The sequence below is a fragment of the Protopterus annectens genome, chromosome 5.part0 (genome assembly GCF_019279795.1).
Source record: "Protopterus annectens isolate FY-2018-M chromosome 5.part0, PAN1.0, whole genome shotgun sequence".
NCBI lineage: Eukaryota > Metazoa > Chordata > Ceratodontiformes > Protopteridae > Protopterus > Protopterus annectens.
In genome coordinates this window covers 201,216,681-201,288,769 of record NC_056735.1, presented here as the reverse complement: position 1 = coordinate 201,288,769, position 72,089 = coordinate 201,216,681, and positions in this window count along the sequence as shown.

The following is a 72,089-nucleotide window of genomic DNA, read 5'->3' as shown; positions in this document are numbered from 1 at the left end:
CAAATATGCCCCTGTTTTTGGGCCTCTGTCACACAATTATATCAGGCTTTGTCCAGATGTCATGCAGTAAGAGGTTGATAGGTATGGTATATGATTATTTAGTGCCTACATTCCTGATATCATCCCAGTGATGTATCAGACTGCCAGACATGTTATGTGGAAGAGGCCTTATATATGAGGGGAAAACCTGGGCATTCTGTGGGACTCTGTACAGTTGCGAGAGATCTGTGTATTTCTGGCAATTGATGACAGACTGTCAGGATTGTGTAGCAATGTAATGTGCTAATGTTATTTGGCCTGTATAGGGAGGGGGTTGGATGTATGTGTTATGGCTCCTTTTATATCTGCCTGTGCATGCTGCTCCAGTTTCTGGTGGTCTCTTGGCTATATATGTTTGTAGGGGCAGACTGAGACATGTCCCATACCACAGTCAGGCACCATACTACACTGAATTGGGTCAGTATATGTAGGGGGAGTGTGTGAGAGGCAAAGATGTTGAGATATTTTTGTTCACACAGTCCTTATACTGTACTGTTCCTTTGTACCTGTATCTCACTGTGACTGTGGTGGAATTGGTTGTGGGTATGCACTTCAACACTGGTGTCTGTTTTACAGTGCTTTTACATCCCTGTAGTGCTTGATATATTTGCCAATATGTGTGTAATTCCCCCTAGTGAATTTGGGTTAGTGTTGTGTCAGTCTGACTGTAGTTTTGTCACTGCTTGGTGACATGCTTAGCAGCTGAGTGTAGTTTTCCTAATGTGATGTTATGTCTAGATATTTGTAGGATGCACTGTTGCCTGGCCCATAAGTGTCGTGTATTTCTGACACATCAGTGGGATGATGTGAGGCTTTCAGTCACTAACTAGTGATAAGTAATTGAATGTTGGACTTGTGCTATTTTAGTCAATATATGTTAAGACAGACATGAGGGTGTTACTGCAGCACCTGTGTCAGCTTATCTACTCCAGTATTTCAGATATGGCCCTATTGTCATGCCTTTCTCCCCCAAATTTTTCAGGCTTTGTCCAGATTAGTCGCACTAAGGGGTTCTGAGCCTACCTCTCAACTGTTCAGATTTTTGCAATATGTCCAGGTTTATTGCTCATATTTCTAGTCTGTTCCACAAATTAATTATTTATATATTCCTGGTAAATAACTGTGATGATCTGCAGATTTCTGACAGTAGATGATGACATCATTCACAACACCAGGCTAGTTTCCCAACACAATGCGTCTGAAATTCTCCAGGTGCAATTAACACTAGGTAAGACTGAAAACCAGATTGTAGCTTGCTACAGATCCCCCACCATGCCCTAAGATTCTTACTACACCTTTCTAAACATACTGGAAAGTATTAAGATACAACCAAACACCCTAATACTGGGTGATTTCAACTACCCTGCCATTAACTGGGAAAATTACTCATGTACCAGCACCTTTGCCCAACGGTTCTTGGAATGCATAAATTCCAATGCCCTGGATCAAGTAATCCTTAGTCCCACAAGGGGCTCCAATAGCCTAGACCTGGTTATTACCAACATGGGAAATCGATGCTCCACACCTATGGTCACCCCCTTGTTGGTCATGTCTGACCATAAGCTAATCACACCTGACATTCACATCCAACCCCCCCCCCCCCCAGTAAGGAAACCTCCATAAAAAGCTTTTCTAAAGCTAACTTCATGCTACTCAAGTCAGAAATGACAAACTTCATGACACCCATGTAGATGGGAACTGGAAGTTTGACTGCTGAATCCTACACTAAGGCACTGTATGAGCAGATCCACTCATGTATGAATCATGCCATCCCCAATAGAACCATGACGCTCTCCTCCAAAAAAAGGAAGCCAATCTGGTGGCCCCTTGCCCTAAACAAAGTTTACAACAAAAGGAAGAAACTGTTGCAGAAAAGAGAAAAATTCCAGGATGCAAAAATCTCCCTTACCAGCCTCAGTAAGAAGCTGAGATCCCTCATAAAATCCTCCAAAGCTAGTTACAAAAATAAAATTCCCAAAGATTCCAAAGACAGCCACAAGGCATTCTATAGCAATGTCAAGAATCTAAATGGCAATGCTCAGATCTGCTCTGAGCTAGAACAGAATGGCATTAAATATACTGATCCCAAGGATATTGCCAATATCCTGGCAGATCGATTCAGTGCAAAATTCGCCCTCTCACCCCTAAAGGGCCCATCTCAATACTGAAAGATTGCCAAATTCCAGTAATAACAGCCACACAGTTAAAACATGCACTCTCCAAAGCTAAGAATACAGCATCCATGGAACCAGATGACATCCAAGGCTGTGTACTACATGGACTACAAAATGAACTGGCACCTCACCTAAGTTTCATGTTTAATCATAGCCTCACCTCAGGCTTCATGCCCACTGAGTGGTGTACAGCTACAAATATCCCACTCCACAAGGGGTGATCCACCTTGGATCCAGGGATCTACCAGCCCGTCAGTCTGACGAGCCTGATCTGCAAGGCCATGGAATGTGTTATCATGGAACTTATAAACAAAGACATTGGCAACCTTCAAACACTGGACCCCATGCAGTTTGGTTTGTGAAGGGCCAATCTTGTCTCCTGAACCTGATTGACTTCTTTGAATCAGTCTCCAGAGCCGTGGACAAGGATAAAGTGGTCCACACAGCCTATCTGGCCCTTGCCAAGGCCTTTGACACCATCTCCCACTCTGGAATCATAGATAAACTTACTAAGCTGGGCATTAATCCCTACATCACTCGATGGGTTGCCAACTAGCTTACTGACAGAACCCACACTGTAAAAGTTGCTGACTCCAAATCCAGCTCAAGACAAGTGATAAGTGGACAAGTGACAAGTGACTGGGAGCCATTATTAAATCCCCAAATGATGTAGATATTCTACAAAAGGGCCTTACAGAAACAGATGCTTGGTGCCAGAGCCATGGGCTCAAGCTCAATGCCAAGAAATGTATAGTTATCCCATTTGGAAAAAAAAACATGCACCCATGAATTACCACATAGGTGGCAGTACACTAAACACTGAAAGAGACTTAGGGACACAGGTGGACAGTGGTCTCACCTTCAATAACCACATCACCATAACAGTCAGGAAATCCTTCTATGTGGCACACCTCATCACTAAGGGCTTTTCATCCAGAAAAAAGGAGGTCATTGTCCCACTGTACTCATCCCTTATTAGACACATTATAGAATACAACACCCCATTTGGTATGCACCTCTCAAGACATCTGCAACAACTGGAAAGGCCGCAGAAATACCTTACTAAAAAAATCACAGGCCTAAAGCAGATACCCTATGCTGACTGTCTAAAAAAACTCCACCTATACTCTGTCACATACTGTCTACTCAGAGGCGATCTCTGCTTAACATACAAGGCCATGTCAAACCCAGAGCTGTTGGACATCCCGCACTTAAAGAAATCCCAATACCTCAGAGACACATGCTCCAGGGATCTAAACCTGACCACAATGAACAAAACATGCTGGAGAGATAGGTTTCTGACCCAGAGACTCCCCAGACTCTGGAATAGACTGCCTATACTTGTCAAGCAGAGCACCTCTTTGGCCCTCTTCAAAAGGAACCTTGATGATTGGATGGGAGATAGAAAATTCACCCCGGGGATCACGTCAGTCACCCTGCTAAACAGGGGTTCAGGGAAGTAAATACTGTGAGAAGAAATAGCCAGGGAATTGTTATGGCTAGGTTTGTATAGGCCCATAGGGTTCCTGTCAGAAGAACGAAAACACATTATGTTGAATGTGTCTTCGTCGAACTGTAAATGTCGAAAACACAAAATGACAAAGCAGCTTTTAAGCGAATTCTTTCCCTGGAAAAGAAGTTGCTTGGCCGCTTCCACCATTTTGCCATTTTCGGCACTGTAGTGCAATCTCGGAGTTGGTAAGGGGGTGTAGGTGGCTAAGCCCCCCACTTAAAATAGTGTTTAGTGTGTTTTTTTTTTTTTTTTTTTTTGGAACAGCAAATTTTTCCCTGGGAAAAAAAATTGCTGTTCTGGCTGTTCACTCTTTTTTGTTTTCATTCTTTTGTGGTCAGTATAACAGCATTCGATCTTTTGATCATTCGCTGTTATAACATAGACCCGGGCTGATAGCCTAGTACCAACCTATGAACCTATGAACATACATTTCAAGTTTCAGAACTCACATCCTTCTGAGCATGTATGCTAAAACAAACCCTGTCAGTCTGGCAACATTCTACATTTATAAGAGCAATATTTAAAATATGTCCCTATTTTGGGCCTATTGCCCCCCACCCCCATTTGTTCAGCCTTTGAACAGATTTCTTGCACTTAGAGGTTGAGAGGTATGGTTGTGAGATATGACTCCACTACATGTTATGAGCATATATATTTATGTGTATATATATATATATATATATATATATATATATATATATATATATATCTATATATATATATATATATATATATATATATATTTTTACTTTTTATATATATTTAGTTATATATACGTATATGAATATATTTTATGTGTGTATCTCCATTTATATATATATATTTTTCCAAATATATGCATCTCCATACATATATACACGTGTATATGTATAAATACAAAACCTGACTGATTCTATGGAATCTTTTCCCTACTGTTGAATGACTCTACTGCATGATATGTTTGAAAAAGCATCACCAATACTTACAACTCAACTGGTGCACTGGTACATTGCTCTGACTAGGTGTACAGGTCCCTGGGTTTAAGTCTTGGCAGGGCTGATTATTTTGTTGCTAGGCAGAACAGTGGAAACAGAGTGATTAAAGCAGTTTTAAGCAGTTGTAAGTGGGTTTGCATGGGTTTGCATGATGCTAAGCTATGCCAATACACAGATAAACACACAGGGGTTGCTAGATTGACAGGGTTCATCTGGACATGCATTTACTGAGTGGCTTGACATCTGACAGTGATATGCTTCTGACATAGCTCTCAACTGGCATGTTGTCCACAGAGTGGCCAGAGGTTTGCCTATTATGCTTGGTCAGTTCCTTGAACAACGTCTGTTTTTCTGGTATCGATAGGATAATATGAGGATTGTAGTCACTAACTGTTGGCATCCATTGGCGTTGCAAACACCATATCCTTCAGGGATGTTATGTTGCAATAACACATGTAACACCAGCTATTGTTTCAATTTGTAACACCATTATGTGTGATCTGCCACTCTTTTGAGCCCCCTGTCCCCCAAGTACATCATGCATTGTCCAGATATATGTTCATAGGTTCATAGGTAAGTACTAGGCGATCTGCCCTTGGGCATTTATAAGCCTAGCAACAGAGTGATGGCTTTCACCTTCCTATTAGATAAGTAACCTGGGCCTCTGTCAACAGGGCTCCTGAAGTGATCCCAGGGTAGAACTTATGACTACCCATCCACTCATCAATATTTCTCTTGAAGAGGGTCAGAGAGGAGCTCTGTCGAATATGGATTGGGATTCTATTCCAGAGTGAGGGCAGTCGCTGGGACAGGAATCTATCCCTCCAACATGTCCTGTTTATTGCTGTACATAGGTTCAAGTCACTAGAACGAGCGATTCTGAGGGATCTCGTTTTTTTGAGGTGAAGCATGTCCATTAGGTCAGGGTTTGACATGGCCCTATAGGTCAGGCATAGGTCACCTCTGAGTAGACAGTAAGCGACTGAGAAGAGCTGGAGCTTTTTTAGTCGTGCTTCATAGGGTAATTGTTTAAGGCCTTTAATCCTCTTAGTGAGGTACTTCTGTGGTCTTTCTAGTTGTTGCAGGAGTCTAGTGAGGTACATCCCAAATGGGGCATTGTACTCTATTATGGGCCTAATGAGTGAGGAGTAAAGGGGCACAATCACCTCCTTGGATCTGGATGAGAAACCCTTTGTGATCAGGTGTGCCACATAGAAGGATTTCCTGACCATTTTGGCTATGTGGTTATCAAAGGAGAGCATGCTATCTACTTGGGTACCCAGGTCCCTAATTACTTCTTCTGTACTTAGTGGATTCCCATCTATGTGGTAGTTTGTAGGTACTTTGTTTTTCCCAAATTGGATTACTATGCATTTTTTGGCATTTAGCTTGAGGCCGTGACTTTGACACCAGGTGTTTGTCTCTGTGAGACCATTTTGCAGGATGTCTGTGTCAGCTGGAGAGTCAATTATTGCACCCAATTTACAGTCATCTGCGAACTTGGTTACCCACAGTCCCTCCGCCTTTGCCTGTACTTCTGAGAAATATATACCGAAATATATCCTGCACTATGAGGTGCAAATGTAAGGTATATCATTAATTACCGACTGCACTTCAGTTATCATTCCGGTGACCTAGTAGACTCCTGGCCATGGTATTTGGCAGTGGCCAGGATTAAGGTTCCACACTGTGGAAATTCTGTGGAAATCTGTACATATGACAGTTATGTATGTCTGGCCATTGTGAAAAGACTGCCAAGATTGTGTAGCAGGGTTGTGTGTACATGTTTGTTGGGCTAGGTAGGGAGAGTAGCAGATGTGAGTGCCATAAATCCTTTACCTATCTGACTGTGCATGCTGCTATGGCTGCTTGTGGTTTATCAGGTCTGTATGCTTGTAGGGGGAGACTGTGAATTGTCCTGTAACACCTCAGGATTCCAAGTACACTGTGATTTTGGCCAGTATATGTCAGTGTAGTTTGTGACTGGCAATCAAGATCTGTTTGTTCAGACAGTCATTGTACTCTGGAGTTTTGGGTACTGGTATGTTGCTGTGACTGTGGTGCAAATGTTTTTGGGTGGACATTTTTGCACCACTATCTGCTTTTCACTACAGTTGAGTGTCATGTTGGTCTTACTGTGCTTCATAAGGTGCTGGGTGAGATGTTAGACAGCTGTCAGGGGATTTCCATTCTGTTACATGACTGCAGTCATACCTCTACATGGTCCAGAGGTCTAGACACTGCCCAGATGTGTGGCTCATATGTTTGGTCTGTTCTCCACACAGGTTTTATACTTGGCTAATCAGTAGGATACTCTGGGGAATGCAGTCAGTACATGCTAACATCCATTGGTGTTACTGAGTTAATATCCCTCAGAACAGATGTGTGACAACAAACCCAGTAACACCAATAACTGTCTAAATCTATAATAGCAATATATCCAATATACCCCAGTGTTTGGGCCTCTGTCCCCCAATTATGTCAGACTTTGTGCAGATGTCATGCACTAAGAGGTTCAGAGGTATGTAGTATCATTATTTATTGCCTTCATTCCTGCTACCATCCCAGTGATGTTATAGACCCCCAGACATGTAACAAGGAAGTGGCCATAGAGTCCTATGCCTATACAGTCTGTGGGAAACTGTACATTTGAGAAGGCTCTGTGTGTCTGGCCATTGTTAACACACTCTAAGGATTGTGTAGCAGTGTGGTGTGTACATGCTATTTGGGCTGTGTAGGGAGGGGGGTACATGTCAGTGTCATAGGCCCTTTCTATCTGACTGTGCATGCTGCTCCAGTTTCTGGTTCTCTACCACCTTTATATGTTTGTATGGGCAGACCGTGACATGTCCCATAACACCTCAAGATTCCCACTACACTTGGACTTGGGGCAGTATATGTAGGGGTAATGTGTGAGTGGCAAACAGGATATTGCTGCTCACACAGTCATTATAATGTAGTATTCAGTTTGCTTACTGGTATATCACCATGACTGTGGTGTAACTGGTTGTGGGTATGCACTGTCACATCAGTTTCTGATTTCCAATAGTGTTACATCCCTGCAGTGCCTGTTATATTTGCAAATGCATGTGCACAGCCACAGAGCTGTGTTTAGGTAGTGTTATGTCAGTCTGATTGTAGTTTGGATGTTGCTTGTTAGCCGAGTGTAGTTTCCCTAATGTTGTGTTATGTCCACACATTCATAGGATGTCTAGTTGTTTGGCCGATATCATTGGTCTGGTCCCCATAACTGTTATGTATTCCTGACACATCAGTGGGATGATGTGGGGATTGAAGTCATTAACTAATGAGAAGCAATTGAGTTGCAGACTTGTGATATTTCCGTCAATATACGTTAGGACATACAGTGGTACTACATCAACTTTCTCAGCTTATCTATTCATGTATTTTGGATATGTCCCTAATTTCATGCCTTTGCCCCCCCCCCACTTTGTCAGGCTTGGCCCAGATTCATTGCACTAAGGTGTTCTGAGCATACCTCTCCACTGCCAAGATTTTCACAGAATGTCCAGATGTTTGGCCCATACTTTTGTTCGGTTCCACAATTTATTTGTATTTGTCTGGTAAATCACTGTGATGATCCAAGGATTTATGTCAGTAAATAATGACATAACATTTCAGTTTCCATCCTCACATCCTTCAGTAATTGTCTGCTGAAATGCATTGTGTTGCTGTAGCAAATGTCTTTGTTTCTAACAGCGATAGTTGAAATATGTCCTTATATCTGGCCCATCCCCCCTTTACAGCCTTTGTACAGGTGTCTTGCACTAAGAGGTTGAGAGGGATGGTTCTGAGGTCTGACTGCACTGTATGTTATGTACATAATTTATATGTGTGTGTGTGTTTATATGTATATCTATATGTATATATATATATATATATATATATATATATATATATATATATATATATATATTTCCCTTCCTTTATATATGTATATATGTATATCTACATTATTTATCCACTATTTCATATATATGTTTCAACAGATATTATATATGTATGTGTATATGTCTATATACAACACGTGGATGATTCCACAGAGCATTCTCCCTAATGTCGTATGCCTCTATTGCCTGATATCTTTGAAAAAGCAATGCTAATTCCTACAGTTCAGATGGTGTAGTGGTACATTGCTCTGACTATAGTGTACAGTGGCACGTGGTCGAGACTTGGGACTGATGCTTTTTTTCCTTAATGTTTAATGACTAGAATGCATGATATGTTTCTTAAAGCATTACAGACTTGCACACCTCAGATGGTTAGTGGTATGTTGCTGTTATTGTAGACAACAGCATCCCAGATTCAAGACTTGGCAGGGCTGCCTATTTTGTTTCTGAGCAGAACAAGGTCTGATGAATTCAGAGTGATTAAGGCCCTTTAAAGCAGTTGTAAGTGGGTTTGGGTTGGTTTGTGAGATGGTAAGCGATGCCAACACATTGTTAATGCATTTTAGCTTCATTTAGTGCCGCTTATTCCTGCTTACCCCTGCATGAATGTCTTTAAAAGAAAAGAAAAATGGGTGATAGGAAAGTGGTGAAAAAAGTGGCATGGAAAGGTAGCTACAGATGTGCAGGACAGGAGTAGGAAATGTCCATAGCTGTCCATTTCTTCTACAGTAACAGCTGTGAATTTCTACAGAATTTGGAGGTGAATTTGAACACTTAAACCCCTGGCAGAGGGGCAAGGACAACAGTAATGTGTTGTCAAGCCAATTGGACCAGATTATGTGTCCAGTGGACATGTGAGCGAAATGGACACCTATGTATGGGACGTAATATTTTGGGGGGGGTAAATGCCATTTTTTTTAAGATGAGAGTGGGATATTGGGGAAGCATAGTAGGTATATCTGGGGAGGTAAGTTGGGTAGGAAGACAGACAAGACAGACAAAACAGAAGACAGGGGTGATATATGACACATGTTGGGCGATACACCTTGGACAGGAGGGTGGGTGGGAATCATAGTTTCATAGTTTAGTACTAGACTATCTGCCCTGGGGCATTTGTAAGCCTAGCCATAGTGATGTGGCTTTCACCACCCCATAAAATGGTACAAAAATGCACAGAATAGATTTAAAATACTGTGCCTCTGTCTAGTAGTGACACAATGAAGGTCCCCTTATATAATAGAATTAGTTTACTGTGCCCCTGTCTAGCAGTGACACAGATGTGACTCCTGGGGTAAACTTATGATCTCTCATCCACTCATCAAGATTTCTCTTGAAGAGAGTCAGTGAGGGGCTCTGCTTAACATGAACTGGGATCTTGTTCCAAAGCATGGGAAGCCTCTGGGTTATGAATCTATCCCTCCAGCATGTCCTATTCATACTTGTGCCGATGTTTAAGTCTTTAGCTCTCGTGGTCCTGATGGATTTCAATTTTTTGAGGTGGAGCATGTCCATCAGATCCTGATTGGACATGGCCTTGTACGTCAGGCAGAGATCACCTCTGAGCAGGCGGTATGCTACTGAATAGAGCTGAAGTTTCTTTAGTCTGGCAGAATAAGACATATGTTGGAGACCCTTGATCCTCTTGGTGAGGTACTTTTGTGGTCTCTCCAGCTGTTGCAAATGCCAGGTGAGGTACATACCAAATGGGGCATTGTACTCAATCATGGGTCTGATGAGGGAGGAGTATAGGGGTACAATGACATCCTTGGATCTGGATGTGAATCCCTTGATCCTCAGATGCCCATGAGCCCCCAAATGGATGCAATGGGACTGAGGTCCCTGCCCATGTGCAGACACCACTGCACCTTCACACCACCAAAGGTGGCTGTGTTGATGGATGGACAGTAGGGGTGGACTGACCCTCAAGATGCACCTAGTGGCCCTTACTCTGGCACAGCTCTCCACCAAACTCCTTTTGAATGGTGCTATGCACCAAACCCCTGACCTGGCTATGGGTGACAGTTTCCTGTCTGTGGCCACTCCCAGCGGGGACAGGCCCCATCCTCTGATGCAGTTCCACCCAAAGGTGGTGCAGGACCAGGAGACAAGGAGGTCTTGTGTTGGATCCCAGACATGCTGGGACCCAGTGCCATGGCCAGATGAGGTGGGACAGCCGGATCTGCTGGGATCTGCCTTCCCAGATGTGTTATGGTGTTGAGGTTTTACAAAATATGTTGGTTAGTCATGAACAAAACATTTCAAAATTAGTTTTAACAGCATGCATGGGTGTTCCAATTAAACCAAAACAACAGATTAGGAACAGCTGCATAGCAAACAGAACACATGCATAAATGGAACAACAGTAGGCATTATAATGGCATGCAGGTAACATTGATAGCAACAGGTCACCAATGGTAGTATTTGAACGTGGAACATTAGTAATCAAATGATTCAATATTTGTAGAACAAAAGGACACATGTTTCAACAGTAGTTTTGGAGAAAAACATACCCATTGATTATGTGTATAAATTATTGGTGCAGACAGGGTGGGGGAGAGAGAGAGAAATATCAATTAACAACTGTATAGGCTTCAATTGTTCACAACTTTACTGATCATTACTCTACTCATTACTCTCCAGGTATGACCTCACTTTACATCCACCTATGGCCTGGGGTTGGGCAGTGGAATGTTTGTACACAATGTATTACTAAATCCTTCTTAAAGCTAATACATACATTTCTTTACCTGGCAGACCTGTGGAGGGAATATCTCTTAACATTACCTGACCATTTCTATACATAATTACATATTCAAGGTTACATATGTGACACTGACAGGGGTGCCATTCTCTCATGCTGTGTATGTGTGTTACCGCCAAACTCTGCCTGATTTTCTATCTGTCACCCTGTGTATTGGCAGCAGTGACCACTAGCCATGACAGTGTGACACTTGAGGGACATGTATCAGAAGAAACCGCTTGGTGTATGTACTTATCTTGCTGTATTTTGCACTCTTGGGGTTGGACAGTATAAGTTTTGTACACAGTACATTAGTACAGCCTTCTTATAGCTAATATAAACATTTCCTTACCTTGCAGACCTATGGAGGAAATTTCTGTTAACACTACCTGTTTCTTCACATATTCACATATTCTTGGGTGAAATTATGCATGCAACTTACTACCACTCCTGGGATTTGATGCCTGTTTGTGCCAAAAGGTACAAGAAGGTTGTGTTTTAATACAATGAGCTTTTGAAGACCTACTGTTGCTTATTTGACTGTTTTCTGTCTAATACTCTCTTAGTTGGATAATCTGACCTTATAATTCTGACATTCATGCATGGCAGATAGTGCCTGTACTGTGTATTAATACTTTGACATATAACAATCTGGAAAGCAATGGTTAATACTAAGCACTGCTGTAGGGGATACAATATACTAGTTTACAGATTATTATTCAGGGATCAGATCTTGGTGCATGGAACATTTCATATAGTTGATCTCCTGTTTTACAACATCACAATCTTTTTCAGATGAGCGTCAATTAATTCATGCTATCAGAGCCATAGTTGCCATGCAGAACCTGTACACATTTTGATTCATACCACCACATATCAAAGTAAACACAACAGTCTGGGGTTTTTAGTTTTATTTTAGGGTACTGGCACTTTAATTGATAGATATCCTGTATATCAGTATTACCTTGCTATTGCTCGCTTATTCATTACACAGTACACATTTTAACCTACTGGCAGTTAACATTTTATTCCTTTCTATTTATTTGCCCTGAATATTGCAAGCTAGATTTGTATTCACCAGCCTCCCAGTGCAGCCTTAGCAACCTGCTAGCATGAGCATCTATGTTTGCAGCCCTCTCATCTGCAGCTGTACAGGAGATAAACATTTATGCATACCTATCAATCACATACAGAGACTGGACTTTGGTGAACACTAATTAATACTGTTACACACTTCTGGGACAATCTGTGCACATGCATCTTGGGTCCACTGGTCCAAGACCTCCCTCTTCCTATGCTTGAGGTCAGTAAAATGGTGCTGGACCTGCTTGCCAGTTCAAGGGATGTGAGTAGCACTGGTGCAATCACATGCGAGATGGTCCCAGGCCTCCTCTTTGTATTGGGAGCTCTGGTACTGACCCTGCAGGAGTCTTTCCTCATGGTCTTTCACTAGGAGTCCAACCATGATCCTGGACTCCTGAATGCCCCAGCATTGTGCTCTAAAGTGTGAACCATCTCCTACACCAGCCATAGTGCCTGCAAGAATGAGCTACAACTGGTTATACCTGTATTCCCACATGCAAGGTTTAAATAGAGCCAAATTCCTGCTATTTGCTGTTATTAGACCATTTTCAATATGCTGAGCTAAGCTAAGTTACTGGCAAACCTGCTTACCTAAGGTTGGCAATGTTTAAAGGGATAGATACTGAGCACTGTTTACCGATGTGCAAATCCAATTAGCTGGGATACTTATTGCTTAGCATTTACATTTAACAATGCTTACACCATCTTAGCATAGCTGGGCACTACTTAGCATTGCTCTCACTTAATTTTATAAAGTATCAGGATAGTTGGATTGATTCATCATTACTGACATATTACAATTTTATATTTACCTTCCATGACATCCCCCTATGTGCTTTCATTAAATTATATTCTTGTGTGACTATACTTCAAGGGGCATTTGTGTTTATATGGGTTTTCACATATTTTCTAGATTGACATCTCACTTTTGGACCTGCTACAATACCCTGGTTGACAAAAAAAGTTGCTACATAATTTAACTTTACAAAAATAATTTTAACACTACTTTCCCATAGAAAAATAAGTTGACTGTCTTGGTACTCAGACCATGAATGCCTGCATGTAAAGCCAGGACTCTAAAAACTACACTATCTAGGCTTGGAAATTTCACCTCTATATTTGCATTGATCTCCTAAGGGATGTTTAAGCTATGCTAAGCAGATTGCCATAATGCACATACCAGCTTAGCTACTCTTAAACATTCCTTAGCCTTGAAAAACAAAGTTTATGTTATTATTATATTATTATGTTATATAAGTGAATCTTGTGGTGTTCTAACAACTCATTGAGGACTGCAATTGTGAAATAATGGCATTTATTTGGGTTTCAGGCTTCTATCCTTCAGGGACTCCTGCTAATGCACATCCTGTTTTCTATCAACTTTATAAGTGTGTGAGGGCAATTTTTCAGGTGTGTCCCTAATTTATTATTTATTCCCCCCATCATTTGTGCCTTTGTCAACATGCACTGCTGTAAGGGAATACTGGTATACATTTGCTTTCAGACTTCTACCCTTCCATAATTCGTGCTAATGCATGACGTGTTCTCTATCAGCTTTCTATATTTGTGAGAGCTATATGTGTGCTTTGTCCCTTTTGAGGGCTTTATCCCCCATTATGTGTGCATCTGCACACATTTCCTCCTTTAGCAGGTTGCAGAAGTGTCATACGGCACTTTAGCAATGCAGGGGATGTGTCACAGAACCTGTCACATACCCCTTGCATTGGTTTCTTAATGCCAATGTTTCTTTCAGTGTCTGCAGACACTGAAATGATCATTATCTCATTTCAGTGTCCGTGGATATTGAAATACTGGCATAATATTAGAGTAAATATCTAATATTATGCCAGTTTGGCTTAGAAAGTGCTGTATGGCACTTAGTGCAGGGGGCATGTTCAGTGTCTGTGCACTCCTTGGACACACCCCCTGCACTTGTTCATAGTTTGTGTCCATATAGAAAGTACAACTGCGTGCTTTCATGAATATTCAAGGTGTACTGCTGTGCTAAATGGACATGAGCCATTGCATGCAAGAATAGTCTTATTCTTGCATGGATTTTGTTGAATCCAGGGGATTGTTAACCTAAACATGCAATTCACTACATTTAAATGCTTCTTCATTGCCAGGCTAGAAAACAGAACCATGTGAGGAAATGTTCTTCTATTAATTAAAAAAAAAAACAGTTATTCTAAAATCACAAATTTTATCACAAAATTATCATGGACCTAACTCACAAGCAGTAAAATTACCCTTCTCCAAATACCATAATCTTACCAGTATAGTAGCCCATCTCTAATGGTTGGAAAACACCCCTGCAAAAAGCCTAAAACATATTTAAAATAGCTAATCACTTCCTCTTGGACCTAATAAGTTCCAGTAACCCTTGCACCATTTCAGTACTTAACATTTTTCTTTCTGTCATCAGTGACTAAAACCCAATAGCCTTTCCCACTAAATAGAGGAAGTAAAAATCTACCATTACCTAATGGACAAGAAAAAAAAACTAACGCCTTCAAAATGAGCTCTAACAAACCAGCTCGATTTAAATATCACACATTATTTACTTTCCCTACATAATAAATAGTCAGAAAATTACACACACACACACACACACACACACACACACACACACACACACACACACACACACACACACACACACATATGCATATACAAACACACAGGATTCTACAAAGTACTTCCTATAAGAATCACAAACTAAAATCCAAAGCAATAAAAAAACTACTAGTGTCTGGCAGATCCTCAGATAAGTTTGCACTAAATTAAGACATGATAACAACTACATCTGATACCTTATTCACTTATTAATACTTTCCTCATTAACTTCCTGTTTTACAGATGCTCCAAAGTCTACTAATACCCAAACTCAGTGTAACACACAAATGAGAAAAATGCTGGTCCTGACACACCATTAGATACATCCTCTTTCTACTTCAAAATTATGAATAATAACGAATGCAGTTATATCAGATACCCTCTTGTGCCACAGTAAGGGCTGAGGGCTTTCACTCATGGTTCATCATATTGTGCGAAGACCATATTATCTGACAATTTAGACAACTTTACAACTTCTGTCTTACTAAAACCATCATATCTAAGAATACAAAGTGTAAGAGTTAAACCATTCCCTAAAATAACCAAGCCAGCAAGTGTTAATAACTTTAGACCAATTTCCATACTACCTACTTCAGGTAAAATATTTGAGAAACTACCAGTATCCATCAAATTCTACAAAATTCTGTCTCAGAGTTAATCTTACTTATATAGTAGTAGGAAAATTATGACTGCCCTTGACACTTTGATAGACAATGTAGTTTGGTGGAGAGATGCCTATTAAAAGGAGCCATCTTCACTGAACTAGCAAAGCACTTTAACCTATTCAACCATTCACTCCTCTTATACTTTCTTGTTAGAGAAAGAATGCATTCCAGTGCAGTGCAATAGTCCAAAGACGTCCTGTAAAGCAAATGTTCAAAGTCAAAATAGGGAATTCCTCTTTACATATACTTCTGGAACACCTCTTTGCACATACTTCTGGAACACCTATTTACACATACTTCTATAACACCTGTTTGCACATACTTCTGGAACACCTCTTTGTACATAGTCCTGAAACACCTCTTTGTGCATACTTCTGGAAAACGCTCTTTGCACATATTTCTGTAACACCTCTTTACACATACTTCTGGAACACCCTCTTTGAACATTCGCCCACTTATCAAAGGACTCCTCCAGGATCACTGCTATCTGTCATGCTTTTATTTCTGTTCATTAATTGTCTACTTATTAAGCTTCCCCACTGAGCTGAAGCTGGGTCTACCACAACTCTCTGATCAGTTACTTCAACAAATGTTCAACCTTAATTCCAAAAAGCAAAATATATGCTGTTCAGAACATCCACAAACTGCATACAAGTGTGTGGCTAGTGTATATGTAAGTGTGTGTGTTCATCCTTCATATGACTGATATATGATCACAAACTATTTTTATGGCACACTCAAACTGTTGGAATACAGTTAGGCTAACCACCAACCCTGGATCATATAAAATGGGTGCTGGATAATGAATGAATATTGCTTGAATGAATGACTGATTTGTTAGCAATGGAAAACACCAAATGTAAAAACAAGCTGTAGTATTACCAAAAGAATAAAGCATGTAGCACATTTGTCATTATTGCACAATAAATGGTATGTACTGTTTTTAAGTTATAATGTAATTACAATGTTTATGTACAAGCATTTTCTTCACTCTACATTGTACACAAGTTTTTAGCTATGCACGTCTTCTTTTACTATGGTAGATTTTAATGACTTAACAAAATGATACTTGTATTTTACATTCTTTTTGCTCTGTCATAAAAGATAATATAAGTTAATCATGGGCAGTGTTATTTTTTATTTATTTTGTTTGTCCTTTGGTAATCAGGAAAGTCTGACTGAGCCAATAGTCCCCTTTCAGTGGAGGCCCAGGTAGAAAAGCTCCAAAACATTAAACAATGGTTGATGAGTAATTATATACAAGGGTAGAAAAGTCCTGCAACAGATCAAATATTTTACGAGTTGGCGAGAAAGGCTCCACAAAACACACGTAAAATATTTACAATAGCTGATAATTAATAATATACAAGTGGAATAAAGTCCCACAACAGATACATATCTCTAAAATAGGATGGGGTGCACCTTATACACAAGGGGAAAAGCACCCCCATGACAAATTGAAATATATTTACAGAATATTGCTAGAAGAAATTGTGATCAAGAATACAGTATATACTGCAAGTAGTAAGGCACTTTGCAGAAGTTTATAACCTATGTTAGGTAAAGTAATATATAGTTACTGAAAATATTGACTGTATTTCTAACAATATATGGAGTGGAGACATAATAGAGTATTCTGATGTCAAAACAGACATAGTAATAGAATTAGATGAGGAGCAATGAGTAGAAGAAAAAATTAAGGTCATGGAGCTAGAGTTGGTTAGTGTTAGAGAGATGAGGATGTTACAGAAGGACACTAGAGAGGAAATAAATAGTAGTAAGTGTTGGCCGAAGAGGTAGAAGAACATACATTATTAGTATGGTATCATTAATGTGAGATATACTTTTGATGTTAGACCATTGCTACCTGCTAAGATATGGAGGTGTTAGTGATTCAGAATGAGAAAAGCATAGTTATAGATAGTAGGTGGCCATGCATCTGTTTTGAGGGTTGTGCAGGGACAAGCCCAAGTGTCGGAAAGATATTTTTTTTAGGTTGGTTTTGAAACTGGAAAGGTTGTTTGTATGTTTAAAGGATAATTGGAAAGAGCACCTGGAGTGGCTACACAGATGGAATATCAAGAGGTGCATTCTAACAGGCATGGTTTATAGGTAGAAAGGAAGATTTTGTTTTCAGATCAAAGTGGCATATCCAAGTCTTGTTTCTCTGGTAAACCATTGTAGACTTAAATTATCTTTTGTATTCCCAGCTATATAGGACCATATTGTTTAAAGGTAAGTTAGTCATTCTATCCTTGACTTCAAGCTGCACAGAGTCCACCCTTTGCCCATACCGTCTATTTTCCTTGGTAGTTAGATCTATGGGGACAGTTGCAATAAAGTACATTTCTTTGTCTGATTTGTTCCCTACATTGTAAATTAATGTATACAATGTTAAGGGTTTTCATCACATAATTTAACTTTTCGGTTTATCAGATACAGGGTAGATCCCTTATTAAACTTATCCACAGCAAAAGTAAACATCTCAAGCTTTGACCATTACACTTGTACTTCCCCATACTGGATTCTGGAGCATGATCCATAGAAGAATAACAATCCTACAAAACCATGGACAGCTGAGTTATGTTAAGAGTCATAGGCAATAGCTTATTTTCCAGCATGTTCTATGTTGCTTTTTTGTTATACAGATCAGTACCAGTTTGCAAATGCTGTGATGAGACCATAACTTCTGAATTCCATGAGTGAGTATTTAAATTGGATGTACCAAAATCACACCTTTGAACTTTTGTTGCCTTATATCCTCATCTATTCAAAAAAAAAGTTAAATATCCAGTAAACTCCTTTTGTTAATTCATCTTATTTGGATATGGGCATAGACTTCAAACCATGTGGTTTAAAATTCTCTAGAAGATTCATACTCCTATATGTTGATATAGTAAATACCTACCATTTTCTAGTATCCTGGTAGGTTTTCTACTGCAAGATTCTGAACATATAAGAATATTCAACAAGCCACCTGTTTAAATCAGGGTACTTAAGTAAGAAAATAGTAATAGTTACAATGCATATACTAATATAATAAAGCAATATGGTAACATGAGCTGAAGGTGTAATAGCAAACATGGGATCTTTCTGCCATTAAAATGTAAAGGCATTTGTCTCGTCCCCCCTTTAAATTACCACACTATGCAAATAAAGACATTTGACGACCTTTATTAAATTGTATTATACAATAAACTATGTACACAAAAACCAACATTAATTATCTTCTTCAGCAATTATGATCTCCAGGCAGCGTCACCACTCACCCTGGATGAACTTTACCTCAAGGCAGCGTACCAACTCACCCTGATACCTTCTCCCCCGGGGCAGCATACCTACTCACCCATATAAAGAGGCAGCGTACCTACTCACCTCACCACCATATAAAACCATAAACCAATAACCACCTTATTTAGAGAGGGAACAGAAGAGGACTATCCTGTCCCTCTTCTCTGCCTCAAATTGCCCACATCTTCCATCCATATATAAAAGAGGAGGATGGGAAGGCCACCAACTCAAGCCAAATGTGCCTACTTCCTTTAATCCCAAACCCTTGGAACTGTCAGAAGTCCCACCTACTCCTACCTCACTTCCTTTTACATCTCCCTCTCTTCTTAACCCTTTCACCACCACAAACCCACTATCCTAACCAACTACAATCCTTACCTTCCTTTCTACCACTATACCCTCCACACACCCCTTTACCCCCTTACTTGAGGGACCGGGACAACTTAGTTTGTCCAAAACTGCATTTGTCCCATCCCCCCTTTAAATGACCACACTACACACATAAAGACATTTGACAACCTTCTATTAAACTGTATTATACAATGAACTATGTACACAAAAACCAACATTAATTATCTTGTTCAGCAACGATAATCTCCGGGCAGCATCGCCACTCACCCTGGACGAACTTTACCTCAAAGCAGCATACAATTCACCCTGATACCTTCTTCACTGGGGCAGCATATCTACTCACCCACATAAAGAGGCAGCGTACCTACTCACCTCACCACCATACCAAACCATAAACCAATAACCACCTTATTTAGAGGGGGAACAGAAGAGGACAATCCTGTCCCTCTTCTCCGCCACCAGCCTGATCCCAGGCTGTTCCCCCTCCTAAACTCTAGCCGCAATCATATCCTCCAAAAAGAGTTTCAGATGCAAATTAAAAAGATCCAGACCTACGTCATTAAGGTGTACTCCATCTGTTCAATACCAAGACTCCTCTCCATCCCCACAATCTCTATGGTCAATAGTATGCATCCCCAAAATCCTTAATTGCCTAGCCAGCCTTTGATTAACACACCTTATAACCCTTTCAATCGCCTTATAACTATATGCAGCCCTCCAACACAAACGCGGAACCAACTCTGACCACACAATTTCCATACCCGGGTACAATGCCTGTAATCTCATCAAATCTTACAGCATAATGTCCACCAATTGTTTTTTAGAAACAATGCCCAAGTTGTTGCCCCCTAAATGAATGGCTAGTATACAAGGACAACCCACCTTCAGTTTAGCCCTCTCAAATTCATATAAAAACCCGTCCCACCTAAGCCCCCTAACACCATGCCAGGACACTGACCACCCTAAATGTGCTAAACCCAAATTTACCCCATCATCCCTAACTAAAGCACGCTTGCCTAGTGGATGAACGAATGCCCCAAGATGATAATGTGCTTTCCTAAAAGAAAAGAAGAAAAATTAATAATCAGACCACAACTTATCTAATATAAGACAAAAATGCATTTGAAGGCTACCTCCAACTCTTTTAATCAATTCAATAGAACTACCCTCTCTAGCTAAATCTGAAGCCCTACCTATCCTGAACGAGTGAGCTGCAAACCTTTCTGCCGGAAATCCCATACAACGTAAAACCTTCCTCACCAAAAGTATGAATCTACTACTCGACACCACCTTCCCATCCACTGAACAAAAAAATTAACTGATACACACTCCCCTTTCATCTCCTCACAAATTCTTTTGCCCACATTACTGGACAAATGCAAGGATTCTTGTCAGTTTTAAGCACCACCACACATCCCCTACCCAATTGATCTGTCTTACTCCTCCTTAATGCAATAGTAACCTCGCCCTCACCTATAATGACATTCTTCCAACATAACAAGCCTAACAACTCCGAAATATGAAAAGCGCCAAAATATAACCATGTACATAACGTACCCCACATAAAATAATCCATCGACCCCTTTTGCAACAAATCTAACCCTTTCAACAAAACATTCAATATAACCCTCATAAGTGGCCATCGAATATCCTTACGTTCCACCACCATTCTCTCCCAACCCCTCAACATATGCCCTAATGTTCAAGACTTAGTGAAATCCTGAAAATCCACCTTAACCGTCTGGAAAGCCCTGCCTAACCCCCAAGCACGAGCTACATATCGCAGTAGCAATTCCTCCAACCATACCCCTTCCTCCTCTGGCAGCTGCAAAATAAACTGATTAAAATCAGAAAGAGCCCTACCATACATCTTCCTTGTAGAAGGCGCCCAGGAATGCCGTACCAACCACCGGGCTACATCGACCCAAGATTCCACACCTCCTCTGGCAGGATTTCTGGCACCTCCTCCGCCTATGGAACCAACCCTCTAAACTTGCGAGACTGAAATCGGGACAAGCTATCAGCAATCTCATTCCTACGCCAGGCACATGCACTCCTGTAAAAGAAAAATTTATTAGAAGGCTCTGCAAAACCAATTTACATCCCGCTTCCATACCTCCTCCCAATCCCGAGGCCATTCAGCCGCAAACCACCGACCCCTGAAATAGGCCCCCATGCCAGCACACCCAGCTGCGTCTGTAAACAACTGAAGTTCCTCCTGCTCCACCCAGTTTGACTGCCAAAAAGATATCCCATTAAATTGTTGCAAAAACCCATTCCACAACCCCAAGTCCTCCCACACCAGTTGGGTTACCCTAACCCAATGGTGTTTGCTCCTACTCCCTTTCAGCAAGTATGTCAGTGACCTGCAGAAAGCTTGCCATGGGTGTACAGCTCGACAGGCAAAATTCAAAAGCCCAAGCAACTACATAGCTGAATGAACCCGAATCTTATCCTTACCCAACACCGAATGTATCACCGACCTAAGCCTCTTTATTTTATTCTCTGGTAAACAAAACAGTCCCTGCTCTGTATCAACTGTTAATCCAAGAAATTCTAATGCCCTTGCTGGACCCTCCCTCTTATGCTGAGCCAATGGTACTCCTAACTCCTCACACATAGTCGTAAACTCCCGCAAACCCTCCTGTGCTCCTACCCTTCCTTCGCCCACCAACAAATAATCATCTAAATAATGCACTGCCTTTTGAGTCCCCACTTACTGCTGCCAAATCCAATGCAATACTGTACTGAACTTCTCAAAAGTCGCACATGCCACGGAACAACCCATGGGCATAGCTTTATCAAAGTAGGACTTATCTGCTACCCGCATCCCCAATAGTGGCCAATCCTCATTCCTAATAGGCAACAATCGAAAAGCCGACTCAGTGTCGACCTTAACCACCATGGCTCCCTAAATTCCCTAATCACTTTCACTGCATCATCTAAGGAAGCCTAATGCACCCTAACCTCCTCTTCTGCAATAAAATCATTTACTGAATTCCTTTCTGGATAAGACAAGTGATGTATCACTCTGAATTCCCCTTCCCGCTTCTTCAGCACCAACCACAAAGACGACACCGTGTAAGCACTAAAGGGCGGACTGTCAACAGGACCCAATAACCACCCCACCCTACTCTCTTTCTTCAGTAAAGCCTCAAAAATGTCCTCTTTATCTTGAACAGATCGTAAAGCCTTGCAACCCTCCCCACCCCTTCCCACGGTGGACTTAATAGGAAACCCTCCTTGAAAACCCTGTATTATCTCCTCTTTGATGGCCAAGCCAGGAAACCAATGAAGCATACTGCTGAGAACCTCCACCTTAATAGGGAACGGCGCCCCTCCCTCTATTGCTTCTAACGAACCCGAGTCCAAATACCTGGGACCCATGAAAATTGCCCCTCCCCCGGGCTGGCTGAATGCCTTGCCCACAAAAACCACCCTCACGACCCATAACATTGGAGTTTCAGGACAAATCCTGCCGACCACAGCTAGTGGCCGAATGACCCCCTCCACATCTCGAACAAACATGGGCAAATTTGCACCCCACCCATGAACAGGAGCCACTATTAAATGACCAACACACACCCATTGTTTCTGGCCCACTCAACCTTCTGTTAAAGCCCCAGTAACTATCCATCATCATAGCCAACCATAGACTTGGGTGACGCACCTCCCAATGAAGTGACTGGCCCACAGCCTTCCATTTGTGGAAACACTGATCATACCAGAGCCACGCATTACCCGGCCTTAACCGCTGCACCTCACAAATGGTAAGGAAAGAGCCTAGCAGCAGCAGAGCCAAGGACCCGTCCTTCTCCAGCTGCAGTGCCATAAAATAAATAAAGCCAACCACCCAATTATCCCATGTCCTGCGGCGAAGCTTACCTACCCTCTGCCTTCCCAATGCTTCTAAGGCTGCTAACAAGTCCTTACTGTTAGAGGACTCTGCTTCAACTAGCTGTTGGACCCCTTCCACATCGATCAGCTCAAACAAATCCATATACTCCCCTTTCCAAATTTTTTCCTTAACCGGACCCGAAATGTGCGGAGTCAGAATAACTGCTCCTGTCCCCTGCCCCAATGATTGGGTAGCCAACCAGTCCCCAGGCTGCAGCTCAAAATCAGAGCCTACCTCCGAGCCCAAGCCCAAACTGTCCCCGGAACCCACCACCCCCCCGTCACATCTCTCACCGGGTACCTGGCACCCTGTGCTAGCTGACTCTGTGCCTCCTCTATCCCTTGCACACCACCCCCGAGATCCCCAACTGACAAGTCGTCATCCCTCCCCACCCCAGAATCCTCAACCCCTAGCTCCCACAACAATGCTGCCATAATAAAACCATTACCTGCACCTTTGTCTTGCAATGTGTTGGGAACCGGTGTCTTCACTGCTATCACCTGCTGCGATGCCTGTTGGTTTTTCCCCTCGGCTGGGGGTCTCATCGCCGTGCATCACCTCTTCCGACCTGGGGTCTGTTCGGGTTCCTGTACCATCTCTGATGTTGCCGCCTCCTGGAACAGCTCCTCAGCTTGGCCACAATTGCTTGCCACCTCTGCCTTAGCTCTGATAATTTGGCCATCTGTAAAAGAGAACAAAGTATTAGCACTATTCTATAAGCCCGACTACCCTACTCCCCTCCAACCCCTAGTATTGCCTTGCACCCGCACCTTAACTTACCCCTGCCTGCCCACCGTCACCTTTCACCCATCCTGTCAGCCACACCTCCTACCATTAGTACCCCATCCTACCCTAGCATATCCCCTATCAATATCCTCCCCCTATGTATCTATGAAAAAGAAAATAAATAAAAAATAATTAATTACTTAATTAAGTACCTCTAACTATCTCCCTATCAATCAGCCACCCAATCCCATCACCATTCACACAAACAAGCCTAAAAACACTTACCTTCCCTCCCAGCACGATCCTCCATATAGGTAATGGCTAATCAACGCAGTGTGCATGCGCGAACTGGCACTAGGACCTAACAGCCGAAAGAACAGCAGCAGCAACCCACTACACCACCAGGGAGAATGGAGAAGCCATTTCACCACCACCAACAACACTGAAATCCAGGAAGGAGGGACACCCGATTGGCCACGATGCCATCTTGAAGACGGAAGGACCGAAGAAGACTGACCAACACCCACGAACCCACTAGTGAGCATGAACTGCCAACCGCAACTATACCACCGGTGAAGATGATGGACCCCCAAATGCATGCCACAACCACAGGGAAAGCAAATATGGACAGAGCGGCCCACGAACCCACCAGGGAGAAGATATTCCACCACCGAGTCCCAGGATGGAGGGACACCCAGACGACCACAACACCATCCTGAAGGGAAACCAGAGAAGACAAATGGATACCCATGAACCCCCCAGGGAACGCGAACAGAAAACCCACCACTAACACCAACGAAAATGAAGCCGGACGCATGATGGACCCCTGAGGAGTTGATCCGCCACTAAACCCCAACGCTACCACCTACCACGACAACCGGGAGAACATTTTCCCCAGAAACAGACACAACCAGCCCATGAACCCACCAGGGAGCATGAGAGGATGATCCACCACTAATCCCCAACCTAACTTGGACCAGATTACTCCGATGGACCCCCCCCTTTGCCTACCACGACCACCAGGAGAACGCCTTCCTTTTTTTTTTTTTATGTAACCCGACCGCATGGCACCGACTGCCTACCACATGATGGAGCTAAGGACACACCCAGCCACCCCCCACAGATGTCACTCGACCACATGGTCCCACCAAAACAAGGCCCAATGAATCCCCAGGAGACCGGCGGATGACAGGGAGCAAAGAAAAAACTTCAACACATACAGGTAAGTCTAGCACTACTCCCATCCACTTCATTTTATATATATATGTATATATATATATATATATATATATATATATATATATACATTATTGATTTATTTATTTTTGTTGTCCACCTTGCAACCATTCACACACACACACACACACACACACACACACACACACACACACACACACACACACACACACACACACACATATACACACACACACACCCACATACACAGTACTCTATCACCCTTTCCTACCAGTAAGCTCAAACTATATTCCCAGACTCCAGCCCACCCCCCTTAAATTAACCTCTAGAAAACACCAAAGGAGGGACTGACCCAGACCACCTAACCCCTTCTCTCCCCACCATCCAAGGCCTACCTTCATCCACGATACCTACAGGTCATGTGGACGTAAGCTAGTTGTCACTCCACCAACTCACGCCAAATGTGCCTACTTCCTTTAATCTTAAACCCTTAGTACTGTCAGAAGTCTCACCTACTCCTATCTCACTTCCTTTTACATCTTCCTCTTTCCTTAACCCTTTCACCACCACAAACCCACTATTCTAACCAACTACAATCCTTACCTTCCTTTCTACCACTATACCCTCCCCACACCCCTTTACTCCCTTACTCAAGGGACCGGGACAACTTAGTTTGTCCCAAACTGCATTTATTTACAGATATGTTTTTATTATCTAAGTTTATCATTTTACTTAATGTAGATATGAGGGTTTGCTTTTTATGGACTATTCTTACTGTAACAAGGAAATGTATCACTAAGAAATGAAAACAATCTACATTGCCTTCTTTTGAAGATTTTCTTTCATTCTTAAAAGAAACAACACTTAAAGAGGCTAAAGTCAAAGAACAGAGAATGTATCCCAATTCCTTTACAAATAATCCTTGGACAAATTGATATCGCTTGTTGACTTTTTCCAAATGAATTCTGTCTCTAATATTTAGGATCCTAATGAAGAGGAAAATAAAAAAAAAATAATTCTAACAAAAATGGAGCTATCATTTTATTATTTTTTGTTCTCAGGCCTTTGTATATATTGTATATAGTTTAAACATAGTTCCTATTTGTAATTTCATTTTTTTTGCCATTTTTATTACAGTAATATTATATTGTAGTATTTATTACTTGTTTTTGAGAAAAAAAATTTCTAATAAAGTTTTTAACAAAAAAGTATATATAGACAAAATGAGGGGCACCTCTCCATAGTGAATTGTTTGGGCCTGCAATCATGTTTGATTGGTCTGTTCCATATGGTGTTTAGTTGATTTGTAGCCCAGACCCAGCACCATTTATTTATTGCAGTGATGTGCTAAATTGTTTACTTTATTATTATTTTGCTGAGGTTTGGTCTGTCACTCAAGTTAAATACCTGTGGAGCTTTTTCCTCGCTGAGAGGCTGCCTTTCATATCGTAGCATGTAGAACTGACAGTAGGTTCATTTTCCCCAAGCTTGTCCAATGCCTCTGTAATCTACCTTCCAGCAAGTTCTAGTCTCATAGCTACTCAAGTGACAGGCCACTTTCCACATCTACTGTACACTTCTCTTCCATAATTAATCCCATGTTAGCTTCTACCATTTAGGATTCATACAGACTTTTGTTACTGGCCTACTTTATTCCTCCTTTGAGCACATATGGGATAAATATGGTTAGACTTTTAAGGGTTCTAGGGCCATTAGCCTAGTAACCTTCTATAAACCCATGAAACTATGAACCTATTAACATTGGTTTCTTCCAATTGGCAAGTTCCTCAACTTTCTTAGTAGTGGAACCATTATTTTCTTGACTTAGTTTAGCTTGGTAATAAAAGCACTCTTTGTTAATTACCTGAGGTCTTTTATTTTATGGAAGTCATTCATTTTGATAATTGCAGACCTTTTCTTGTTACTCCCTTTGTTCATTTGAGTATGATAAATGAATGTAAGAGCAAAAAGAAAACTTTTTCTTCATGTTTTAATTGCATTGAGGGCTGCACATTTGTTCTACTGCCTTTTCTATGATATACATTTGTTTTAGTTTAATGTCCTCCTTCTCTCACACACAAAAACACAGGATTTAAGTACTTGTACTACTGTTCGTTGCAATATTTCAGACTACAATTATCTCTCTCCCCTCTGATAAATGTGTGGGAGTGTATATATTACTACTCCTATTTCCTGTTCAACTATAACTCATAGCTAAAAAACTGAAGGAGTTGAGCAAGCATTGCAAGGACCCAGACACACAGTTAGTGCTTTTGTTCTATGTAATTAATACCAGAACTTCTTCAGAAATGCAAACCAATGACTCACTGCATGATTTAAAAAACAACTCACAAGTCACATGTGTAAAGCCACCAATGAAAACAGTGAAAATGAAGGTGTGCCACTGACGTAACAGTAAACCATTCATCTGCAACTCACTCATTACGAAACTTGTATAATACAATACAAATACAATGGTATTAATGAGATGATTAATATTAAATGTTTTTGCAGATGAGAAGATATTGATATTAATTATTTTTTCAATTTATTTTTATAGTTTAAAAATAAATATATATATATATATATATATATATATATATATATATATTTTTTTTTAATTTTCATTGTAGTAGTTTGTATTATACAAATTTTGTAATGAGTGAGTTCCTTAAGAAGATGAATGGTTTAATGTTATGTCAGTGACACACCTTCATTTTCATTGTTTTCATTGGTGGTTTTACACGTGACTTCTGAGTTGTTTTTTAAATAGTGTAGTGAGTTAAAACAAAGAAAAAAGTTCCAATGTCAGAGGTAAAACCAGAAATAGCAAAATCAAAACAAAACAAAAAAATATCACAAAACTGCACTTTTTCAGGGACTGGAAATAACTAATTCTCAAGAACAGAAATAGCGTCAAACCACTTTATTCTCTGCAGAGAATAAAGTAGTTTGATGTTATTTCTGTTCTTGGTAACAAGTTATTTCTAGTCCCTGAAAAAATATGCTTTTTTATGGGGTTTTCATTTTTTGTTTTTAGTGTAGTGAGTTGTTGGTTTGCATTTCTGAAGAAGTTCCAATATTAACTAATAGAATAAAAAGCGCTGTGTGTCTGGATCCTTGCAGTGCTCGCTCGACTCCTTCAGTTTTTTACTTACTTGGTTGTTGTGTTAGTTAATGTTTTTCTTTCTTATAACTTATAGCTAGTTACTAACCACGCAGTTCAAGAGACCATTGAAGATCCTAGCCAAAATTTGCTAAAGCAGTATGTGATTAGCTGATTTGCACAAGGTCACACAATAGACAAATGAAAGCTGAGGAAATCAAACCCTGCACCTTAAGAAGCAGCTAACCCTCTTTGCTGTCAGACATTGTCTTAATCCTCTGTCATAACTGGTAGACTTTTTTACATAACTAGATAATATTCTCACTGTTGACTTCATACTATATAGATCTATATATATGTATATATATATATATATATATATATATATATATATATATATATATATATATATATATATATACCAAAGGATAAAAAATATCACACAGATAAGCTACTTAGAAATAAATCCAAGAGAAATGCAGCAAAGCTAAATTCTGCACAGTATAATAACTTAAGCCTCCTGTAGTTGATACCCATGGCATATATACAAATGACCCCTTAAGGATCTACTAGAGTTTCAGCTACATGGCTTCTGAATGTTCATTACTTTTTTTTTTTTTTTTGCTTTTTTAAGTCTTTCCTGGTGCAATCAGGCCAATAAAGCCAAACCGCACAACACACACACACACACACACACACACACACACACACACACACACACACACACACACGCACCCACACACGCACACACACACACACACACACACACACACACACACACACACACACACACGCACATGCACGCACACACACACACACACACACACACACACACACACACACACACACACACACACACACACACATATAGATGTGGATATTCTACAAAAGGGCCTTACAGAAACAGATGCTTGGTGCCAGAGCCATGGGCTCAAGCTCGATGCCAAGGAATGTATACTTATCCCCTTTGGGAAAAAACATGTACCCGTGAATTACCACATAGGTGGCAGTACACTAAACACAGAAAGTGTGATAGGACATCGTAAAAAAATGCTGAACCAACACAACAAAATACCTTCGGCGACACCAATAAGCGTAATGCTGCTGTTAAGTAGAATGAAACGCTGGACACCCTTCAATAATCCAATGGAACGCAAGAAGACTTACAATCCTTTAATGGACAAACGCAAAACTACACCAAAAGACACAGCAAACACGTAAAGCACTTCCTGCAAAAACAGAAAGGCTCACACTTGACAACGTGAATACAAGAAAGACTGTGCACACCAGCAAATAAACACTAAAAACTACAAACTATAACAATAGTTTAGCGCTTTCAGCCAAAACTAATGGCCTTCTTCAGAACTGAAAAAAATGTAATGGCTCATTCAATTTATAAACATTTTGGCGCCACAGAAGCAGTTAAAGAATTTTTTAAAGATACACACCATCTAAAATAACCAGATAAAAACTATAACTCTATTCCTGTCAAGAAAGTCTGTGAGTGGTACGAATCTCAGAGAATCGAGATTGTAGTCACATATATTTCATCTCAGTGGTACAGTGGTAAAAATTATAGGATTAAGATGAAAAATAAGGCATAATAGAATCTGGCATTACCAATTGCTAATTATATATGGTATAAATACCCATATACAGATGTAGAGAGAAATATATTGAAATATGAATAATATGTATAATTAGTACAAGAATATATATATATTTCGCTAATACTATATAAAAATATATAAAATATATATCTATAACATATTTATATATACACAACAATATAACATAGTCTAAAATAGTCTAAAATATTCTAAAATACACTACTAATAAATATGTGCAAATATATACTTATAATAAGTTAAATTGATATATATTATAAATAGAGATGATATATATTGTATAATATGTTATATGTTAAAAGCATGGACAAAATGGTAAGGTTAAAATTATAAAAAATATATAAATATAAATATAAAAATAAAAAACTAGTGAGTAGTGGAGAGATTATAGGTGTTATACTGTGAAATAAGAGAGTGAATCTAACAGTAAGGGGAATATCTCTACCCTAAATATGACGTACGTATAAGAACTTATTCATACTTGACAAGGATAAATGATTGTAAAAAGAAACAGTGTACCTATGTGGACATATATTACGATATATAAAACAAGGATATGTAAAAATATATTGTAAAATACTATGACATGATATTATCAAATGAGTAAAAATCTAATAATACCCTTAAAAAACTATCTATCAATATCACACTAACTAAAAACTGTTATGAAGGAGTCAATCTGACTAAAACATGACATGGTTAAAACACATAATTCTCACTTCAATTAATATTTTCGACCTTCCCTGTATTGATATCAAACATAGGTACTATAATAATAAAGATCTAACAGAAATACATTCATTCAGACCTGGTGGATTTGTGGCATCGAGATATAATTGCCACCACGTTTCTTTAAAAGCAATGAGGCTTTTAAAATTGCCACCCCTTGGATCATTATATATGACGTCTAATATAAAAAACTTAAAAGTATGTTCACTTCCCAATGTCTGTATATGTCGATAAAGGGCATTGTGTATATCTTTGGTCTTAATGCTGTAAATATGGTCATAAATACGTTTTCTTAAATTTCGTTCAGTTCGACCTACATAAAATGCAGGACACATGTCACACTTTGCAAGATAGATGACCTGTTTCGTGTTGCAATTTCCTGATTTACTAACAATAATACTTTTATGACCATTATGAAGATGTATCTTCGTTGCACTAGACATATACTTACAGTAATTACAAAATCCACATTTGTTGCTAACAGTATTTCTTTGATTACTATAACCCAAATATTTAATATTATGCTGTTGTTCAAATAGTTTCTTCATATTAGTTCCCATTCTATGAATAAATCGTGGTTTAGAACCTAAAATGTTAACTAAGGTCTGTTCGGTGCTGATCAAATACCAAAATTTGCTTATAATTGCTTTAATGTGATCACTTCCTACACAATATGGTATGATACATGCCCGTTGAAAACTAGGATTGACACCATTGGAACTTATTATGGGATTGTTCGTCACCTCACCTGATCCAAGTAGAGATTTATATTTACTACCTCTCTGACTAATGACATATGAAACTACTTCTTCCATCATGCCAGAGGGGTATCCTCTTTCCATAAAAAATCCCTGAATTAAGTTCAATTCTTTGTGTAATTCATCATCTTCAGAAACCATTCGTACAGCACGAATGATTTGTCCTTTAAAAACATTATATTTTACCTTAGGGGGATGATAACTGGAATAATCTAAATAATTGTTAGAAAATGTCTGTTTTCTATGAATCCTGGATTGTACCTTCCCTTTGTCATTCACTATATAAGTGTCTAAGTATGGTAATCCATATACATCATAAGAATAAGTGAATTTCAAAAAGGAGCTACTATCTGCTATGAATTCCATAAATTCAACTAGGAGTGTGTCAGAGGCCTGCCAAATAATATAAATATCGTCTAAGAACCTGGAATAGTATCGGATATACTGAAAATATTTAGATGGGAATACAGGGAAGGTCGAAAATATTAATTGAAGTGAGAATTATGTGTTTTAACCATGTCATGTTTTAGTCAGATTGACTCCTTCATAACAGTTTTTAGTTAGTGTGATATTGATAGATAGTTTTTTAAGGGTATTTATTAGATTTTTACTCATTTGATAATATCATGTCATAGTATTTTACAATATATTTTTACATATCCTTGTTTTATATATCGTAATATATGTCCACATAGGTACACTGTTTCTTTTTACAATCATTTATCCTTGTCAAGTATGAATAAGTTCTTATACGTACGTCATATTTAGGGTAGAGATATTCCCCTTACTGTTAGATTCACTCTCTTATTTCACAGTATAACACCTATAATCTCTCCACTACTCACTAGTTTTTTATATTTATATATTTTTTATAATTTTAACCTTACCATTTTGTCCATGCTTTTAACATATAACATATTATACAATATATATCATCTCTATTTATAATATATATCAATTTAACTTATTATAAGTATATATTTGCACATATTTATTAGTAGTGTATTTTAGAATATTTTAGACTATTTTAGACTATGTTATATTGTTGTGTATATATAAATATGTTATAGATATATATTTTTATATATTTTTTATATAGTATTAGCGAAATATATATATATTCTTGTACTAATTATACATATTATTCATATTTCAATATATTTCTCTCTACATCTGTATATGGGTATTTATACCATATATAATTAGCAATTGGTAATGCCAGATTCTATTATGCCTTATTTTTCATCTTAATCCTATAATTTTTACCACTGTACCACTGAGATGAAATATATGTGACTACAATCTCGATTCTCTGAGATTCGTACCACTCACAGACTTTCTTGACAGGAATAGAGTTATAGTTTTTATCTGGTTATTTTAGATGGTGTGTATCTTTAAAAAATTCTTTAACTGCTTCTGTGGCGCCAAAATGTTTATAAATTGAATGAGCCATTACACTTCTTTCAGTTCTGAAGAAGGCCATTAGTTTTGGCTGAAAGCGCTAAACAACTGTTACAGTTCGTGGTTATTAGTTTTTATTTGCTGGTGTGCACAGTCTTTCATGTATTCACGTTGTCAAGTGTGAGCCTTTCTGTTCTTACAGGAAGTGCTTTACGTGTTTGCCGTGTTTTTTGGTGTAGTTTTGCGTTTGTCCATTAAAGGATTGTAAGCCTACTTGCGTTCCAGTGGATTATTGAAGGGTGTCCAGCGTTTCATTCTACTTAACAGCAGCATTACGCTTATTGGTGTCGCCGAAGGTATTTTAAAGTGTGATAGGAGACTTAGAGACACAGGTAGACAGTGGTCTCACCTTCGATAACCACATCACCACAACAGTCAGGAAATCCTTCTATGTGGCACACCTCATCACTAAGGGCTTTTCATCCAGAAAAAAGGAGATCATTGTCCCACTGTACTCAGCCCTCATTAGACCCATTATAGAATACAATGTCCTGTTTGGTATGTACCTCTCAAGACATCTGCAATAACTGGAAAGGCCACAGAAATACCTCACTAAAAGAATCACAGGCCTAAAGCAGATGCCCTACGCTGACCATCAAAAAAAATCCACATATAATCTGTTGCATATCGTCTACTCAGAGGCGATCTCTGGTTAACATACAAGGCCATGTCAAACCCATAGCTGTTGGACATGCTACACTTAAATATATCCCAATCCCTCAGAGATACACACTCCAGGGATCTAAACCTTGTCATCACAATGAACAAGACATGCTGGATTGATATGTTCCTGACCCAGAGACTCCCCAGACTCTGGAATAGACTGCCCATACATGTCAAGCAGAGCACCTCTTTGGACCTCTTCAAAAGGAACCTTGATGATTGGATGGGAGATAGGAAATTCACCCCGGGTCACATCAGTCACCCTGCTAGACAGGGGTCCAGGGAAGTAAATACTGTGGGAAGAAATAGCCAGGGAATTGTTATGGCTAGGCTTGTATAGGCCCAAGGGCCAATAGCCTAGTACCAACCTATTAACCTATGAACATATATATAATTATAGTTATAGAGGCGAATGTTCAAAATGTAAAAAATCCTTCTGCCAGCATAAGAGAGACTGAATTTTCTTAATGCTGGCTTCTCTGTGAGCAAGATCATGATGTAGTGGGGAGTGGGACTTTTTTCCTTTCCTACTGTTTTTATCTCTGTCTTGGTATACATATCTAGTAGGGGGGGTTGGGTGGGGCTTTCCCCTGCATAAATTTTTTTTTTTTTTTTGGGGGGGGGGGGGTTGATACTTATTTTTGGATTTTGTGTATATCAGTGGCCTGGGTTATGTTTGAAAAAGGTCCCTGGAGCTGTCTATTTAAATAGTTAAACAGGAAATCAACCAAACAATTTAATGAATGAATAAATAACCAACCAACCAAAGAAACAAACAAATAAATACATTTATTGATGTTAATGCAGGTAAATCCTATTGACATTTTTTTAGTCAGGTCAAAACTGGTAGATATAGTCATATATTTTCTCAGTATATCATGAAATCCAGTTATTTTTGTACCATTATTTGGTCCCTTCTCACTAATTTTACACAGCCGATAGCTATGCTTAGAACTATTTGTACATCATTTTTTCCCTTTTCTTTTTGGCTACATTATATATAAGGTATGTGGACTGGAATGTCCCCAATTTACCGCCTGCTTTGTTCCTTACCTTCAGACTTACTACTATATATCCAGAAACCCTAAGTATCATTTTGCCCCTTGCATGGAATGTACAACATAATGTTAGGCAAACTACAAATTCCACTGTATTGTATCAGATGCAATGACTTCTTGTTAATGCAGTGTGAATATCAACTAATGGACACTGTCTCCCTTCATAATTAGCACTAGTACCGTAATTATAGAATTTGCTAGTGAGACAGATAAGCAGACAATTAAGGAAAAAATGAGATAGCAAAGGAATGTCAAGTCCATTACAGAAAACATACTAGCTATGTTTCAAGGAGTGCTTTATTCCTTCCTTCCTTCCTCCTTATATTTTCACCTGCCTTGTTTAATAGCTTTCTCTAGACTTTCTGTTGTCAACTAATGCATCGTTCTCTGTTTTTCTGAATAAGGTTTGTCTTTTTACATTTTGGGCTTTTTGAGCAATTGTAACATAAGAAGCAAACTTATAACCAAACATTGTGGTGTTGCTTCTTCTATAGTTTCATATTTCCATATCTATATCTATATCTATCTGTGTGGATATATATATATATAGATATATATATATATATATATATATATATATATATATATATATATATATATATATATATATATATATATATATACATATATATATATATATATATATGGATTCACTTCATAATCTTGAAATACTGAAACATCGAATTTCAGTATTTTGAAACTATGAAACCGAATCCACAAGATACCGAAACTAAAAAACCCCAAGCCCAAAACCGCGAAATTCAAAACACCGAGCAAACTGCATACACTACACAGTACATACACCAAAACACCCACATCACAAAATAAACAAACAAAAACTACACACATACAACTCATACACACATAAGCAGGGGGGCTGCACCCCACACCCCCACTTATATATGCTAACTCAGAGTTCGCACAAACAGGAAACAAAAGCAAACTCACACAAACACATTCTCCAGTCCCTCACACACACATCAGACTTATCAGCACACTCAAACACACTCTAACCCCCCACTCAAATCCCTTACAAAACACTCACTGACCTGACAAAGCACCTAGATCCACACATGGCACCATGCACCATAAACACACAATCCTGGATATCACATAGCGTAAGGCCATAACAGCGAATTCGAGATATTCGAATTCGCATTTATGAACTTTCGCTATTTTAAACATTTGGGTTTATAATCTTGAGATACTGAAATTCGACATTTCAGTATTTCGAGATTATAAACGGCTCCCATATATGTGTGTGTGTGTGTGTGTGTGTGTGTGTGTGTGTGTGTGTGTGTGTGTGTGTATTTGATCATTTTTTGAATAATGAAAATGATACTGACATTAAATAACTGTATTCCAGCATTCACAGTTAAGAGTTTAATAAGAGAAGTGCTAATATTTCACTAGGTAGTTTTATCTTTTTTTTTTTTCTTGTTTTGTGAAATGCATGAGTAATGCAAAAAATGCTAGATACATAACTTCTATGTTACTTTCCTTTTGCAGTTCATCTTTGTGCCCATGATCTTTGCCTAACTCTATTTCCTTGACATTTATTACATTTTGATCTTATAAATAAGGGCAAACTGACTTTAGTATTCTGAGATAAATCATGGTAACCTAACCCATCCATGAACGTTCTCCAAGATGACCTCATGAAAATGTCAGTAAATGTTAATACCAGTCATTTTCAAAACACATTTACTCAGTGCTGTTCATAATGATATATTGTTGTGTTATGTTATGAGGCAATATAGTTCTCATTATCTCTGTGATGTCCAGTGCACAGAAATCAGCATTAGCATATTAAATATGTTTTTCATTTGGCTGCATATACTTGTAGCTTTCCGAACAGCTGATATAGTTTTAGAATTTTCATTGCTTAATAAGGCTCTATGCCCACATACCTCTTAAATTCTTCTAGTTCATTTGTTATGTTTATCCTTTGGTTATTTCTTCACTTTCTGAATTACCTTATTCTTCAGCCTGAGTTCCTACATAATATATACTTTCTGACATTTTAGTGTAAAGGATTAAGTTTAGAAATTGTTAATGATCTTCATCTTGTAGTCCATGGTTTGATTCCTTCAGTCTACATTTGCCTACCGTTTGTCTGTCTCTCTACTGTGATTTGTTTATTTGCCGAAAAAGATTCAGAACTCTGGTCTTGGATCTCACTAGACTGTTTGATTTGTGTAGAAATAAGAGGTCTTGGATTGCCAAATCCCTAATGGTATGAAAAATAAACAACAGATCACCACAAAGGAGTCTACTGGACACTGAATACAGGGAAAATACCTCCAGCCTTTCTTGTTAGTTTATTTTTTTAGACCCATGATCTTTTTTGTCAGAAACCTTTGGGGTATCTCCAACTGGTTCTTATGTCTTGAAAGATACATCCTAAAAGGAAATATTGTATTCGGGAACCTTTGGGGCATCTTCAATTGGTTCATATGTCCTGAAAGATACATCCTAAAAGGAAATATTGTATTCAGGAACCTTTGGGGCATCTTCAACTGGTTCATATGTCTTGAAAGATACATCCTAAAAGGAAATATTGCATTCAGGAACCTTTGGGGCATCTTCAACTGGTTCATATGTCTTGAAAGATACATCCTAAAAGGAAATATTGTATTCGGGAACCTTTGGGGCATCTTCAACTGGTTCATATGTCTTGAAAGATACATCCTAAAAGGCAACATAGTATTCAATAATGGGAGTGATCAGTACAGAATACAATGAGTTAAGGACTTCCCTAGATTCAGCAGGAATACTCTTTGTAGTCAGCTGGTCTAGACAGAATAATTTCTTGAGTACAGTTCTAACATGAACATCAAAGGATAGGGAATTATCTACCTTGTGATAAGGTATTTCTCAGCATCTTCATTTTGGAGTTGGATATCTTCTATACTATACGCTGTTGGAGGATGTGTTTATCAAGTGCAACAATATTGTATTTGTTAGCATTTTTAAAGCATCAGTTCACTTTGAATCTTCTGTATATAAGAAGGGGATATGAGCATAACACTCATCTGCAATCATCTGCAAACTTGGTTAACCAGAGTTCTCCATTTTTGATATGGAGATCAGGGAAGTATATGCTTAGTAGTAGAGGTCCTAGCAGTGATCCCTGTGGGACCTCACTGGTTATCTTCATGCCCTTTGAGGATGTGCCTGCCACCCTCACAGTTTGGGTTATCTCCCTTGGCCAATTATATTTCCATCTGGCTGCAGAAGGATCAGTTTGGACAGCGTTTAGCTTGTTGAAAATGCTGGCATGTGGTACAAGGTATGCTGTAAGGACAGTATAGCCACTGTACATAGCTTGATCTACCTGCTCAAAAATTCACCAGATTCATTAGATAGTATCTATCATTAACAAAGTCAAACTGATGGGGATCAAGTCTTATAAGATTTCTATATTGTACTTTATCAGGCCAGTCATGACTCATTCCATGGCCTTGAAGATGAAACTTGTCAGGCTGATGGATCTGTCATTTACAGGATATGTGGTCAGGCCTCTATTTTGAAGGGGCTTTACAAATGCTGTGTACCATACCCTGGAGACAAATCCAGTGAAAAATCTCAAGTTCAATAATTTTAGGAGAAAGTCCACTAGTATATTTTTACTGTTGTTCAGAAGGTAACTTGTTAGGTTATCAGGCCTCATAGAGGTATGTTCTGGAGACTTTTAAGAAGGGTTCTATTCTAATGATAGCTGGTTTGAGATAGTTATGAGTAGGCGGATTTTGTATAGATGTCTCTTAGTGAAATGTCCACTGAATGTGTTTGTAATATATTTGCAGTATCCTCTTGATCAGAGAAGGTTGTGCCATTATGAATAAGCGCATAGCAATTTGTGTGTTCGTAATGATGGATCTGTAATTATACTTAATTTCTAATGCCAGCCTATGTTCATAGGAAGCCTTTGTTTTCCAGATGGCATTTTTCAGTACCTTGGAAAACCCCAGATGTTGACCATATCTTGTGGGTCTTTAATTTTGCTATATATTTTAATGAACTTTTTTTCTTTTACTGTATTGTTTATTTATGGACATTGACCACTAGGATGGCTTGATCTTACCAACCAATTTGTTTATTTCTGCTAGGGACTGACAGATATATTTAATTTAATAGGGGGGTATACACCGTATTTGGATAAGTCAATATGTTGTGGGTTGCAGTTATATTTGAACTTTGAAATTTCATCATAGAATTTTAGGAAGTTTATAAGCTTGAAGACAAGTACTGTGATATTTGCATATGCTAGTTTAGGGATTTTAATAGACAGGGTTACCTATCTGTGGCCAGACTTCACTGGGGAAGGGTAAACCAGTGGTATGGTACATACATTTGCTATATTTGTAAGAACCAGGTAAAGAACATTTTGTCTTCCAGTAGGCTATTTGATCCAGGGAATTCATGTTTATGAAATCAGGGAATGTTTCTGCACAGCCTAAACCTGAGGTATAGGATTCATAGCTTATCAACAGGAAGATAATGTCTCACAGAATGATGGTGTTTTTGTGACTTTGAAGTTCTTTCAATGAATTTAAGAAATGGACAAGTTTTTCTGGAGTCATTGAGGGGGATCCTATAACATGCTATAATCTTGTGGTTGCTTTTATTTAAAGTGAACTGAGTCTCAATAAGTTCAGTTTGTGAGCCTCTGAGAATATGTTTTCAGATAATTTTGTCTTTTCTAAATATGGACATAGCACCACAGTTCCTGTTGTGTCTAAAGACATGGTAGGTGCAAAACCGTGGTATGAGGGGGTTGCTTTCTATACTTTTGAATCAGGTTTCAGCAATAATATACACATGAATGTAAATGTGGGAGAGCTTCAAGGATAGACAATTTATTAATCAGACTCCTAGCCTTGAACAAAGTCATACTGATATTGTCCAGTGCTTGTTTATTATGCTTTCTTAGGTTGAAATATCCATTAGCTGCACTCTGCCTAAAGAGGTACTATGCGGGTTTGACATCCCCATGCTGGACCAGTATTCAAGGAGCCTGAATCCTCACCACTGACACTGGTGAGGGATGTTCACTTGGAATACAAATGGATATACTCAGAATTTCCAGATGCAGACCTCTCTGCATCAAGCACAATTTCCTTTAAGAGCACATGGGGAACACAATCAGCCTGGGGTCTGGATTTCTGAATATCTGTCTCCCTTCAGTTCCCCAGTAAGACTCCCCACTGGCACAGCTGTAGGGTTACGTCCTCATCCGAGTATCCAAGCAAAGTCCTCTAGCACCCCCTCTGTAAAACCAGGTCTTTGTGTTCTCACTCTAAGTAGTTGACACATACAATCTTTGAGATTTAATTTTCACACACACACACACACACACACACACACACACACACACACACACACACACACACACACACACCTGGGAAAGGCTGGCACAGATTACCCACTCTACCAACTTTGCCCAGATGATAAGGTAGATTCACTGCCACCAGTCAGTTATTATAATGCTCTTACAAGGGTACCCAATTATACTGAGTGAAATCCACATTAATACAAATGGTAACGTTGACCAAACAGCAAGGATTTCAGTAGGGGCCACAGTTATCACCAAATCAATATGTGCAAATACTCTCAAAGCTTAAATATTTTCTAAAAAGTACCACCCACAATAAAAAGTATAAATATATTTAATAGTAAATAATAAAATAAAATGAAAATACTATCTATTTACAGTAAACACCAGAGTTTCAGTCCAAGAATATTTTAAAAATAACACCAATGGAAAAATTCACAGTTATAGAAAAGCAGTATTTTTAATTTCACTACATTTTCCTGACTAATCTAAAAGAATTACTGTTCCCTAGTTAAGTTACTTACTACTGCAAGGCAAGATGAAGTGGGCGAGGGTCTTTCTAGTCTGGTTTCCAAGAACAGACTGCCCGTGAGACTTCAGTCTCCTCTAATATTAAAACATTATTTCTGTACAGAATGACATCACATACATCTGGTCATCTGACTTCTGGTTCCCGCACTCACCAACACTAGAAGCTGACAGGATTTTAGCATATACATGTTACCATATACACAGATAAAGCTTTGCTCAGATGTGGTGCAGCTGCTGGAAGTCATAAAACCATAAAATCTTCCACTGTTTCTACAGGAGCTACAACCTATTCACTAGCACAGACATTGCATATCTGGCTCCATGCAAAACTGTTGGATAACATCTTTATGGCTTAACCCATTAAGTAATTTAATTTCAGATATATTTTGAAGATTACAATTAACCTCATTGCTTCCAGTCCTCTGTAAAAAAAGATATACATTTAAACAGTTACAGTAATGCATACACATCTCTTTTCTTTCCAGCAGGGCACACTGTTGATACATTTTAACACAAGCAAACTTCATGAATACATTTTCAGCATAAGCATCTGTACAAATCAGTTTGATATACAAATGACAAAAAATTATTTACAAAATTCCAGATAGCTGTGCTGACATATGTTACAAATCCACTGCCCTATTTCTCCTGGCATGGCTGGCAGTATTGCCTATCATCACAGAGGGCAGCAGACTTAAATCTGTATGCAGAAGCCCTGGAGTGAGGGGTTCAAGCTGTCCATGACAAATCAAGTGGGGCTGTGTAGCAGTTCTCCCCATGCTGACTCATACTAGATCTTACCTCAAATAAAGCCAGCTATTTAGCCAGTTGTTAAACTCAATCAACTTTTCCTTGTAGCTCAGAGTCATTATTGATGAAGGTAAGAGTCCTCTCAATATCAGTCTTTTTTGCATTTGCGACATGCATGGAGAGCTTCAAAATGTCTCTCTGCATATATCTTAGGTGTTTGTGTACAAGGTCATTTACACCCATATGTAAACTCAGCATGTCTTAATCATATCTGTTTGTCTTAAAGGTCTTGAGGGCCCTTAAGGTATCTGAGATCTTGGCACCTGAAAGACAATTCACTGTCACCCTATTTTCGTCAAAAGTTATGAGAGTACAGTCTCTGTGTCTTACTGTGGAGTCAGCAATCACTAGTACAGTTTTAGTAATAGAGACACTTGGTTTGGGATGAGTTTTATTTATTTTTTTTCTAATGACTCAGTTATGAATATGATGGTATGTGTTGTACTTTTTTATTAATTTCTGCTGTAAGCTAGTTTTCTTTGACCATGAAGGCTTAGGCAAATGTCTTTTTTACAGCTTCAGTGTATAATAAATTTAAATGGATTTCGGTAGTGTGTGTGTGCATGTGCATGCATTTGTGTGTGTGTGTGGGTGGGGGGGGTGATGCCTCCATCTTAGTAAAATATTTGCATCTCTTACAGGTAGTTTGCAATGGGGTACATAGTAGTTATAAGAATGTCAGTGGAGGAAAGACAAGGTAGGTGAACTTTCATTTGGTGCAAGAGTGTAGAAAATTAGTGATATAAGACTTATTTGTATGATATTTGGTTTGCTGAACACCTGTTTCTCTTTAATGAATTGTTATGAGTACAAAATATAATTTTTTTCTTGATAAACTCTTATGAGTACTGATATTATAAATTACTGAGTATGGTAAAATGTATTTAGTATAAAATGTAACTACTGGTCATTCCCTGCTAAGGCAAAAACAGTCTACAGCTACTTGTTCTGGTCCTATTTAAAGAGGTAGCATGTGGCTATGAATAGGGTTGCTGGGAGTAAAGCTTCAATAGATGTATTTACATCTATCGAGTGCATAGCACTGCATGATGCACAGATCAACATGGTACAACTGACCTAAGAATTTAAACAAATCAATGAAAAAGTAGCCTTTGGCTTCAGCCAATAATGCTATATAGAAAAAGCATTGAAGGATTCTCTCACACAGAATAATCAACACTACTGGTCAGATTGCCACACACTTTACTGTAATAGTAATTAAGTTGCAAAGATTAAGATTGGAGAGAAAAAAAAGAATATTTAGCAAAGGGAAAAAAAACCTCAGCACTCAGCCTAAAAGTGAGCCACAGCTGCTGGTACGTACTGATGTTCCCCTGGACAGGGTGACTGCAAGAACGGAGGTGAGTGGTAGTACCCAGGCTGACAGTGAGGCACTGCTGTCAGTAGATACTAGGCTTCCAGTGGAAGGGGAGCTAGGAGGGTCACAAAGGAGAGTTGTGGCAGTCTCAGCTTTCGGACCCTACCTTATGAGGCTTGAAGGAGGTAGCTAAGGAGACACATGATGCTCAAGGAAAAAGAGGATTCTGTATACTGGAACAAGAAGTTACAGTATAGAAAATGGACCTCTGAAGGAGGGCTAGAGGGTGAGGTAATACATCAGTTGGTAGTGCCTAGAGCCTACCATATGGCACTTCTAGCCATAGCCCATGATATTCCTTTTACAGGTTATATGGGCATTAAGCATATCAAGAGACATAGTATGCAGAACTTTTATTGGCCTGGAATTGCAAAGAAAGTAACAGGGTACAGCAGGACCTGTATGTAGTGCCAAAAGGTAGGTAAGGTAGGCAAGGTGGGGGACAAGGTCAAAGCTCCATTGTTACCTTTGCCTGTGATGGAAGAGCCATTTCAGAGGGTAACTATGGAGATTGTGGGGCCTCTGTGTGGCTCTGTCCTCCACTGGTGGAAAAGGTAGCTAATGCTTTGTTGGAGATTTTCAGCAGGGTAGGTTTTTGAGAAAAATACTGACTGAAAGAGGTGCCAGTTTCATGTCAGACCTCCTGACTTATCTGTGGAAGCATTGTAGGATGAAGCACCCGAAGACCACCCCCTACTACCCTCAGCCTAATGGTCTTGCTGAGAGGTTAAACTCTACACTAAAGACCATTGTATGGGCATTTGCAGACCAGTTTAGGAGAGAGTGGGAGAGACATTTGCCCAACTATTGTTTTCATACAGAGAGGTACCCCAGGAATCCACAGGTTTTTCACCCTTTGAGTTGCTGTATGGGCATAGAGTGAGGGGGACCTTTAGATATGATTCATGATGAGTGGGAGGTTGAGTGTGAATCCCACAAGGAATCTGTTGTTGGTATGTTTTAAACCTCAGGACATGGCTTAGGGAGCTCATGGGCTTGGCCCAGGAGAACCTGGCAGGAGTCTAACAGCAGAAAAAGTTCTTGTATGACAGGAATGCTTGAGCCCGAGAGTATGCTGTGGGATAGCGTCTAATGGTGCTCATTCCTGTCAGACACAATAAGCTGCTGAAAGCTTGGGAGGAACCCTTCAAAGTGGTAAGGGAGGTCAGTGATGTTAATTACATGGCAAACCTGCTAGGCAGGAGGCAGGGGCACAAATTGTGCTATGTTAACATGATGAAGCTTCAGCATGTCAAGGATGTCCTGAGCTTACTGCAAAGGACATGTTGACCATAAGCCCAGTAAGTGTCAGATGGGTATGGCAGAGGTCTCCTATCTGAGATATAGAGTGGTAAAATAAGACCAGCACCGGCCAAAGTGGAAGCTATTCAGGCATGGCCTGCCCCTGTTACCAAAAAGCAGGTGCGGGCATTTTGGGGACAGTGGAGTACTACAGAAAGTTTGTTCACAATTATAGGACAATAGCTGCTCCTCTCACAGACCTAACAAGGAAAAACATGCCAGATAAGGTAGTGTGGACCCCAGATTGCGAACAGGTATTCCAAAACCTTAATGGGGCTTTGGTAGGACCCCATGTGTTAGCCAGTCCAAACTACAGCAAAGAATTTCTTGTACAGCTAGATGCTTCCAACTATGGGGTGGGGACTGTACTCAGCCACGTTTCCTAAGAGGGATAAGAGCACCCAGTTGTATATCTCAGCCATAGACTCCAACCCAGGGAAGTATGTTAGGCATGAGTAGAAAAAGAATGTCTAGCTATAATATGGATACTGTAGAAATGTCAGCTTTATCTGTATGGAAGGAAATTCACCGTGGTTACAGACCACAATCCCTTAACATGGCTGCATAGACTCAGCCAGCAAAATGTCAGGTTATTAAGGTGGAGCCTAGGGTTGCAGGCATATAACATGACAGTACAGCACTTTAGTGGAGTCAGCAATGCCAATTCAGATGGACTCTCAAGACAGTGTATAGGTTAATATGTTCCCAGACAGGCCCATTTCTCTCAAGCAATGTTTTTCTAGGGTCACTTAAAAACTTAGCTTGAGTCCTCGAAGGGGTGAGAGATGTGACAATGTGGGGTGTTGCCATTTGTGCCAGGGAGAATGGGGCAGTGCATGTGTGGCTGGAGTTTTGTAGGTAGTATTGTGTCATTTGACTGTCACACTGACTTGTACAGATGCTTATGTTAAAAATGTATCAACAGTGTTATTATAACTGATTAAATGTTTACATTTTAAGAAAGAGTCATGGAAGGGAATAGTAGAATTTGTTCTATAGCTTTCAGATACTGCAACAGATCTTAGCAAAGCTCAGTGCATGTAGTGTTGTAGAGTCAGGTGATCAAATGTGATGTCATTCCATAACCAGCACTGAAAAGATGGCACTATCATAGCAGTTTGTTTTGTTTTGTTTTATTTGGAACCTAATATAAAAATCTATGACAGTTATCACAGTCAGTTCAATTAGTTCAATTTAGTGTTAGTTAGAAGCTCATCACCTTGCCTTGTGGAAGTAAGCCTCTCAGCATCTAATCTTGTCTTGTTGCATTAATTAAGTTAGCTAGGGAACAGTTATTCTTTAGACAGTCAGGAAATACAGTGAGATTAGTTAAGTATTGTTTTTCTGCATCTGTATGAATCTGTCCAAGTGTGTTACCTTTATTTCTCCTGTGATTGAAACTCTGGTGTTTATTGTACCTAGATATTTATTATTCTCATGTTTTCTATTTTATTATTTATTATTAAATGCTTTTATACCTTTCATTGTGGCTGGTCTTTTAGAGAATATTTTAATGTCTTGAGAGTACTTGTGCTTATTTTAGTGACTCCTTGGCCACTCTGAAAAGACTTGCTGCTTTGGTTACACTCTACCATTTATATTAGTATTGATTTTACTCAGTATAATTGGATACTGGCTGAGACTCTTGCCACCCCTATAGTGCCTTTTTTAGGTGGTGTTTCAAATCTCAAAATGCACTTGCTCAAAGCACTCCTTAAAATGGAGAACATCGACATTTGTGCTGCAACAGAGACCTGGTTCAAGGCAGCAAAAAGCACCTCTGCATTACCAGGCTATAACTCATTCCACACATTTCGGCCCCAGAACTTGGAAAGAATGTGCACACCTCCAGGCTGGTAGCCCAACAAAATGCATCTGAGATACTTCAGGTGCAGCTAACACTGAGGAAGAAAGCGATTCAGGCGTAGCCTGCTATAGGTCCCTAGCCATATCTCAAGACTCACACTCCACATTCCTAAGCACCCTGGAGAATATTAGGGTCCAACCTAACACTCTCATACTGAGCAACTTCAACTACCCCTCCATTAACTGGGAAACTACTCATGTACCAATACACTTGCCCAATGCTTTCTGGAATTCATTAATTCAATGCCCTGGACCAGCTCGTTCTTACCCCCACTAGAGGTAGCAACATCTTTGCCCTGACCATTACTAACATGGACGACCATTGTTCTACACCAATAGTCAACTCCTACCTGGTTAGATCTGACCACAAACTCATCACCTTGGAAATCCATGTCCCTCCCACCCCACCCCCCACAAAGGTAACCAAAATGAAAAACTTCTCCAAAGCTAACTTCGGGGTCCTAAAAACAGAGGTGGCTAACTTCACGGCACCCGTGGAAATGGACACTAGTTGCATGACTGCTGAATCATACAGCAATGCACTGGACGAACATGTACACAAATGCATAGATCTCGCAATACCCAATAGAACCAAGACACTCTCCTCAAAAAAAAAAAGAAGCCAATCTGGTGGTCTCCTGCCATAAACAAACTCTACAACAGAAGGAGGAAACTGATGCGGAATAAGGTAAAGTCCCAAGACTGGAAAAACTCCCTTATCAGCCTCAACAAAAAGTTGAGATTCCTCATCAAATCCTCTAAAGCTAGCTATGAAAACAGAATTGCAGCAGATAGTAAAGACAACCACAAGGCCTTCTATAGTTATGTAAAGAATCTCCACGGCAATACCCAGATTTGCTCTGAGCTACTGCACAATGGTACCTCCTATACTGAGCCAACAGATATTGCCAATATACTGGCCAACAGATTCAATGCCAACTTTACCCCTCTCCCCCCAAAGGACCAATCACAATACCAGTAGATTGCCAGGCACCCAGTATTACTGCTGCACAGGTTAAAACAGCACTGTCCAAGGCCAAGAATACAGCTTCTATGGGACCTGACAATATCCCCAGCTGTGTTCTACATGAACTACAGAGTGAAATGGCACCTCACCTGTGTGACCTGTTGAATCACAGCCTCACCTCAGGCTTTGCCCCTACCGAATGGCACACTGTTACAGTCATCTCTCTCCACAAAGGAGGAGCGACTACAGACCCCGGGAACTATTGCCCCATTAACCTGATGAGTCTGATATGCAAAGCTATGGAACACATCATCATGGACCTAATAAACAAGGATATAGGGAATCTCCAAACTCTGGATCCTACACACTTCGGTTTTGTGAAGGGGAGATAATGCTTGCTTAACTTGGTCGACTTCTTTGAATCAGTCACTAGAGCTGTAGATGAAGGCAAGGTGGTTCATTTAGCCTACCTCGATCTGGCCAAGGCCTTTGATACTATTCCCCACTCAGGAATCATAGAAAAACTCATTAAGGTAGGCATCAACCCCTATATCACTAGGTGGGTTGCAAACTGGCTCACAGTTAGAACCCACAGTGTGAAAGTAGCTGACTCCAAGTCAGACTGTTGACCAGTCACAAGTGTAGTCCCATAGAGTTTGGTCCTGGGTCCTCTCCTGTTTGGTATCTACATCTCTGAAGTCCAGGCAAACACAAAGGGACTCTGGATGACAAAGTTCACAGACGATTGCAAGTTGGGAGCTATTATTAACTCCCCAAGTGATGTTGCAATCCTACAGAAAGGCCTCAATGAGACCAATGACTGGTGCCAGAACCATGGCCTTAAGCTCAATGCCAAAAAATGTGTTGTCATCCCCCCTTGGGAAAAACCCAGTTCCCATGAATTACCACATCAATGGTAGTCCACTGAACACAATAGGTGTTATAAGAGATCTAGGAACACAGGTTGACAGCAACCTCTCTTTTGACCACCACATTGCCACTGTGGTCAGAAAGTCTTTCTATGTGGCACATCTCATTACTAAGGGTTTTGCATCCAGAAAGAAAGAGGTCATTGTCTCCCTCTACTCTTCCCTCATTAGGCCAATAATCGAGTGCAATGCCCCAGTTAACATGCTCATAGGTTCATAGGTAGGTACTAGGCTATCTGCCCGAGGGCATTTATAAGCCTAGCCAGAGTGTGTCGGCTTTCACTGCCCCATTGATTAATTAACTGTCCCTCTGTCAAGCAGAGTCAATGAAGTGATCCCAGGGGTGTATTTTCTGTTACCCATCCACTCGTCAAGGTTTCTCTTGAAGAGTGTTAGTGACAGGCTCTGCCCTAATGTAGTTTGTAATTTTGTTCCAAAGTATGGAGAGTCTCTGTGACTGGAATCTATCCCTCCAGCATGTTCTATTTATTGTTCTGGCAAGGTTTAGCTCACTAGAGCGCATGGTTTGCAGTGACTTGGATTTCATTAGGTGGAGCATGTCCATCAATTCTGAGTTGGACTTGGCTTTGTAAGTCAGGCAGAGATCACCTCTGAGTAAGCAATATGCCACTGAGTATAGCTGGAGTTTTTTTAGTCGGGCTGCATAGGACATATGTTTGAGGCCAGTAATCCTCTTGGTGAGGTACTTTTGTGGTCTTTCCAGCTGTTGGAAGTATCTTGTGAGATACATCCCAAATGGGGCATTGTACTCTATGATGGGTCTGATGAGTGACGAGTGGAGGGACACTATAACCTCTTTATTTCTAGATGTGAACCCTTTAGTAATTAGATGGGCCAAATAGAAGGATTTCCTAACTACTTTGGCAATATGATTGTCAAAGGAGAGATTACTATCTACCTGGGTCCCCAGATCTCTTATTACCTCTTCTGTATTAAGGGGGCTGCCACCTATGTGGTAATTCGTGGTCGTTTTGTTTTTCCCAAATGGGATGACTATGCATTTTTGGGCATTTAGCTTGAGGCCATGACTTTGACACCAGGTGTCCGTTTCAGCAAGGCCCTTTTGGAGGATGTCCGTGTCAGCCGGAGAGTCAATTATGGCTCCCAGCTTGCAGTCATCGGTGAACTTGGTTAGCCATAATCCTCTTGTGTTTGCCTGTATTCTGAGAAGTATATGCTGAACAGTAGGGGTCCCAGGACCAAGCCTTGCAGGACACCACTTGTGACTGGTTTAAAGTCGGACCTGGAGCCTGCTATTCTTACCATGTGAGTTCTGTCTGTAAGCCAGTTGGCAATCCATCTCGTGACGTAGGGGTTTATATTCAGGCTGGTGAGTTTTTCTATAATACCTGAGTGAGGAATGGTGTTGAACGCCTTGGTGAGATCAAGGTAGGCTGTGTGAACCACCTTTCTCTCGTCTATGGCCTTGGTGACTGTTTTGAAGAAGTCAACCAGGTTTAGTAGGCATGATCTGCCCTTAACAAAGCCGAACTGGGTCGGGTCAAGTGTTTGGAGGTTCCCAATGTCTTTGTTAATGAGTAACATGATGATGCACTCCATAGCCTTGCAGACCAGGCTAGTCAGGCTTATGGGGTGATAGTTACCAGGTCAGTTGTGGCCCCTCCTTTGTGGAGTGGAATAACTGCTGATGTGCACCATTCTATGGGCATGTAGCCTGTGGAGAGGCTGAGGTTGAACAGCATGTTTAGGTGGGGGGTTAGTTCGTTCTGTAGTTTGTGCAAGACGCAGCCTGGGGCACCATCTGGCCCAACTGACACTGTGTTTTTGGCTTTCGAAAGGGTTGTTTTCACCTGTGCATCTGTGATTCTCGGGACACTATACTGTCCTGGTATTGTTGTGGGCCGTTTTGGGGGTGAGTGGGGGGTGAAGTTTCACTGAATCTATCTGCCAGAATGTTGGCAATATCAGTAGGTTCAGTATATTTTGTGCTATTTTGCACTAGCTCAGAGCATATCTGGGAGTTGCCACTTAGATTCTTGATATAGCTAAAGAAGGCTTTGTGGTTATCTTTCAAATCCTTGGCTATCTTTCTTTCGAAGTTAGCCTTGGATGATTTTATGAGGGACCTTAGTTTCTTACTGATACTGATCAGGGATGTCTTTCCTTCTTGGGATTTGCTTTTTTTCTGAACTAGTTTCCTCCTTCTATTGTATAGCCTGGTTATGGCAGGGGTCAACCAGACTGGTTTCCTTCTCTTAGAGGAGTGAGTCTTGGTTTTGCTAGGGATGGCACGATCCATGCATCCTTGTAGGTGCTCATAGAGTGCATTTATAAAGGTTTCTGTATCTTGGGCAGTGTTATCCTTTAGCGTGGGGGCTGTGAAACTTACCGCCTCTGTCTTAAGTAAGGTGAAATTTTCTTTAGAAAAGTTTTTTACTGTGGTTTCCTTAGTTGGGGGTGGTGGTGGGATGTGGACATCCAGAGTGATTAGTTTATGGTCTGATCTAACCAGTGACGGCTTGACCTTTGGTGTGGAACACTTGTCACCCATGTTGGTGATGACCAGGTCCAATATGCTTTCTCCTCACTAGACACCTGCAACAACTGGAGACACCACAAAAGTACCTCACAAAGAGGATCCTAGGCCTTAAACATTTGTTCTATATGGAAAGACTCAAAGAACTCCAACTATTCTCTGTCTCATATCGCCTACTTAGAGGCGATCTCTGCTTGACTTACAAAGCCATGTCTGACCCAACTCTGTTGGAAATGCTACATCTAAAGAAATCCCAGTCGCTCCACACCACACACTTCAGAGACCTCAACCTCATTACCACAATCCACAGAACATGCTGGAGGGACAGGTTCATAACCCAGAGACTGCCCATGCTATGGAATAGACTTCCCGTACATGTCAAGCAGAGCACCTCACTGGCCCTCTTCAAGAGGAATCTTGATGAGTGGATGGGAAATAGAAAATTCACCCCGGGGATCACTCCAGTGGCTCTACTCAACAGAGGTACTAGGAACTAAGGTCGGGTGTCATGATACCAGGGTAATCCTATGGGCTAGGCTTGTAATGGCTCCAGGGCCATTAGTCTAGTACACATCAATGAACATATGAACCCTTGTAAGTGCCTGAGAGTGTTTGACTGGTGGCAAGCTGGTTACCTTATAGTCTGGGCAGAATGGGTACAGCTAGTAAATCTGTACCAACCTTTCCCAGGAGTGTGTGGAAATGAAATACCAAGGTGTGTGTGTGTGTGTGTGTGTGTGTGTGTGTGTGTGTGTGTGTGTGTGTGTGTGTGTGTGTGTATGTGTGTGTGTGTATGCGTGTATGTGTGTGTGTGTATGTGTGTATGTGTGTGTGTGTGTGTGTATGTGTGTGTGAGTCACTGCTTGGAACTGGGACACAGTGCTCCAAAGTAAGTCTTGTCTGATATCTGGAGAGACAGAGAGTCCAGTTCCAAGTCTGGAGCATGTTCCCTGTGTGCTCTTGGAGGAAATTGTGCTTGATGCAGAGAGCTGCATCTGAAAATACTGTGTAAGTTCATTCCTGTTCTTAGTAACCATCTCTCACTGGTGTCAGTGGTTTAGACTGAGGCTCTTTGATTACTGGCCAGAGGTAGAGAGGCTATAACAATCAGGCTGTAGGATGTTTCTCTTTAATAAGGACAGAAGCACACAGAAGATGTTATTTTAAACATTATAAACAGCCAAGTTAATTTGCTGTTCATACTACAAATAAGAAACTGCTGACGAGAACTGAAAACATTTGTTCAGGAGATATTAGTTCAAAATGGGTGTGCATTATACTGACTGTGTGAAATACAAAGTCTGAAATAGTGATGTTTTCCTTCATGAGGTATTCAGAGAGGAACTCAATGTATCCAGAAAGAGATTCAAATCATGCCCCAAAAATATTTCCATGAGTGTACATAAAGGAAATTTGGGGTCAGTAAAATCCAAAGCATTCTGAAAAAAAAAATAAAGACTAGTTATGTAATTATATCCATAGTATATTAATGTTAGAAGGACAGAATATCAAATCCAGAAAGTTTTCAATTTTAGGGAGATTGCTGAAAAAGACATTTAAATACTTAGAGAAGTTAAGGATAGGAAAGTAATTGAAACTGAAAAGTATTTTATTTATTTATTTTTTTTGCTTTAATGTTTTTATTTATTAGATAGATTTAAAAGGAATACAATACTAATAAAAACAAAATATAACTATGTACAATATGTACAGTACAAGTCTGAAAAGGAAATTAAAACTCAGTTAAAGATTCCACAAATATCACTCCATATGATCAACTATAATAACTTTCATAGAGGTATTAATTAAGTAATATTACTGAAAAAAATTATATGAATTTTTAAATAAAAAATGTAATATTATTTAAACATGTGTCTATTAAAGTACGTACATTTTTTTCCGTGGGTTCTTTGAGGTATGTTCCTTTTTTCTTGATGATGATCTTGTTCTGTGCTACTTCCTGCAATAAAGATAAGAATTCATCACAGTTTGGAGGAGATGACTTCTTTCATCTTTTAGCAGTGGTGGCTGGTGACTTCAAATCAAAGGGGGGCTGCAGGAGACAGCTGAATGGGTGTGGTCAATGGGAAGGGGTGCGGCCAACTAGAAAGGGGACGAGCTATGCTCAAAACCACAATACACTGCCGTGGGTGCCAAACCATCATTATGAGGAGTCCAATCAAGACAAAATGAAGTGTAGAAGAATAAAAATATTTCAATGCATTGGCTGCATGACAGCTTACTTAATATCTAGATGGAAACAAAAAGGTTGTGAGGCATGAAAAAATAAATTTATTTTTTAAATACATTAATGGAATGCCAGTCAAAATCAAGTATAAGAAAAACAAGCAGCACTCAAACTCAAACCACTTCTTGCACTGCAGTTCTAATTTATATTCAGCTTTATTAAAGTACCAAATAACATGCTGAAAGTAGAAATCTCTGATGCCCCCACTTGTAAAAATGTTCCTTATCCAAAAAAAGACCTGCTGCCTGACAACTATCTACTTGTTTCATAGGGAAAACATGATCAAAGTAAAAAATTAAAAGCAAACAAGAAATAAGCTCAAGATACATTGCTTAAAAGGATTACTGTACAGGTTATCGACCAAACGATTGGCATTCTGTTTAGTTTACGGGTAAAGCCTGCAGAGATGACTGAAGTCTCCAAGTGTAATAAGCTTCTTAAAATAATTTAATTCTGTCCCTTATTACAAATACTGTCATATGCATTTCAATACCAAAGGCTTATACATTATCTAGTTAAGTATTCTCTACATGGTAACAAAAGAAAGCCTTTCAATGTTGACAATTCTTTAACAGTATGCTTATTAAAGCTTACTTGCATCTTACAGTCTCAGCCAAGCTTACCTGATGGCCATTAAAGTATTGCTACTTAAACACAGAGCAACAGGCACTTTGAGTAATAAGCATAAATCAACAGTACAAAAAATGACAGAAACCAGACCATTCTGCAAAAATCAAGGACAGATGAAAAGCCACTGTAGTACTTGTGTCTACCTTGGATGGGGGGGGGATACTCTGCACATTTACACTGCATAACTACTCCTTGCCTTGCTTCGACACATCCAGAGTCACTACATGGGGGAGTGGGGTGCAACAAGTATGTCACAATTTGAAATGTCTCTGGCTGACTGTGATGACCCTGACATTTGTCATACCTCTCAACCTCAGAGCAAGAAATCTGGACAAAGCCATACAAAGAAGTGGGACAAAGGCCCAAAAATAAGGCCAGTTTTTAAATATTGCTCTTATAAACTTAGAAAGATAATAGAATAGGTCTTGCATTAGTATGAATTTTCTGAATGGTATGAAATCTGAAACTCAAATGTCTGTCATTATTTTCTAACTTCAGTCTTTAATGGTCTGTCACTAATTTGCCAAAAAAACCACAATTTTATGAAAAATGGACCAAAAATGTGATGTAAAAATATAAAATAGCCACACAATACAGCTGGGAACCTGTCAAAGAAGGGACACTTTAATATTAGTACTGCTAACTTAAGCAGCTGACAAAAAAAAAAAGAATCTACATACATTTCTGAAATAAAAGTAATCTATAACTCTAATTATTACAGTTATTTCTTAATTGTAAACCCTCCATGTTTTCTTCCAAAATTGCTATTTTGCGGAGGGATTATTAGGGGAAGAGCAACATTTTGAGTCAAAATCAGGGACAGTTGAGAGGTTTGGCTATGCCTAATTCTATAAAGCAATTTATTTGCATGTACCTCTCAACCTGTTAATGCAATAAATTTGGACAAGGCCAAATATATTGGGGGAACATATAAACAGTACTAAAAATTGCTCTTGTATAAACTGAGACAGTTGATAGAACAACAGGTCTTACTTTAGCATGCATTTTTCTGAAGGTTATGAAGTCTGAAACTCGGTGTGTCATTGTTTAGTGACTTAATTCCTAAATGATTTGCCAGAAAACCACAAATTTTATGAGGAACAAACCAAAAATAAGAAGCAAAAATCTATTCATTCTTTGAGAATCTGGACAGTTGGGAGGTATAGTTCAGCTGGGGCTGTCTAAGTTTGCCGCCCTTCCCCCTCACAAAATCATGGTTGAATGGAGCCTTCCCCTGCAGCCATTCCAATGATCCATTACTTGGCTATTTCACTCCATTTACCATAAACACTAATGTGCATACTGATTTATTTCTATGATGATATGGACTTCATTTGAAAGTTTTATTTTGCATTTTACAGCACAAACACTAAGACATCTGCTAAACAAACTTAGCATTAAAACTTCTCTGCCCTTGAAACTCACATTCATTGAATCAGCATTGAAACCCACATTCAAAGAAAATACATTTTACCAGTGGCAGATAAAGATTAATTCTGGGCTGTTTTCAAATCATAGGCCCCTTGCATATGAAACATACATGTGCTCTTTGATACACCTTCCTATTGTTTTGAACATTTTTCCAGTAAACTATGAAACAAAACGCATGCACCAATAATGACAAAACTGCCCAGTTCAGAACATTTCCATCATAAAAGTCTACTCAAACTTCTACAGTCCACCATTATCAGTAAATATGCACAATTCTGCAGTCCGCCATTATCAGTAAATATGCACAATCTCTGAAGAAGTAAAAAATGTATCTAAATTCCACATTAAATAAATCTGTAACTAATGAAGATGTTGCTGCTAGCAAACACCTTTATATTTCATGGTTTCATCGAAAAATAAAGTGTCTGATGCCCCTGAAGAATAAATTGCCTATATTACATTAAAAATAAGCTAGTAATATTGCAATAGGAAATGAATGGATGGCAAACTGATAACAGGCTCATAGATAGTTAGTATCTTAAGTTTTTCAGTATGGCAGCATTCACCCCTTGTGGGAGTAGAACCAACAACCTTCTGCATCAAAAGCAAATACACAACCTGTTGTGCTATTAACAATGCAAGCAGCACTAAACTTCTCTTCCCCTGCAGCTCTCAACTGCTTGTAAAATCTACTCAATACTCAACTGCATCTCAACTTCGCAGCACAAGAAATCTGGAAAAAGTCAAATTTATTGGGGGGGGGGGGGGCAAATGGCCAAAAACCAGGGACACATTAAACATTGCTTGTATAATCTTGGAAAAGTTGCTAGAATAAAATGCTGTGTTACCACCATACATTTTACTGCCAAGGTTCCTGTGCAAAAGAGTCATAGCAACATACTACTATGCCAAATCACCTGTTTTGTGAAAGAAAAATGCTGTGTTACCACCATACATTTTACTGCCAAGGTCCCTGTGCAAAACAGTCAGAGCAACATACCACTATGCCAAATCAGCTACTTTGTGAAAGAGAGGAAGACTGAAACTTAAATGGCTATCATTTAATGAATTCAGTTCTCACCATAGCTGTCAACCTCTTAGCACAAAACACCTGGACAAACCCAGTAATGAGGGAATACAGCCCTCAGGCATATTCAGTGAATTCAGTTCTTGCCATAGTTGTCAACCTTGGCACAAAAAACCTGGACAAAGCCAATAATGGGGTAATACAGTCCCAAAAGCGTTACTATGTATTTTCTGAAGAATATGAAGTCTGAAATTCAAATGCCTGTCAAGTTTACTTCTGATGGAACAAAAACAATTTTCAGCAGAGGCCCAGGGAGAAATACTGCAGACACATGTCTTTGTAAAATGGCAGGACACCAGAGCAAATCCACACAAACACAGGGATGAGATGCAGACTCCACACAGAAGGCACCCCAGCCAAGAATCAAACCAGAAAACCTATAGCTGTGAGGCAACAATGCTACTACTGCACCATCAAATAAGTAAGAAATTAAACATTCATAAACCTGAAGTCTGAAATTCAAATGCCTGTCAATTTTATTTAACATTTGTTAATCAGGACAATCTGACTTGGAACAAAAAAACAATTTTCAGCAGAGGCCCAGGAAGAAATAATGCAGACATGTCTTTATAACATGGGAGGACACAAAAGCAAACCCACACAAACACAGGGAGAAGATGCAGACCCCACACAGAAGGCACCCCAACCAAGAATCAAACCCAAGAAGCTGCAGTTGTAAAGCAACAATGCTACCAGTGTACCATCAAATATCAAGCTTTGCAATATTTAGAAACCACAGATATTATGAGGAACAGATCAGATAAAATAGGAGGCAAAAATCTGCAATTTTTTCTTACAAATGGTGGTGGGTAGGGAATTCAGGTCCTTAACACCACCATACAAGGTACAGGGTTCAAGCCTGAGTATCTCTACCCACCACCATTTGTTAACTGGGGCATTACACACACACACACACACTTCAGTTGCATAACTTTCCTCTGTTTTTTAGTTAACCCAAGTGGACTTCAGTTGCATAACTTTCCTCTGTTTTTTAGTTAACCCAAGTGGTTTTCTTTTTTACTTCAGGCCTTTGTTTTAAAGCATGCAACAAAACAGTTTTGGTTTTGTTACACACTTCACTCATTTTATTAACAGCATGCATTGCCTTGTGTGTAAGCAAATCAGTGTTTTTTTTTTAACTTGATTTGCTTACACACAAGGCAATGCATGATACATAGATTAATTTCATTTAATCCTGACAGCTCACAGCTGCCATGAACATTACTGTAGACTCTTCAGTGTTTTTTTTTTTTTTTAACTTGAAGAGTCTACACATTAAGGTTCATGGCAGCTGTCAGGATTAAATGAAATTAATCTATGTATCATGAACACGTTTTATGTTCATTCAGATATAAACAAATTGACAGTTAAAAATAAAAGATGCAGTTGGCTAGGACAATGAAAAATAATAAACATTACCACCAAGAAGAAAACTCTCTGTAGTGTAGTGTACTCTACTCTTCTCTTATTCTCCTCTGTTCTTCTTCTTCTTCTTCTTCTTCTACTATCTACTTCTTTCTTCAGTTCTTGTTCTTCTATCTTCTTCAGCACAGGCTACAGCTGAGCTGACAAAATATAGGCTGCCCAAAAAATAAAAAAAAAGAAAATAGAAATCCAATTTCAAATGAATCCTTCCCTTGCGATTGACTCAATCAGTCCACACTGTCTTCTAACTGATTGATTCTCACTCTTTTCCCAGCACATAAAGCCCGGGAAGAGAGCGACAACCAATCAGCAGCATTTTAGGCCAGGCACGTCATGTACGTGCCTGCACTGCCTGCGGACGTCGCAGTCCGAACCCCTTTCAGTTCTATGCGGTTTGGAACCGCATAGACTGTTGGGCATCACACTGATGCCTCAATGTCCTCACTGGACTGCAGCAAAACCAAAAAAAGTCTTTATTTAAACTGCCGCAACCTGAGGCTGTTAAAGTGCGCATGTGCGTACTTCTGAGTCGCGGACTCGAATTTCGCATTTAAACAAAAAAAAAAAACATCTGCTACTGTCATACAACAAAAGGTATTTTTTTTTCATTTTCTTCTTTTTAGCTGAGGGGGCTGCAGTCAGGCAGTCCGATGCCACGAGCCGCCCCTGTGTTTTAGTGAAATTTTTCCTTACTACAGCCAAGATATTTCATAATAGATAGCATTTTCTCTAACTGCCTAGAAATCCTCAGAAATATTGAATGAAACTGATTTTATGAAGTGTTTCCTCATAGTTACAAATGCCAAGTGTTGCACTTTTCTCATCTCTCCCTCCTTCTTGGACTGTCTTTTTTTTGTCCCTCTCTTGCCATTTTTTTCTTAAGCAGGTCAATCCTACCTCCTTCTGTTGGCATAATTACTCTACATCTAATGACTTCTCTCCTTATTCTTTCTTTCTTGCATTTATAATATTTATTTATAATGATTGTATGAAAATATTTCTGTCCTCTATATACCATAAAACACACAGTTCTTATGTGTTTCTATACCACCTCATTCTGTCAGTCAATAGTCTGATTTGTACCTATATAGAAGTACAGGTCTAACCAGCCCTTATAACATCCATGAGGCAAGAGATGATCATGGAGTTCATTCACATGGACATCAGTGGCTCCCTCCCCTGCCCCAGGAGCTTCTTAACCCACCACAGCTGCTCATAAGGATGTTTGAGATGCCAGTCTCAGAGACAAGAGCATTGCAACCTTCTCCCAAGTGCCAACCCCCTTGTTTAGCAGCAGCACATTATTCTGGCTTGGACTCCATGACCTACACCACACAGAGCTTGCAATGTGTGTTACCCATGTGCCAGGCCAGTCTCGTAACTGTATGGCTGAGTTATGTGCCATTACACTTCAATCCTCCCAGACCCTCTGCCTTCATCTGACATGCACATTAATTGGACATTGGTTGTCAGGATCTCTGTAAGGGTTTTATCCCTCTGAGTCATGGTAAGGGGGGGCTACAGTACATGTTTAAGATGCCTGTTATACTGTATTCTATATGCATACAGTAAATGTGTGTCTAGTCCTTTAAACTGCAGATCGTATTGTACTGCTGATCTTCAGTTTCAAATTGTATTAATGTATCTCCATTTGAAATGTATCTCTATATGTTTTTGTTGCATAAAGAATATTTGTTTTTATATTGATTGTAATGTTTGACAGATTTTTGTTTGACCTCTGAAAACGTTAAGCCTAATTGGAAATTTTAGTTAAATTAAAAACCAAATGGATAAATGAGTAGCTACATATCTGACTAACTAAGCATATAAAGAAAGAAATACATTATTGACCTAGATTGAAAACAGTGACTTAATCCAAGCACAACTTGGTCATATATAAAAGAATGTCACGGTGTCTGCAGAAAGAAGCAGAATATTGTTTAACAAATAAATTGCAAATTGCACAAAAAGTAGCAATATATGCAGGCAGGGTGATCCCTGCAGAGAAAAATGCAAGCATTTCAAAGGTTCAGTTTTGAAAATATTTGCAAAGTGGTGGGGCATATGTAAACAGGCGGCATGATTATATCCAATTAAACCAATAATTACAGTACCCCCACCCCCAGTTAAAGACATCTGCTAGATTTCTCTAAGAATATCTTCCAAGAGTGAATTAAGTTTGCCATTGTTATTGAACCTCACTGACTTCAATGTTCTTTCAAATTCTTTCTATGGATGTGATACCATGGCACCTCATTATTGTATGCAAATCATTTTCTGAGCAAGGAGTATGAAAATGGTTACCAACATTTCCCCCTTACCCTATTTTCACTTATTCCCAAAACATATGCTCTCTTCCATTCTTCATCAAAGCTACAGTATAGGTCAGTTCTTGGCTTTATAACAAGTGGTACCATAAAGTATCCATTAAACTAAACTCATTAGCATGAATTAAATTACGTTGCATTATGTTGTCCACTGTCTTCACTGAGACAATTGGCTCACTGTCACCTATACAAAACCCACCTTCATGACCAGTACTTACTTCTCAATCCTAGCCTCCCTTTCACCAGCATCACTTATCAGAACAGAGTCCAAAAAAATGAACATGGCATAAAAGAGAGCTCATGAGTCCTTTTCTGCTCCTCTTTAGCAACTTGGGTATTATATGGTTAATTCTACATGGGACATTTATTACAGAACTCTGTTAAGGACTTCTAGTTGGCAACTGATTCACGCTGGTTCTGAGTCCGCCTTAGTAATGGTATCAATGTGGTACAATGCTTTGATACACATCTAGAAGATTTACCAATTTTGGGCCATGCATATAATGCTGTGGCATCATTGATGCTCACTAGCAAAATGGACCGGTAGTGACAATGATCCATAACATTAAGATACAGCTTTGGTGACAGTCACCACTAATGGTATAGGCATGTGACTCTAAAGCAGAAACAGACATTCTCAAAAAATAAATTGACAGGTCCAGCCTTATGGAACAAAGGGATAAAGCCATTACTGTACCCCACACAACCTAGGTTCAGCTACTGGCATACATCCTCAACAAACCTTATTGGGAGAGCAGAATGGAAGTGAGTAGCTAAAACCAGTTCAGCCATATTGGGAGGCTGTCTGAACTTGGTGCAGTAGCAGCATAATGAGTCAGCAAGCAACAAGCAACAGGTGGTATACCACTAGGTTGGGAGGTTGTGTACACATGGAGCTCACAATTCTTCCTTGGTGTGGGAGTGGGATAAGAAACACGCACTGGCATCAATGTGATGCTGCACCAGCAACCTTCATCTCCCTACTGAACAAAGAAAAGAGCTGCTGGCAGCTAATGGTCAGTGCAGGGAAACAGAAACAGAGGGCAAATAAAGAAAAAATAATCATTGACTTGGGAACTTTTTTCCATTTTCTCCAACAATGTGTCATTTTCCAGAAACTGGTATTTGATTACTGACCTTATTGCAGCATCTTTCACACTAGCTGTGCCAAATACACATATACATGTGAGGACACACACACACACACACACACACACACACACACATATATATATATATATATATATATATATATATATATATATATAGATAGATATATATATGGGTCCCCTTCTAATGGTCGACGTTTCAAAATGTCGACATTCATATGGCCGAAACCATATGATCGACATTTGAAATGTCGACTATGAGGAACCGGCATCACGCTACAGTGCAGAATGGAAAGATTTCCACTTCTGCACTGTAGTGCGAACTCGGAGTTGGTATATTTAAGTTATGGGGGAGCAGGGGGGCCCCTGCTAGCAGCATTAAGGTAAGTTTGTGTTTGTGTTTTGTGTTTTACTTGTATGGCCGAGATTTCAAATGTCAGTCATATTGTCTCGACCATATGAAAGTCAACATTTTGAAATTTTGTTCATATCAAGTAGACCCGCCAGAAGATCGACAGTTCACAAACACGACATCGCATACACCCGACACAACATACCAACAAACAAACAACACACCCCTCCCCAACACACACAACACACACACACCACAAACCAAAAAACAAACAAACACACAACAACCCATACATACACAACAAACTAACCCCAACCCTGAACCCCTACCTACCCCTACATCATCCACTATCCATCCAACCGCCTCAACCCTACTCCTAACTCACTTATCCCACCCTACCCCCTACCACATAAAACACCAACATTGCACACTTACCTTTACCTAACCTACTCCACCCCTAACCCCCTACATATATATATATATATATATATATATATATATATATATATATATATATATAAATATACATATGTATATATGTATATACATATATATATATATATATATATATATACACACACACACACACACACACACACACACACACACACACACACACACACACACACACACACACACACACACACACACACACACACACACACATGTATATAGATAGATATATATGGTATAGATATGATTGGTCAAATATTCATCATCATCTTTCTGCTTTTCCCGTTAGGGGTCGCCATAGCGGATCATCTCTTTCCATGTCTTCCTATCCTCTGCATCTTGATCTGTCACACCAACTCCTGGCAGCTCCATCCTTAGCATCTTTTTCCCAATATACCCATCATCCCTCCTCAGCACATGTTCAAACCAACGCAATCTCTTCTCTCATGCTTTCTCTCCAAACTGTCCAACATGAGCTGACCCTCTAATATACTGATTCCTAATCCTATCCATCCTAGTCACACTGAGTGCAAATCTTAACATCTTTAACTCTGCCACATCCAGCTCTGACTCCTGCCTTTTTGTCAATGCCACTGTCTCCAACCCATATAACATAGCTGGTCTCACTACCCTCTTGTAGACCTTCCCTTTCACTCTTACTGCTACCCGTCTGTCACAAATCACTCCTGACACTCTTCTCCACCCATTCCACCCTGCCTGTACTCTCTTCTTTACCTCTCTTCCACATTCACCATTACTCTGAACTGTTGATCCCAAGTACTTAAACTTGTCCACGTTTACCAACTCTACTCCCTGCATCCTCACCATTCCTCTACCCTCCCTCTCATTTACACACATATATTCTGTCTTAGCCCTGCTGACCTTCATTCCTCTGCTCTCTAGAGCATATCTCCACCTCTCCAGAATCTCCTCAACCTGATTCCTACTCTCACTACAGATCACAATGTCATCTGCAAAAATCATAGTCCACGGGGCCTCCTGTCTGATCTCATCTGTCAACCTGTCCATCACCACTGCAAATAAGAAAGGACACAGAGCTGATCCTTGATGTAATCCCACCTCCACCTTAAACGGATCTGTCACTCCCACTGCAGTCCTCACCACTGTCACACTACCCTTGTACATATACTGTACCACTCTTACATTCTTCTCTGCCACTCCCGACTTCCTCATACAATACCACAACTCTTCTCCAGGCACCCTGTCATATGCTTTCTCCACGTCTACAAAGACACAATGCAACTCCTTCTGACCTTCTCTGTATTTCTCCAATAACACTCTCAGAGCAAACATTGCATCTGTAGTGCTCTTGCCTGGCATGAAACCATACTGCTGATCACTAATCATCACCTCCCTTCTTAACCTAGCTTCTACTACTCTTTCCCATAACTTCAAGCTGTGACTGATCAATTTTATCCCTCTGTAGTTACTGCAGCTCTGCACATCACCCTTATTCTTAAAGATAAGTACCAAAACACTTTTTCTCCACTCCTCAGGCATCCTCTGACTTTCCAAAATTTCATTAAACAATCTAGTTAAAAATCCCACTGCCATTTCTCCTAAGCACCTCCATGCTTCCATTGGGATGTCATCTGGGCCAACATATTTGGTCAAATATTCAGGTTTTTTGAAAAAAAAATGATATCTGTGATCAAAAATCAACTACTGGCGGAGCATGGATGGCTAACTGAAGGTAGCAAATTTTTGGAGCTCTATAAACTAGTATTAAATTCAGAAATTGATAATATTTATTTCTAACTAAACTACTACAAATATTTAGTTAATACTTTAAAGTAACTAAATACAAGTTTAGGTGGATTTTTACAAGAAATTTCCTGTCAAATTATTCAGGAGTCTATATACAGAAGCTGGAGAGATGAGTAACCTGAAGAATTCTCATTCTGATCTGGCACTAAAAAAGGAACTACAACTGGTGACTACTACATTACAAGAATTATCAAAAAATGGATGATTTTTAGGTTATTCTACAGAATTTAAAAGAGAACTCCCAGAAACAAACAGAGGTCTTCAAAGAAATACTTCAGCAACATTAGTCAAAGATAACAACCATTGAAACTACTTTGTCTGACATTGGATGGAAGGCTTCAAGAAGAGGAAACACAAACAGAGTTTCTCCTGAAGCAAAATACCTGGCTATCCAATAAACTAGATGACCTTGTGAATAGGGAAAGAAGGTGTAACATCAGGATTTTTGGTTTACCGGAGAAAACAGAAGGAGGGGACATTATATCCTTCTTATACTCATGGATTCCAGAGGTTCTAGATCTTAAAGAAGGTTTTTCTTTTGGCATAGAAAGGTCACATTGTGCTTTAGGAAATAAAACTTCAGCATTAACCCCATCATTGTCCTCTGTGCCACCAAGGTAAATTATAATAAAATTTTTATCTTTCATGGACAAAGAACTGGTGATAAAAACAGCATGGAGGAAAAGTCCTATTAAAATACAATCAAAATCAAATAAGATTTGATAATGACTACTCCACTAAAGTGCTGGAACAGAGGAAACAGTTATGGCCACTAATAAAAACTCTAAAACAGAATAATATTAAAGCTCTAATAGCCTTCCCTGCAAAAATAAAGATACTGCACCTAAGTGAGATGAGAACCTTCAACACTCTGGAAGAAGCCCTACAATTCATCAAAAACAACACCATCATAACCATTTCAGAAGATATGGAATGGGCATCCCCGTCCTTGAAGAGAACCACTGATAAAAACGGCTGGACTGATGTTAAAAAAAAGAAGCAGAAAACAGAATCTAAAGTACCAACATCTGTAAAATCTCTCAGAGTATCAATTGCAACCTAACCATTACAATTTTGAAATGGATTTAATATGTTTCAAAACCTCTAAGCTCATGCATACATATACCACATATATACAGGGAAAGGTATGTTTCCTATATCTTTCACATATGACTTACAAATCTAGATATATATTAGTTATAAACCATTTCTTTCTCACATTTCTTTCTCTTTCCCCTTTGTCTCATGTCTTTCTATGTTTCTCTTGTATTTTTTTTCTTTTTCCTACTTCTAAACATATGTTAAGGATCGTCTGCTTGACATAGTAACTAAATACAATTCAGTATAATCAAAGTTAATATTTATACTATGTAACCTGTAGTGCTCAGTTTGCTGGTCCCTTCTTTATTTATTTAACTATTTCTTTTATTAAATTCTTATTGATATTTACTGTGGTTGAAATCAACCCTAGTCACTAATTGTTTTATCCCTTTAAATCCGATGAAACTGTATACTGGCAGTCCAATGAAATTGTTTGAATGTATTTCTGACAAGTCTATGATAACAGCGAATTACTTCCATATTAAATTAAGTAATGCAACTGGGGTGTTAGTTAACATTGAAGTGAAGTGGGGTTGACTTACTCGTATTTGGTGTAAATAAAGATGTTGGAAAGTGGGCTCGTTTTGAGTCCAAGACTTTTCATTGTGAAGCTTATTTGTTTTAATGTACTGATGCTAGTCTTGGTTATTGTCAAGAGCTGTACGACCCCGGCTGAACAGATGATGGTTATTTGTGGTGTTGATAAAGCTGAAATTATTATTTTTTTTTTAAAGGAATGGTAGATTTGTCTGCAGGAAATAATCTATGGGTAAGTGCAGAATACAGCTAATATATATTTTAGATCCCAGCTGCTTTGGGTGGGACGATGTAATTATGGCAGAGCTTGCACCTCTGGTGATGAGGCATTGGTGGCTTGACCCACGGTGTATGTGGTGTCTTACCTAATGACCCTTTGGTTAATTATATAGTGACCTTGCCGTGAGGAAGATAGAAGTGCAAAGAGGGGAAATTGTTAAAACTGGTTGTATACTATCAGTGGAATGTATGGGTGGAAAAAAAAAGAGCTTGTGAGTTTAAAAATGAAGATTTTAGGACTGCAGCTTGCATGAGCTGCATGTACTGTCATAAGCTTTTCTTAAGCTGTTGAGATGTTTATTATTGTCATAGCAACGAGCAGGAAAGGATTTCATTGGCTATGGGCCCACTCCTTGTTTTTAAGCACTAACATATCTTTCATGGAAACAGAAGAGAAATCTTTATTTAGTTTCATCTTATAAATGAGAATAAAAAGCTTAAAAAAAGCTTAATACTTGTAGTATATTTAACAAATATAATATTAAGTGAACTATGCATTCAGAATACTGTAAGCATCCAAACTCATACACATGGTACTGTTATGTTGTAAATCACTTTGTAAATATAACTACATTCAATTTCTTGGAAGCCTTTCATTACATAATTTATATGATTGCTAAAGCATGATAAAACTAAAGGTTATATTATGTTGTGATATAATTTTTATAGTCTCTTTTAATTTTAATGCACAGTATCTGAAAAAATGTATGCGTATCTGTTACAGGAAATAATAATCAACAAAATTTGGGTTACTTGCTGTAAGTCTTTGTGTTTATGATTTTAAATAACTTGTGTGCTTCAAACAAATGATTATTATTTCCAATATGGAAACATATGTTGATACAAACAAATTGAATTAGTTTAATGATCTGTATAATAGAATTCATATGTTTATAAGGGGTCTATATCAGCATTTCGAAAATGTAATAGGTCGAATCACTAAATGAACTGAAATGATCGACCTATTACATTTTCAAATGCCGATAAAAACATAAACCCCCCCAAAAAACTAAAGGGTGTAGGCAGGGTGGCAAGCCCCCCTGCATCCCAATACCCTCGATACTTAAATATACCAACTCCGAGACCACACTACATTGAGGTAAACAGAAATCTCTCCTTACGGAGGTTTCCGTTTACCCATTTAACGATCTGCCCTTTTGGCATTCTCGATGTGACAATATCAAATTTGATATTGTCAGCATTCGAGATGCTGATAGGGACCCTTTTTTAAGTACAGATGGACAGCATATAGTTGTTAATGTATACAACAATTCTTTCTGCTAACGACCATTTTAAAACACAATAATTGTAGTGAATAGACTCCTTTAATATTTAATATTGTATATATGGAGCTCTAGTGAATGGAAAATGGAAGCTAGAGTGATAGTTCTTCAGATGTATCTACCTGTTGGACTAGGAATGTATTTCATTCCATGGTGAGTAGGGATTAATGTTCAAACTAGTTTCATTTTGTTACTTTAGTTTTTAGGACGTTAATTAGTTTTTCCAAGCCTGACTTAAACATGATAATTACTTTAGTGATAACATGCTTTACTGGGATTGCTGAATGTTTACAAATTAATAATTTTACTATTAGAGGAAGGGATGGTCCAGGTAAAGATAATGGTACTTCAATTGCTTCTTCAGAATATTTTGATATGGACCTTTCTTTATTATCTTTAAACATTAATGGCTTAAACAGTCCAAGTAAAAGATCTAACTTATTAAGATACCTGAAGTTAAACAGAGCCCAAATAATTCTTCTACAGGAAATCCACTTCAAAAACAATGATAATTTCATATGGGACCCAAGTGATTATATGACCTTAGCATGCTCTAAATTTAAATCTAAGAAGAGGGGAGTAACAATTTTATGGAGAAAGAATTCCTTAATCCCTGAAGTAATACATACATATGTAGATAATGACAATCTTATAGCTATAGTCATCTTGAAGTATAATAATAGATTGTGGACATTAGTAAACCTATACTGGTTTCCTGGTATTTGGATGGGAACAGTTAAGAAACATCTAGATCAAATTATACATATAGCTAAAGGTAATCTAGTGGCAGGAGGAGATTTTAATTGTATTACTGATACTTCTGAAACTACTAATAAAGAATTTCCACATTTAACAGCTACTGCAAAACTATTAAAAAGATGGAATGATAGATACCTTTAATGTTATAGATAACAACTCATTATTATTGTCTCACTAAGACTATAGATTTGGTACTCAAACCAGAAAAGATAAAATATACATTTCTCAAGATCTTCAAACAAAAAATACTTCTTTCTCAATAATCCCATGTCCTCTATTAGATCACAATTCATTAGTTCTAAAATGCAAATAGATTTTAAACCACCATCATTTATATCTAGAATTCCTGTGTACATTACAAAAATAAAATAATTCAAGCAGTGGTTAGTGAATTAACTTAATATCTTTATAGATATAAACTACAACACAGAAGTAAACATAGTAATGGTTTGGGATTCACTTAAAGCTTACATTTATGTGAAAGTGATTGGTTGGTATAAAAATAGAATCAAGGAATAAGAATCAGAACTGCAAGAACTACAAAGAAAACTCACATTATATAAATCCCAAAAGTCCCTTAATTTGATTGAAAACAAGAAGAGACTAGAAGACTCAAATAAAAGATATAATGAAATATTAAATCATAAAACTAATTTAGCCTTGGAAAGGTTAAAGATAAATTCTTATGCTACTCCACCAAAACATTTACATAATTTATCTGTCAAGTTAAAATGCAATCTAAATCTAACTCTATTATTAATATCTTACATGAAGAAAAAGTTAAGAAAGTATCGAAAATAGGAGATATACTAGATGCTTTTAAGTGTCATTATAGAAATCATTATAAAAGTAAGAATATTACAACAGACCATTTCAACTTCGAAAATATGATTTCTAATATTAAACCGATCCCTGAAAGTTTACAAAGGAATTTACAAAAACCCATTACACACAAAGAAGTTGCTGATAAAATCAAAGAAAGTAAATCTGGTAAATCTCCTGGAATGGACAGTTTAATCTCAGAAATTTACAACTTATTTCCCAAAAATGTAACCTCATTACTAAAAAAAACACTAATTGAAATTCAAACCCATGCAATAATTCCCCTCTTCATGGAGATACCCTTTAATCATACCCATTTTAAAAGAAAATTAAGCTAGTCATTGTAGTTCATATAGGCCAATTTCATTGTTAAATAATGACTATAAAATATGTATGTCTATCTTGATAAATAGAATGAAAAAACAAATGAATAAAATAATCAGCAATGACCAAACTGGGTTTATTCAAAATAGACATGCACATGACAACATTAAAAGAATACTGACACTTGATTATTTAACTAAAGAAAATCTAGAAGCCTCGATAATCAGTCTGGATATTGAAAACGCATTTGATTCCTTAAACTGGGGCAAAAGTTTAAAGACTATTAGAGTGTAAATATGATATGAAAAAAGTGAAGGATGGTAAACTGGGAACCCTTAAGTGCGGAAGATGTTCCCAATGCCCCTATATCTGTACCCAGCAAACAATTTTTATAGAAAGTAGGGATAGATTGATTCAGAGCAAATATTTTGCTAACTGTCATACCTCTGGGATAGTGTATTTAGGTTTGTGTGACCATTGTGATGCATTTTATGTAGGGAAATCAGAAAGAAAGTTAAAGAATAGAATATATGAGCATTATTATGAGATGAAAATAAAATGTACCAATAATACTTTATTTCGTCATAAACTAATTTGTCAGAAAGCTAAATTTAGCTTCTTTGTGTTGGAAGTAGTGGAAAAAGATGTAAGGGGTGGTCCATGGGAGACCTCGATTGAATATAAGGAGCTTTTGTGGCAGCTTTTCTTGGAGGTGAACAAACCTCCAGGATTAAATGATGCCATCTCTTTAGTGCCTGTGCTTAAGCTGAGATCAGCTAAGCTATAATTCTTTTTCCTTTTTTCTTTTCTTTTTATGTAAATTTATTTCATTGTTTTATTTTAAATGCATTTTAAATGTATTTTAAATGTACTTCAAAATTATGTTTTTAAAATGATGTTATATTTTAAAATTAAGACAGTATATTATATTACATACTACAACTGAATGTATTATGAGCACTAGCCCTTTAAATGCAGATGCTTTTAGCTCACCCTTTTTATTAATTAATTGTTTAATTATAGGTTCATAGGTTCATAGGTTCATACTAGGCTATCTGCCCTGGGGCAATTATAAGCCTAGCCCGATTCTGTATGGCTTATGCCACCCCTTGATTTGAGTATACTGTGCCCTTTTTAAGGTTTAGTTTACTATGCCTCTGTCTAATAGTGACACGGGAGTAATCCCTGGGACAAACCTACGATCCCCCATCCACTTATCGAGATTCTTCTTGAAGAGATTCAGTGAGGTGCTCTGCTTCACATGAACTGGAATTCTATTCCAGAGTGAAGGGAGCCTCTGGGTTATGAACCTGTCCCTCCAGCAAGTTCTGTTTATTTCTGTGCTGAGGTTCAAGTCCCTCGAGCGTGTGGCTCTAAGGGATTTAGATTTACTGAGGTGGAGCATGTCCATTAATTCTGGATTTGACATAGCTTTGTATGTCAGGCATAGATCGCCTCAAAGTAGGCATGCAACTGAGTAGAGCTGGAGTTTTTAACCGAGCAGCATATGGCATCTGTTTGAGACCCTTGATCCTCTTGGTGAGATACTTTGGGGTCTTTCTAATTGCTGCAGGTGTCGGGTAAGGTACATCCCAAAGGGCATTGTATTCTATGATGGGCCTGATGAGGGATGAATAAAGGGGCACGATTACTTCTCTTGATCTAGATGTGAAACCCTTTGTGATGAGGTGGGCTATGTAGAAGGTCTTTCTAACCACTTTGGCAATGTGGTTTTCAAAGGAGAGATTGCTATCAACTTGGGTCCCCAGGTCCCTAATAACTTTCTCTGTACTTAATGGGTTTCCACCTATGTGGTAATTTGTGGGAACATTGTTTTTGCCAAAGGGTATGACTATACATTTTTTGGCCTTTAGCTTTAAACCATGGTGCTGGCACCAGTTATCTGTTTCTGTGAGACCTTTTTGAAGGATGTTTGTGTCAGCTGGAGAGTTGATTATGGCACCCAGTTTGCAGTCATCTGCGAACTTGGTAAGCCATAGTCCTCCCACGTTTGCCTGTACCTCAGAAAAGTATATACCGAACAAGAGTGGTCCCAGGACAGAACCCTGTGGGACGCCACTTGTGACCGGTTTCGAGTCTGACATGGCTCCAGCAACTCTCACTCTGTGGGTTCTGTCTTTGAGCCAGTTTGCGACCCATCTTGTGACATAGGGGTTTATATTTAAGCTGGATAGCTTATCTATGATGCCCGAGTGGGGTATTGTGTCAAATGCCTTTGCAAGGTCCAGATAGGCTGTGTGGACTACCTTCCCTTCATCTATGGCTTTGGTGACTGTTTCAAAGAAGTCAACCAGGTTCAAAAGGCAGGATCTGCCCTTGACAAAGCCGGACTGGGTAGGATCTAGTGTCTGTAGGTCCCCAATGTCTTTGTTTATGAGCTCCATGATGATCCTCTCCATAGCCTTGCAGACTAAGCTAGTCAGGCTTATGGGGCAATAGTTTCCAGGGTCCGTAGAGGCTCCACCTTTGTGGAGTGGGACCACTGTTGCTGTACGCCATTCTGTGGGCACATATCCTGTAGTGAGGCTGAGATTGTATAGCTGTTTTATTTGAGGGATTAGTTCCTCTTGTAGTTCATGTAGGACGCAACCTGGGACGCCATCTGGTCCCATGGAAGAAGTGTTTTTTGCTTTAGAGAGGGCAGCCTTCACCTGAGCATCTGGGATGTTTGGGAGGCAGTCCTCTGCCGGGATAGATACTTGCTCTTTTGGGGGGGAGGGGGTGGAGAAGTTTGAACTGAACCTGTCTGCCAGGATATTGGCGATGTCTGTGGGTTCAGTGTATTTTTTGTCATTTAGAATCAACTCAGAACAAGTCTGGGAGTTGCATCCCAGGTTTCTAACATAACTGAAAAAAGACCTATGATTGTCTTTGGTGTCCTGTGCAATTTTTCTCTCAAAGCTGGCCTTGGAGGATTTTATGAGGGATCGTAATTTTTTGCTAGTACTGATCAGAGATGCCTTCCCTATTAGGGATTTTGCTCTATCATGTAGTAGCTTCCTCCTTCTGTTGTACAGTTTATTTATGGCAGGGGTCCACCAGACTGGATGCCTGCCTTTGGATGATTGGGTCTTGGTTTTGTTTGGGATAGCATGATCCATGCATTCCTGGAGATGTCCATAGAATGCATTTATATAGGATTCTGAAGTTTGGGCTGTAGCTTCCACTGGCCCCGGGGCCTTGAAGGATTCCACTTTGGTTTTGAGAAGTGAGAATTCGCTTTTGAGAAGTTTTTCACTGTGGTTTTCTGGGCTGGGGTGGGGTCGGGATGTGGACATCCAGTGAAATTAATTTATGGTCTGATCTTACCAATGAGGGATATACTTCTGGTGTGGAGCATAGAGTCCCCATGTTGGTAATGATCAGGTCTAGTATGTTGTCCCCTCTTGTGGGAGTGGTGACTAGTTGTTCCATAGCATTTGAGTTTATAATTTCCAGGAATCTTTGGGCTAATGTGCTGGGGCTTGAGTAGTGCTCCCAGTCAATGTTTGGGTAGTTGAAGTTGCCCAATATAATGATGTTCGGAGAGATCTTCATGTTCTCCAATGTTTTCAGGAAAGCCAAATGGGATTCCTGACTTTGAGAGGGTGGTCTGTAGGATGGTTATTTTAATGAGTATATAAAAGGAGTGTTTTTTGTAGGTATCCATTTGTCTCCATCTGATGAAGTTGTTTAAATGAAAATGCAGTGTTGGTTAATCGCGTTAGTGGACTGCATAGTCATTTAATTAATTGTTTGCATTTTGTTGGACTGAAGAGTCATTTTATTAAAGTATTTTTGTGTGGATCCTGGATTTGTGCCTTCTTCAAGCTGTTCTACGTTTTGGTGTTTTGGGTGAACATTTGAACAGTGATTCCTTTTGGTTGTGGTTGAAGATTAAAAGAATATTGATA